The sequence below is a fragment of the Corylus avellana genome, chromosome 1, assembly GCF_965113065.1.
Source record: "Corylus avellana chromosome 1, dhCorAvel1.hap1.2, whole genome shotgun sequence".
Classification (NCBI taxonomy): Eukaryota; Viridiplantae; Streptophyta; class Magnoliopsida; order Fagales; family Betulaceae; genus Corylus; species Corylus avellana.
In genome coordinates, this window is record NC_142490.1 from 6,556,394 (window position 1) to 6,620,390 (window position 63,997).

At 35.8% G+C, this 63,997-nt stretch overlaps 6 protein-coding genes across 6 annotated transcripts; all 6 read right to left on the reverse strand.

Annotated features, from left to right (window-relative positions):
- Positions 1-5,620: 5,620 nt before the first annotated feature.
- LOC132170642 (putative aldo-keto reductase 1) lies at positions 5,621-9,683 on the reverse strand. The gene is made up of 7 exons (XM_088513095.1): positions 9,403-9,683; positions 8,616-8,783; positions 8,205-8,414; positions 7,859-8,031; positions 7,414-7,510; positions 6,947-7,100; positions 5,621-5,972 (listed from the first exon to the last, which is right to left on the reverse strand). Exons 1-7 carry the CDS (start codon positions 9,460-9,462, stop codon positions 5,794-5,796), a joined length of 1,041 nt encoding a protein of 346 aa, XP_088369221.1. The 5' UTR covers positions 9,463-9,683; the 3' UTR covers positions 5,621-5,793.
- Positions 9,684-11,279: 1,596 nt separating this feature from the next.
- Positions 11,280-15,044, reverse strand: LOC132171955 (putative aldo-keto reductase 1). The gene is made up of 7 exons (XM_059583374.2): positions 14,895-15,044; positions 14,112-14,279; positions 13,693-13,905; positions 13,345-13,517; positions 12,894-12,990; positions 12,427-12,580; positions 11,280-11,676 (listed from the first exon to the last, which is right to left on the reverse strand). Exons 1-7 carry the CDS (start codon positions 14,952-14,954, stop codon positions 11,498-11,500), a joined length of 1,044 nt encoding a protein of 347 aa, XP_059439357.2. The 5' UTR covers positions 14,955-15,044; the 3' UTR covers positions 11,280-11,497.
- Positions 15,045-19,697: 4,653 nt separating this feature from the next.
- LOC132172706 (putative aldo-keto reductase 1) lies at positions 19,698-23,644 on the reverse strand. Its single transcript, XM_059584260.2, has 7 exons — positions 23,520-23,644; positions 22,733-22,900; positions 22,353-22,559; positions 22,012-22,184; positions 21,561-21,657; positions 21,093-21,246; positions 19,698-20,137 (listed from the first exon to the last, which is right to left on the reverse strand). Exons 1-7 carry the CDS (start codon positions 23,577-23,579, stop codon positions 19,959-19,961), a joined length of 1,038 nt encoding a protein of 345 aa, XP_059440243.2. The 5' UTR covers positions 23,580-23,644; the 3' UTR covers positions 19,698-19,958.
- A 6,439-nt stretch (positions 23,645-30,083) lies between these two features.
- LOC132172796 (putative aldo-keto reductase 1) lies at positions 30,084-34,152 on the reverse strand. The gene is made up of 7 exons (XM_059584366.2): positions 33,964-34,152; positions 33,179-33,346; positions 32,802-33,008; positions 32,463-32,635; positions 32,000-32,096; positions 31,537-31,690; positions 30,084-30,563 (listed from the first exon to the last, which is right to left on the reverse strand). The coding sequence occupies exons 1-7, from the start codon at positions 34,021-34,023 to the stop codon at positions 30,385-30,387; spliced, it is 1,038 nt and encodes a 345-aa protein (XP_059440349.2). The 5' UTR covers positions 34,024-34,152; the 3' UTR covers positions 30,084-30,384.
- Positions 34,153-37,971: 3,819 nt separating this feature from the next.
- Positions 37,972-45,506, reverse strand: LOC132170451 (putative aldo-keto reductase 1). Its single transcript, XM_059581442.2, has 7 exons — positions 45,083-45,506; positions 44,135-44,302; positions 43,245-43,448; positions 42,909-43,081; positions 41,564-41,660; positions 41,268-41,421; positions 37,972-38,358 (listed from the first exon to the last, which is right to left on the reverse strand). Exons 1-7 carry the CDS (start codon positions 45,140-45,142, stop codon positions 38,168-38,170), a joined length of 1,047 nt encoding a protein of 348 aa, XP_059437425.2. The 5' UTR covers positions 45,143-45,506; the 3' UTR covers positions 37,972-38,167.
- Positions 45,507-47,700: 2,194 nt separating this feature from the next.
- On the reverse strand, positions 47,701-51,569 carry LOC132171722 (putative aldo-keto reductase 1). Its single transcript, XM_088510954.1, has 7 exons — positions 51,510-51,569; positions 50,988-51,158; positions 49,695-49,898; positions 49,357-49,529; positions 49,166-49,262; positions 48,882-49,035; positions 47,701-47,894 (listed from the first exon to the last, which is right to left on the reverse strand). The coding sequence occupies exons 1-7, from the start codon at positions 51,567-51,569 to the stop codon at positions 47,701-47,703; spliced, it is 1,053 nt and encodes a 350-aa protein (XP_088367080.1).
- Between the last annotated feature and the right edge of the window lie 12,428 nt (positions 51,570-63,997).

Here is a 63,997-nt window from a genome sequence, read left to right on the forward strand (position 1 = left end):
CCGACCTATTTTCGCTAAATAATGAACGGTAGGAAATCTGAGGTTCCTAGGCCTCCAAACACTAGGTTTGAGAATTAAATTTTGCATGCTTCATTGTACCCCAAACATGGGTTTAAATAGAACTACAATTTAGGTCAAATCCTTCTAGGATTTGTAAAAGGAATACTACCTAGACTAGGAAAACAAAAGAGAGTATCCTTGACCTACACGGCAGTGGTGAAAGTTTCCTTATGAGAATAGGACTAAAATACTTCTATTAACCTATAGTGGAGTACACCTCCTTATTGGAATAGTACTACAATACTAGGCTTGTAACATTCCTCCCCCGTTGAGTGTGTCCTTGTCCTCAAGGACAAAATCTGGAAAGCGAGCCTTCATGTTGGACAATTCTTCCCAAGTAGCGTCTGCTGGACTGAATCCCTGCCAATGGATGAGGACTTGCCTGTTGTCAGTGTTGCCACGGTACTCTAAGACAGCTTGAGGCTGAAGTTGTGGAGACTTGTCATTGTTAACTTCAGGCATAACAGTACTTGTGGACACTTGGTTGCCCACCTTCAATTTAAGTAACGATACATGGAAAACTGGATGAACCTTGGATTCAGCTGGTAATTCCACCCGATAAGCTACTTCACCAATACGCTCCAACACGCGGTATGGTCCATAGAACTTGGCCGCTAGCTTCATGTTAGACCGTTTCTCCAAGGAATGTTGCCTATAGGGTTGGAGGCGAACATACACCTGATCACCCGGCTGAAAAACACGCTCATGGTGCCCACTATCATATATCTGTTTCATTCTATTCTGAGCCACTTGTAACTTGAGTCTCACATCTTTGAGCAACTGATCTCTTTCCAATAGATCATGTTCCACTGCTTCTACTCTTGCAGTCCCTGGGATATAAGAGAGTAATGTGGGAGGGCGTCGGCCGTAAACCACCTCAAAAGGGGTCTTGCCAGTACTAGCATGATAACTAGTATTGTATGTGTATACTCAACCCAAGATAACCACTTGACCCAATCCTTGGGTTTGTCCCCTGTGAAGCAACGGAGGTACATTTCTAAGGTACGGTTGACTACCTCTGTCTGACCATCCGTTTGAGGATGATATGCAGAGCTAAAATTAAACCGAGTACCTTGCAATTGAAAGAGCTCTTGCCAAAACTTGCTGGTGAAAGCAGGATCCCGATCTGACACAATAGATGTTGGCAGTCCATGGAGTTTGAATATGTTATCAAAGAAAACTTGGGCCACACTAGCCGCCGAATAGGGATGTTTCAATGGAATGAAATGGGCATACTTAGAGAGACGATCCACCACCACAAATATCATTGTCTTACCTTGCGAGTTCGGTAACCCATCCACAAAATCCATAGAAATGTTGGCCCATATGACTGTCGGAATAGGCAGAGGTTGTAGTAAACCTGCTGGTTTGGTGGTCTCACTCTTGTTGCGTTGGCAAATGTCACATTCCCGCAAGTATGATTTGATTTGAGAACTCGCCCCTTGCCAATAAAAAACTGCCTTGAGTCGGTGCCACATCTTGCTGAAACCTTCATGTGAGCCACTATGAAACTCATGGATTATAGCCCTTGTGAGGGGAGAGTCAGACCTCAAATATATACGATTTTTGTAGAATATTAGGCCAGATTTATAGCTCCATGGACCCACGGATTCTCCTTGTTGAATTCTTCGGACCAAATCTTGCAGCTCCTTTTCGGTTGCTATTTCTTCTTGAATGGGCTCTAGCCAATGAGGAATGGGACTTGAGAGGGCCAACACATGGCTAGGCTCTTCTCTTCTTGATAAGCTATCGGCAACAGAATTTTCAAGGCCCTTCTTATATTCGATGGTGAAGTCATAGCCCAATAATTTGACCAACCACTTTTGCTGAGCTTCTGTGGTTATTGTTTGATCCAACAAATATCTCAAGCTTTTTTGATCTGTTCTGATAATAAATTTATTACCAAGCAAATATGGTCTCCATTTCTGGATGGCGGCGATTAGAGCTAACATTTCCCTTTCATATGTAGAACGAGATAGATTTCTTCCTTTTAGAGCTTGGCTAAAAAATGCAATGGGTCTTGAGTCTTGCATAAGAACTGCACCGATTCCTGAACCCGATGCATCACACTCCACAATGAAGGGTTTGTTGAAATCTGGCAAAGTCAATACGGGTCCCGTAGTCATAGCTTGCTTTAAGAGAGAAAAAGCCTTTTCTGTTGCTTCTGACCAAACAAAGGCATCTTTCTTGAGTAGCTGAGTTAATGGGGCAGCGATGGAGCCATAACCCTTAATGAATTTCCTATAATATCCGGTTAGTCCCAAGAAACCCCTAAGGGCTTTAACAGACGATGGTTTGGGCCATTGTATCATGACTTGAATTTTATCAGGATCCATGGCTACCCCTTGTTGTGAAATTATATGGCCCAAATAACTTATAGTGTCTTGTCCAAACTGACATTTATCCCTCCGAACAAACAACTGTTGAGCCTTCAGAATACTCAAAACCTGACGTAAGTGCACCAAATGCTCCTCTCATGTTTTACTATATATTAAAATGTCATCAAAGAAAACCAAGACATACCTTCGTAGAAAGTCCCAAAAAATATTGTTCATGAGAGACTGAAAAGTAGAAGGTGCATTTGTTAGACCAAACGGCATCACGAGAAATTCGTAGTGACCGTGGTGAGTTCGGAACGCAGTCTTTTCAATGTCATCCTTCGCCATTCTGATCTGGTGGTAGCCCAATCTGAGATCTAGCTTGGAGAAGATGTGGGCCCCATTAAGTTCGTCAAGGAGTTCGTCAATCACTGGGATGGGAAATTTATCTTTGATTGTTACTTGGTTGAGTGCTCGGTAGTCCACACATAGCCTCCATGACCCATCATGTTTTTTTACTAGCAACACTGGCGAGGAATAAGGACTTGTACTTGGCCTGACCACTCCTGACTGTAGCAATCCCATGACAATTTTCTCAATTTCACTTTTTTGGTAATGAGGGTATCTATAGGGCCGCACATTAACTGGGCCACTTCCGGGCTTAAGTGGGATAGTGTGATCATGAGCTCTATTGGGTGGAAGACCTTGTGGTTACTCAAAGATTTCTGGAAATTCTTTTAATACCAAGCCCAATTGTGTTTCAGTAGAACTCGGCCCACCTTTTTGTGCACCTAATACAATACACTGTAATAAGCCTTCATACGTGTTCTCCCTCCCATGTGCCATTATCTGACAAACCCAACCTTCTCCCTTTCTTTTCAGCTCTCTGCCCAAGCTCCTCTCCTCCACCACACGATTTAATGGTGGCCTCATCCCTCTTATCACTACTTCTCTTCCTCTCCATGTAAACCTCATAAACATTCTTTCAAAATCCCATAGGATCGGACCCAAGGTTCTCAACCACTGCGTTCCCAACACACTATCACACACATCTAAGGGCAGCAAGAAGAAATCAATCACAAATACCTCTCCTTGGATCTTCAACAGCATCCCAGCACACTGACCGGAGCAGCTCATGCGTTCGCCGTTCGCCACTGTGACCCACAGCATTCCGGTGTGGGTGGGACTTTGCCCCAGCTGTGCCGCCACGCGGGAATTGAGAAATACCTCTCCTTCGAACTCATCTGTCTCCTCCCAATTTTCTTCATCCGCATAGACGCCTTCAATCAAAAATAACTTCTTGCACTTATGGCCGAGAACAAATTTTTCGTCACAATTGAAGCACAATCCTTGGGCTCTTCGGTCTTGCATCTCCGCAGGGGACAACCGTCGGGTGGGTGGTGGCTTGCTCCGAGTTAAATTCGCAGATGGAAGAGGGGGGGTTGCTGCCCATTGGTTCGTGCGTTTGTCCTTTGAATTTGGGGGTTTTTTTAGACTCCAATTTTTCACTTCATATTTTGCTTCATACAATCGCGCCAACCCAATGGCCTCCGTCACCGTGGTGGGTCGTGCGGCTTGCACCTCTGTTCTTAAGTTTCTTTTTAATCCACTTACAAAGCAGCCTAGTTGGTGTTGAGTTGATAACTTACCCACTCGACTAAGTAGATGTTCGAATTGGAGTTGATATTCCTTCACCGATCCAGTTTCCTGTAATTTGGTGAGGTCACCGAAGTGGTCTTCAAACGCTGTTGGCCCGTAGCGGGTATGGAGAGCCGTCTTTAGGGATTCCCAAGTCAAAAACTCCTCGCTTTCTTTGAAGAGTTGATACCACATCTGCGCTTCTGATTCCAGATGATATGGTGCCAGAGGTAATTTCTCCTCATCTTCTATTTGTTTAAATTCGAAGAATTGCTCAACCCTACAGATCCAGCTTGTGGGGTCAATCTCCCCATTGTATTTAGGAAAATCCAGTTTAGCTATTTTCGACACAATTGAACTGGAAAAGGAATTTTTCCCACGGCTTTTGGCTGTGGAATTTTCTCCTAACTCACTCTTCCCTTTGCTTCGCCCATCGTCTATTTTTTCTGCCAATTTCTTTGTTTGCTCTGTCGAAGTTTTCATGAAGCTTTCGAGCATCTTCTGCAAGTTGGAGATTTGCTGCTCCATACGTTCCATTCTTGGGTCCGCCATTGGAAAGGAACCTGTCTCTGATACCAAATTGTTACGAGAATTCGTAACTGAACGTGTAATTCGCCTGTCAACCGGAAAAGAAGCAGGATCTTGCTTCTTATTCCGACCTATTTTCGCTAAATAATGGACGGTAGGAAATCTGAGGTTCCTAGGCCTCCAAACACTAGGTTTGAGAATTAAATTTTGCATGCTTCATTGTACCCCAAAAATGGGTTTAAATAGAACTACAATTTAGGTCAAATCCTTCTAGGATTTGTAAAAGTAATACTACCTAGACTAGGAAAACAAAAGAGAGTATCCTTGACCTACACGGCAGTGGAGAAAGTTTCCTTATTAGAATAGGACTAAAATACTTCTATTAACCTATAGTGGAGTACACCTCCTTATTGGAATAGTACTACAATACTAGGCTTGTAACATAAACTCATTGCAATTTAATCTTTTATAGTGAATAAGTTTCTTGAGTACGACTACTCCGAAATGATTTTACTTTTGAAGAGCTATTCAAAATGTCTCCATTTCTTTACTGTTTTATTTAATTTTTGCGATATTACGTGTGGTTGTGAAATTTTCGTTAGTGGTGATTTTTTTACAAACACCTATTAACTTATCTCTTGATGTTGTTTGGTTCGTCTGACAAAGTTCACCCCCAAAACACATGAACAAACATACCCAAAAATGTTTTTGAAACATTAATGCGTGACATATGTTAAATCACTAGTTATCCTAATAGTTCACGCTGATAGAAAGAGGTAAATTTAATCACTTAACCATTACTTTAACACTCCTCCTCCCGTGTGAGCTCAAACTCCCTTTTAATAGGTGATAGCCCAACACGTGAAATATTTAATTGAAATTATGGGTGAATTGACAAAGTCAAGATTCAAACTCAGGACCTTGGGCTCTAATAACATGTAAAATTCCTAGTTATTTCAAAAGCTTAAGTTGATAAAAAGAGATAAATTTAATCACTTAATCATTACTATAACAACATAAAGCAACATTACTGGTACATTCTTAAAAAATTCATATAATCATGCCACAAACTCAGCAGTGTGAATAATACAGAAGGTTATTAACATACATCTGGCCATTCGATTCACAAAAGCTTCGTAGTGTGAATAATACAGAAGGTTATTAACATAAATCTGGCCATTCGATTCACAATAGCTTCGCATTATCCAAGTGAAGTGGAAAGCATCCATGAAAGTATAAGTGGAGACAATCATTTCTTTGGAGGAGTGTAAGCAAACTTCCATAGAAAATGATCCCTGCCTTGAAAGCTTCTACCACCAGCTACCTCTTCGATGGGTACTGCATCAGATATCTCTTTAAGGCTTGCCTCTGTAAGCTTCATCTTCAAAGAGCCAATATTGTCATCCAGGTTTTTGATCTTAGTTGTCCCTTTAAAAATTCAAGGCAAATGAACAATGAGAAATCGCATGTCAAAGTCTCAACTTGGTTTGATTATTTAGAAGGTGGTATAAGTAAGCATTAGCATCAGAATTTCTAGGGAAATTGCATCACAATGTGAGCTCTGGATTCTAGAATTTGTAGGGACAATGAAAAGATTTGGCACATTGGATAAAATAATCTTACAAAATTGTTCCAAAGGGGACAAAAATCTAAAGCAACTGTATGTACTGAATGAAATCAAATGCCATTACGTTTTCTAGAACAACTCAACTCAGCTCATTTCAATTCAACTAAGCCTTGATCAATGCCAATAGGTTCTCCTGAACACAGCTCCACCCATATGGTTAGCAGCTTTGCTAATATGATCTCTTTAAACTGCAGAACAAGTGTTATTGTCCCTTTCAAAATAAGGCGCATCGCATTTTGGATGAAATGTCTAATGATGCTTCTAAGACACCATGATCACAAATTCCAATTCAAAATCAAATCTTACTTAGTTATGACTGCAACCTAACACCATATTAATGAATACGTTAAGGGTAAACTAAAATCTCTGAGTTCTTTTGAGGTTCTTATGGCATCAGAAAATAGAATTGTCCAGCCAAGCAATGGGTTCTTGTAATATATACCGAACTGGGTTGTTGTAATATATACTGAACTTTGGGTCTTCAGGCAGGAAATTCTTATGGCACATGGATTGGGATAATTGTGATATTTTTACTTGGATTCTATGTCAACTTTATCTCCTCTAAGATCTTATCCTACATTGTAACGCCTAAAAAGCAAAAGCACTAGACCCTTGGAGAAGAGATAGAATATAATAACATTGAATAGAACTTCAGCCACTTCTTTTTCTTTCTCTTTTTCTTTTCAGCCACATTTCTGAGGAAAACTTATATATGTAGCACATTTCAGAGTAATTTCTTTAAATTAATCAGGACTAAAAAGAGAAAGTCACTTACCAGGTATAGGTGCAACATCATCCCCTTGTTCAAGTACCCATCCTAGTGCTAGCTGAGCAGGAGTGCATTGGTGCCTTCTAGCAAGGCTTTCGATTCGAGTATAAACGGCCTTGTTCTTCTCCAAATTTTCTACCTGGAACCGAGGATGCATGGCCTTATAGACAAAAGAGCTGGCTGTTAGTTAAGCTTTTTTTCCTGTTACTATTAATATCATTATGGGGAACGGCAAAAGCCTTGAAATCCTCATTCTCGTAAGACAAAAACTAAATAGCAGATGTGAAGATGTATTTTTCTTTTAAAGACAGCTGCATAGACATGTTTCATTGTATGAATTTTGTATTCAAATTAACCCGAAGAGTAATACACAGCTGAGAGAAAAAATATATAGTTGCCTAAAGAATTACGCGGGCAATTATTATTCATTGAAAGCCAACAAATGGATGGGAAAAATGTGGCGAAACATATACCAAGCTACTGTTTGCAGCCAAGCTTTCCACGATTCCTTTGCCAGCAAAAAATCCACGACCAAGAGGACTGTATGGAACTATTCCAATGCCAAGTTCCCTGCATGCACAAGAGTATCAACATAGCATTCTCATACTTCTGGATATATAAGATGTCAAAAAGCCACACAAAATGGACATAAAAACCACCCAATTAATATTTTCTATTGTTGCAGTTTCTTTCAAAAACACTATTGGAATCCTAGGAAAGAAAAAAAGATATTTATGATACATACTATCTCATCTCCAAATTAATATTTTCAGAGCCAATAGATATCAAATAAGTAGGCAGCTCTAAATAAAAAATTTCGCATCAGGAAGGGATAAACACGTCGTTGCTTAGAAGTTGAAGCACTCGAGCCTTGTGAGACCAACTTTCAAAAAAACTGGAGCTGTAAATTGAACAAACCTGCAAAGTGGAATTATCTCTTCTTCGATATCACGAGTCCAGAGAGACCACTCCATTTGTACAGCAGTGATGGGATGCACAGCATGTGCCCTCCTTATTGTGATTGGGCTGGCTTCAGATAGACCAATATACTTGACTTTTCCCTCCTCTACCAGTTTCTTAAGTTCATCTATCTACATGCCAACAACAAGGATTTGATCAGTTTTGCCATTTAGATCCCACTATCTCCACAATGGAATAACTAATTTGCAGAGAATTTGATCATTTTAAATTACAAACAGAAAATAATTCAAGAACCACCCTTGCATTGCAGGCATCCAGTTGAAAGAGAAAGAGAAACACTTACAGTTTCTTCTATAGGTACAGTCTTGTCTACCCGATGTTGATAATACAGATCAATGTATTCGACATCAAGACGCTTCAAGCTAGCCTCACAGGATGAGCGAACATAGTCAGGGCTACCGCTCACTGTCATATGAGTGGGAGGAAATCCCACTCCTTGGACGCCAAATTTGGTGGCTACTTGAATTTTTTCTCTTGGCAACTGCTTCAAGGCCTGAAAGGTATAAACTTCTTCCAGTTAATATCACAAAGTCTTAACATGGTGGAAGATTATTAATCAGTTCATTAACAACAGAACAAATAGAATATACTATCACAAAGATATTTCTACATTAGTGAAAGCCTTTATATTTACCACGACCAAAAAAAAATCCAACTTCTTGAGCTAGTAAGAGTAAAAATTGATGATGAGTACCTTCCCAAGCAAAATTTCATTAGTATGGGGTCCATAAACATCAGATGTATCAAAGAAAGTGATTCCCTTACTGAAAGCATACTTTATTACTGAGATTCCATCCTCATCAGAGAGAGGAGAATTGTAGGCTCCTGTCAGGCCCATACATCCAAATCCCAACTTTGAGACCTATGAAGAAAAAAAAAGTTTAGAATTACAATGAAATGAAACAACAAAAAGTTAACAAAAAATGAATTGGAATGAAAATTGAGTACCAAAAAGTATTTTAATCGAGAAAACTATTCCTTAAAACCTTGGAACCTATGCATCTCGAACATTGAAAAGATTAGCCTCAAGATTTTTGATAAGTTGTAGCAATTTGAAGGATTTATATTTTCAGTGAAACCAAATTATTAATCTTTCATGGGTATAAGTTATTTCTGCAGGTCCAATTTATATGAGAGTCCTGATGGAAGAAAGAAGCTTGGCCATTGCATATGAGAAGAGAAGGTACCAATATTCAAATTCGGCTAACTTGAAATGCACAAGCTTTCCTAGACATTTCTCTTTATTTTGCAGTTGGAAATTGAGCAAATATTAGTTTGACAACACAATTTATGCTGATTCCCAGACTAGAAATAAATACAATCTGTTATCAGAGTGTGATCAGCTTCTTGATACCTCAAAAACTCGAAGTATATCAAATTATGTAGATCGCTTTTCTAAGAAATGCGGCTTGAACAGATAAATTCAGAAATTTCCTGAAAAAAATTGAAATGGAACTCAAGGAATGACATTGGGGATTTACCTCAAGGCCTTGAGTGCCCAGTTTCACTCTTGGAATTTGGACTTCGTTGCCTTCTGCCATCTTTCAGATGAGCGTTTGTTTCTCTTCTCAAGATTTTCTGTCTCAATGTCTTGTTGGGATTTGTCTTTGCACTTATCGTCACACTCTCTCTCAATCAAACACAAATGTATGTAGAATGTTAAGAGCGGAAGATAAAAAGGCTGCTAGTCTGCTACGATATTCGAGTCCGAACTTTCTTTCATCATTGATTATGTCATTCGAAACTTTTGGATAACCATCTTATTTAAAAATAAAAATATGGGTTAAATACCTTATTGTCCATATGAGTTAACTTCTTTAATTTTTTTTCCCTTAGGATTTACTTTTTGTTATTAGAGGTTCCTTTTGTTTGCTTAAAGACAAAGATGATACCTTCTTAAAATTCTGAGAAATGCTTTGGGTTAATAAAATTTTCATATTCTCTAACAATTAATCATTAGATATGTGGGGTCCACAATTGACTTATATGAGATCTAAGTAAGTATACAAATTCAATGATTGATTGTAAATAAATATGGGTCAAATATGAAGAATTTATTGACCCCCAGCATTTACCTAAAATTTTGTCCAAAATTTAAGGGAACGTCACGTCAGTACTAATAAAAAACTGACATGTGTCCCTATAATTAATTTAAAAAATATATAATTTTTTTAAATTAAAAAAATTAAAAATTATATTTATTTTTTGTTTTTTGAAAAAACAAAAAAAACCCCATCTAGCATGAATGAGGAGCCACCCCCTTTGACTCCTTGGGCCACCCCCTTAGTCATATGGCGTGACTCGGGTTTAAGGGTGGTTTCGGCCACTCTCCCTTTAGCCCCTTGAGGGTAGTTCGGCCAACCCCAACTGGTTGTGGGGATGTCTCGCCACCCATATTCCGGCCAAATGGGGGTGGCCTATCACCCCCCAAATAGCGGCCACTCCCAACTTTTTTTAAAAAAAGAATAATAATTAAATTAAATTTTTTAATTTTTTTAATTTAATTTTTTAAAAAATAATAATTATAGGGACACGTGTCAGTTCTTTATTGGTATTAACGTAACATTCCATCAAATTTTGGATGGAGGTACCATCTCTGTCTTTAGGTAAACCAGAGGTATCTCTTGTGATAAAAATTAAATCTTAAGGGACAAAAAATAAAGAAATTAAACTATATGGGGCAATAAGGTATTTAACTCTAAAAATAAATTGACAATATTTAAAATTGTACATCCACAAAGCTATATACGTAAGGAGATTTGTTACACCTTAACAATCACTCATTTAAATTGAAGCTCCTCCGACTCAAATTTATAATACCATTTATTGAATCAACTTTTTAATCATTTTATCTAAAAATCAATTAATATTTCGTGTATGAAGCATGTTTTACAATATTTAATCTTTTATAGTGAATAAGTTTCTTGAGTTCAACTACTCCGAAAAGATTTTACTTTTGAAGAGCTATTGAAAACGTCTCCATTTCTTTACTGTTTTATTTAATTTTGGTGATATTATGTGTGGTTGTGAAATTTTTGTTGGTTGTGATTTTTTTACAAACACCTATTCACTTCTCTCTTGGTGTTGTTAGGGTTCGTCCGATGAATTTCACCCCCAATACACATAAACGAACATAACCAAAAGTGTTTTTGAAACATCAATGCGTGACATATGTTAAATCACTAGTTATCCTAACAGTTTACGTTGATAGAAAGAGGTAAATTTAATCACTTAACCATTACTTTAATATTCCCCTTCACGTGTGAGCTTTAGGGGTGAATTGATGAAGTCAATGTTCAAACTCAGAACCTTGGGCTCTAATAACATGTAAAATTACTAGTTATTCCAAAAGCTTAAGTTGATAGAAATAGATAAATTTAATCATTTAATCATTACTTTAACAATATAAAGCAACATTACTGGTACATTCTTAAAAAGTTCATATAATCATTCCGCTAACTCAGCAGTGTGAATAATACAGAAGGTTATAAACATAAATCTGGCCATTCGATTCACAAAAGCTTCGCATTATCAAAGTGAAGTGGAAAGCATCCATGAAAGTATAAGTGAAGACAATCATTTCTTTGGAGGAGTGTTAGCAAACTTCCATTGAAAATGATCCATGTTTTGAAAGCTTCTACCACCAGCTACCTCTTCGATGGGTACAGCATCAGATATCTCTTTAAGGCTTGCCTCTGTAAGTTTCTTCTTCAAAGAGCCAATATTGTCATCCAAGTTTTTGATCTTAGTTGTCCCTTTAAAAATTTAAGGCAAATGAACAATGAGAAATCGCAAGTCAAAGTCTCAACTTGGTTTGATTTTTTAGAAGGTGATATAAGTAAGCATTAGCATCAGAATTTTTAGGGAAATTGCATCACAATGTGAGCTCTGGATTCTAGAATTTGTAGGGACCATGAAAAGATTTGGCACATTGGATAATAATCTTACAAAATTGTTCCAAAGGGGACTGAAATCTAAAGCAACTGTATGTACCGAATGAAATCGAATGCCATTACATTTTTTAGAACAACTCAGCTCAGCTCATTTCCATTCAACTAAGCCTTAATCAATGCCAATAGGTTTTCTTGAACACAACTCCCCCCATATAGTTAGCAGCTTTGCTAATATAATCTCTTTCAACTGCACAACAAGTGTTACTGTCCCTTTCAAAATAAGGCGCATCGCATTTTAGATGAAATGCCTAATGATGCTTTTAAGACACCGTGATCACAAATTCCAATCGATAATCAAATCTTATTTTTACTTGGATTCTATGTCAACTTTATCTCCTCTAAGATCTTATCCTACATTGTAAAGCCTAAAAAGCAAAAGCACTAGACCCTTGGAGAAGAAATAGAATATAATAACATTGAATAGAACTTCAGCCACTTCTTTTTCTTTCTCTTTTTCCTTTCAGCCACATTTCTGAGGAAAACTTATATATGTAGCACATTTCAGAGTAATTTTTTAAAATTAATCAGGACTAAAAAGAGAAAGCCACTTACCAGGTATAGGTACAACATCATCCCCTTGTTCAAGTACCCATGCTAGTGCTAGCTGAGCAGGAGTGCATTGGTGCCTTCTAGCAAGGCTTTCGATTCGAGCATAAACGGTCTTGTTCTTCTCCAAATTGTCTCCTTGGAACCGAGGATGCGCAGCCTTATAGATAAAAGAGCTGGCTGTTAGTTAAGCTTTTTTTCCTGTTACTATTAATATCATTATGGGGAACGGCAAAAGCCTTGAAATCCTCATTCTCGTAAGACAAAAACTAAATAGCAGATGTGAAGATGTATTTTTCTTTTAAAGACAGCTGCATAGACATGTTTCATTGTATGAATTTTGTATTCAAATTAACCCAAAGAGTAATGCACAGCTGAGAGAAAAAATATATAGTTGCCTAAAGAATTACGCGGGCAATTATTATTCATTGAAAGCCAACAAATGGATGGGAAAAATGTGGCGAAACATATACCAAGCTACTGTTTGCAGCCAAGCTTTCCACGATTCCTTTGCCAGCAAAAAATCCACGACCAAGAGGACTGTATGGAACTATTCCAATGCCAAGTTCCCTGCATGCACAAGAGTATCAACATAGCATTCTCATACTTCTGGATATATAAGATGTCAAAAAGCCACACAAAATGGACATAAAAACCACCCAATTAATATTTTCTATTGTTGCAATTTCTTTAAAAAATGATAATACTATTGGAATCCTAAGAAAGAAAAAAAGATATTTATGATGCATACTATCTCATCTCCAAATTAATATTTTCAGAGCCAATAGATATCAAACAAGTAGGCAGCTCTAAATAAAAAATTTCGCATCAGGAAGGGATAAACACGTCGTTGCTTAGAAGTTGAAGCACTCGAGCCTTGTGAGACCAATTTTCATAAAAACTGGAGCTGTAAATTTAACAAACCTGCAAAGTGGAATTATCTCTTCTTCGATATCACGAGTCCAGAGAGACCACTCCATTTGTACAGCAGTGATGGGATGCACAGCATGTGCCCTCCTTATTGTGTCTGGGCTGGCTTCAGATAGACCAATATACTTGACTTTTCCCTCCTCTACCAGTTTCTTAAGTTCACCTATCTACATGCCAACAAGGATTTGATCAGTTTTGCCATTTAGATCCCACTATCTCCACAATGGAATAACTAATTTGCAGAGAATTTGATCATTTTAAATTACAAACAGAAAATAATTCAAGAACCACCCTTGCAGGCATCTAGTTGCATCTAGTTGAAAGAGAAAGAGAAACACTTACAGTTTCTTCTATAGGTATAGTCTTGTCTACCCGATGTTGATAATACAGATCAATGTATTCGACATCAAGACGCTTCAAGCTAGCCTCACAGGATGAGCGAACATAGCCAGGGCTACCGCTCACTGTCATATGAGGAGTGGGAGGAAATCCCACTCTTTGGATGCCAAATTTGGTGGCTACTTGAATTTTTTCTCTTGGCAACTGCTTCAAGGCCTGAAAGGTATAAACTTCTTCCAGTTAATATCACAAAGCCTTAACATGGTGGAAGATTATTAATCAGTTCATTAACAACAGAACAAATAGAAAATACTATCACAAAGATATTTCTACATTAGTGACAACCTTCATATTTACCACGACCAAAAAAAAAAAAAAAATTCCAACTTCTTGAGCTAGTAAGAGTAAAAATTAATGAGTACCTTTCCAAGCAGAATTTCATTAGTATGGGGTCCATAAACATCAGATGTATCAAAGAAAGTGATTCCCTTACTGAAAGCATACTTTATTATTGAGATTCCATCCTCATCAGAGAGAGGAGAATTGTAGGCTCCTGTCAGGCTCATACATCCAAATCCCAGCTTTGAGACCTATGAAGAAAAAGAAGTTTAGAATTACAACGAAATGAACAACAAAAAGTTAACAAAAAATGAATTGGAATGAAAATTGAGTACCAAAAAGTATTTTAATCGAGAAAACTATTCCTTAAAACCTTGGAACCTATGCATCTCGAACATTGAAAAGATTAACCTCAATATTTTTGATAAGTTGTAGCAATTTGAAGGATTTATATTTTCAGTGAAACCAATCATTAATCTTTCAAGGGTATAGGTTATTTCTGCAGGTCCAATTCATATGAGACTCCTGATGGAAGAAAGAAGCTTGGCCATTACATATGAGAAGAGAAGGTACCAAAATTCAAATTCGGCTAACTTGAAATGAACAAGCTTTCCTAGACATTTCTCTTTATTTTGCAGTTGGAAATTGAGCAAATATTAGTTTGACAACACAATTTATGCTGATTCCCAGACTAGAAATAAATACAATCTGTTATCAGAGTGTGATCAGCTTCTTGATACCTCAAAAACTCAGAGTATATCAATTATGTAGATGGATTTTCTAAGAAATGCGGCTTGAACAGATAAATTCAGAAATTTCCTGAAAAAAATTGAAATGGAACTCAAGGAATGACATTGGGGATTTACCTCAAGGCCTTGAGTGCCCAGTTTCACTCTTGGAATTTGGACTTCGTTGCCTTCTGCCATCTTTCAGATGAACGTTTGTTTCTCTTCTCAAGATTTTCTGTCTCAATGTCTTGTTGGGATTTGTCTTTGCACTTTTCGTCACTCTCTCTCAATCAAACACACACACACACACACACACACACATATATATATATATATATATATATATATATATAGAATGTTAAGAGTGGAAGATAAAAAGGCTGCTACGATATTCGAGTCCGAACTTTCTTTCATTATTGATTATGTCATTCGAAACTTTTGGATAAGCATCTTATTTAAAAATAAAAATATGGGTTAAATAATATATTGCTTATATGGGTTAACTTTTTTATTTTTTATTCCATTGGTTTACCTTTTATTATTGATGGTCTTTTTTGTTTGCTTAAAGATAGAGATACCTTCGTTAAAATTTTGAGAAATACTATGGGTTAATAAATTTTTCATATTCCCTTATAATCAACCATTAGATTGATGGAGCCCATCATTGACTTATATGAGATCTAGGTAAGTCTACAAATTCAATAATTGATTGTAAAGAAATTTGGGTCAAAAATGAGGAATTTATTGACTCCTAGCATTTATCTAAAATTCTGTTCAAAATTTAATGAAAGGTCATGTCAGCACCAATAAAAAACTAACATGTATCCCTATAATTAATTTAAAATATATATAATTTTTTTTAAAATTTAAAAAATTAAAAATTATATTTAATTTTTTTTTTTTGAAAAAAAAAAAAAACTTTCGCCATTTTGGGGGTCGTTGGCCACCCCCATCTAGCAGGAATGAAGCCACCCCCTTTGGCTCCTTGAGCCACCCTCTTGGCCACATGGGGTGACTTGGGTTTGGGGGTGGTTTCGACCACCTCCTTTGGCTCCTTGGGGGTAGCTCAGCCAACCCCAACTAACCGTGGGGGTGTCTCGCCACCCCCATTCCGGCCAAATGGGGGTGGCTTGTCAACCCCCAAATGACGGCCACTCCCAACTTTTTTAAAAGAAAAACAAACAATTAAATATAATTTTTTTAATATTTTTAATTTATTTTTAAAAAATAATAATTATAGGGATACATGTCAGTTTTTTATTGGTGTTAACGTAACGTTTTGTCAAATTTTGAACGGAGGTACCATCTCCATTTTTAGGCAAACCAGAAGTATCTCTTGTGATAAAAATTAAACCTTGGAGGACAAAAAATAAAGAAGTTAAATCATATAGGATAATACGGCATTTAACCCTAAAAATAAATTGACAATATTTAAAATTGTACATCCACAAAGCTATATACGTGAGGAGAGTTGTTACACCTCAACAATCACTCATTTACAGTGAGGCTCCTCCAACTCAAATTTATAATACCATTTATTGGATCAACTTTTTAATCATTTTTATCTAAAAATTAATTAATGTTTTGTGTATGAAGTGTGTTTTATAATATTCAAATCCTACTAACATATTTTAAAAATTGTGAATAGAATAATACTGTTACGTTTTTAAAAGGTAGCTCAATCAACTAGAAGCACGCCATATAAAACGGAAGAAAAAAAAATAATAATAATACTTTAAGACTTGAGTATAAATTTTATTTCGTCATTGATTATGTCATTGCGCTTTATTTTTCAGTTCTTTTATTCTCGATAGGGATAGTAGACACTGACAACACATTTGACATTTCCAAGAGATTCGTTGCGAACTTGCGAGTCTCTCTTTCTTCAGTTGTCACTGATTATGTCATACACGAATGCTATATATAATTAAAAATTAGACCCTTTTTTGGGTCTCGTCTTTTTTTTTTTTTTTTTTTTTGGGAAAATTGTCAACCTGAAAAAATATCTAAAATATTAGACTCTGTACAACAAAAGCTAAACGTTCTAAATGGACAATATCTCTAATATATATTGGTCTCGTCTTTAATATTTAAAAAATGACAATTAGGCTCTTAAGTTTTAACTATGTTTATTATTTAATTTTGTTTTCACATATGAAAAATGATGTTTGAAGGGATGAAGTCTCCAAAATACTCCTAAGAGAGCGGATGAAGTCCCCAAAATGCCTTTAGGGGCTAAAGTGTTAGGAAAAAAAAAAAAAACCCACAAAAATAAGTTAAATATAATTTTAAAAAAATAATAATAATAAAAAATTGAAAGCGACCAAATCCACTAAAATGGTCAATTTGGAGATGGTTTCGGCCACTTGGAGGTGGCCAAACTACCACTATTCCGTCCAAATGGGATGGTCATGGTCAACCCCAATTTTTTTGTTTTTTTAATAAAAAAAATTGTATTTAACTATTTTTTTAAAATAAGGACATTTTGAGGACTTTATCTCCTAAAAATCCACATGCAATGCACGGGGGTTATTTGTCAAATAAGACAAAAATGGCTAATCCACACTCAATTCCATCTCCCTAAATAGTCGTCAATTCTTTTCCTTTCTCTCATATAAACAAACTAATTTAGGCATCAGAACTATTTCTCCCTGGCCTGTTCCGTCAAGCTTAAGGCTATGTTCTTTTATAGACATCTTGAAGACAACTATTCTGGCCTTCAGTCAACCATTCGGATAGTTGCTCTTCTCAATAAAGTGTCCTAACACATGTCATTAATCATATCCATTTGTGAAAAATCAAAATTAGTTCCTAGGTTTTCTTGTGATTTCAATTTAGTCATCAGATTTTCAATCTCAACAATTAGGTCTCTATGTTTTACCTTAGTTTCAAATAGGTCTCTTCGTCAACTTACCGTCCAATTAATTATCAGTGTGCCACGTCAAACTACGAAGTCCATGACACGTAACTCACATTTAGTACACCATATGCCCATTGTACGTTCCACACTGCAAATTTACCTTAAATTACAAATCTACCCGAAATAAAAAACACAAAACGAAGTAATAATAACATTAAAAATAAAAAGAAGAAAAAAAGGATGGCGACTATAAGGCTCCCCTCACAAAGGGGTGGCCACCCCTTTGTGAGGGCCACTCCTTTGTGAGGGAAGGCTTCCCCTTAGAGGGATGGCCACACCACTGTGAGGGAAGGTTGCCCTTCATAGATTTGTGAAAGATGGCCGCATCACCAGATGAATGGTGGCTACCCCTCTTGTGAGGGGTGCCAACCACCACTATATGAGGGGTGGTTGCCCCTCTCTTGAGGGCCAGCCTCCCCTTACAATGCATGGGAAGACTTCCCCACATAAATTTAAGAAGAGTGGTCGCCTATCACTAGATGAATAGTGGCCAGCCCTCTTGTGAGGGATGCCAGTCACCCCTATATAAAGGGTGGTCGCCTCTCTCTTGAGGGGCAGCCTCTCCTTACAGTTGTCACCCTTTTTTATTTTTTTTTATTCATGGTAGATTTATAATTTAAGGGTAAATTTTTCAATCACAAACCACATATCATCAACTTAATGGTCTAACATGACATGCCACCAATTGATTGTAAAGCAGATTGACAAAGAGACTTATTTGAAATTGGCATAAAACCTAATAACCTAATTGTCGAAATTGGAAATCCAACGACTAAAATTGAACTCACAAGAAAACCTATGATTAATTTTGATGTTTCCCAATCCATTTACTGAACTTGTGAACTCAGTAAAATTACTTTGTACAATTGAGTATTTCATGTTTAGATGACAAGACCTAAACAAATAGAGTTACCCCACCAAGATTACCCTAGCGTGATGTTACTACACTTCAAGATGTAGTTCCATGCAACCCTAAAGTTACAGAAATAAAATGAAAAATTTTATTGCTGTGTTGAACTTGAAATACATACATTCTCCAACAGTAGCTGTGTAGAACAAGATCATATTTTTCTTTGAATGAAAAGAAAAATTATCACTCAATATTGAGTAACTTGTAATACTTGTTGAGTGATATGAACTCTGCAGCGTTCAATATAAATTATTTGTGTGCAAGCCCTCTGCCAAAAACAGAAAAGTAATGAAAATACACCTGAAGGATTTTTTGAACCAGAAAAGCAGGAAGGTATGATCTTGTTCGATTTTTGATGGATTAAAGTTCCCCTCCTAAAAACAAGTTTATCAAATTTAATAATTAAGAAAGCATTTTCGTAAAGTGGAACAGTTTATACATAGCTACTGATCAATACAATCTTTGCCACAAAATCATTATTATTCCATCCTCAATAATAATTTAATTACATCATAAGTAAAAATTGTAAAATACAAGCCTTCACCCTCTATCCCCGCAGAGGGAGGAGGTGGCGGGTGGCTTGACTCCCACAAAGGATGAGGGTAGAGAGCTCCTCCCCCGCCCACCTCTACGAGTATGGCTCTCCACCCCCGCACATCTCTGTTAGGGTTGAGAGCTCCACCCTCCCACTCCTCTGCAAGGTGGCTCTCCACCTAAATAGAGGGTAGAGATGGAGGGTGGATCTCCACTAATTTTTTTATATCTCAGTTTTTTTGAAAATGAAAAATAAAAAAAATTAGACATAATTGCCTATGTGACATGGTGTTGAATCTGGATACACTTGACACTTTTTATTCGTCTAACATTGACAAAATGACAATTGGCACATTCTCCCTTAAGAGATTAATCAAAAATTTGATAACAGGATTATTATTATTATTATTTTTCTTATGGATAATTCAAATTCATTAAAAGCAAGCAGAGGAGCGCAACAAGTATAAAAGACAACCCAAGTATAGGAAAAGGAGAACCAAACTCCAAAAACTCAAAGAAATTAGAAACAAGCAAACTATTCATCGCTAATTTCCATGTATAAAGGGATTGGAACAACATCTTCTTCAACTCTAACATCACAATCTCAAAATCTTCAAAGCTCGCTATATTCTGCTTTCTCCAAATATACTACATTAAAAACACAAAGAAGCTAACCTCCACTTATTTGTCACAAGGCAAAAGCTCAAGCCTTTAATTGTCAAAATTAGAAACGTGGGTCCTTATTGGTCATAAAGGTAAACTATGGCCGTTGGATTCACAAAGCTTCGCATTATCCAAGTGAAGTTGACAGCGTCCATGAAAGTATAAGTAGAGACAATCAATTCCTTGGAGGAGTGTTAGCAAACTTCCATAGCAAATGATCCGTGTTTTGATAGCTTCTAACACCAGCTACCTCTTCGATGGGTACAGCATCAGATATCTCTTTCAGGCTTGCCTCTGTAAGTTTCTTCTTCAAAGAGCCAATATTGTCATCCAGGTTTTTGATCTTTGTTGTCCCTTTAAAAATTCAAGGCAAATGAACAGTGAGAAATCGCAGGTCAAAGTCTCAACTTGATTTGATTTTTTAGAAGGTGATATAAGTAAGCATTAGCATCAGAATTTCTAGGGAAATTGCATCACAATATTAGCTCTGGATTCTAGAATTTGTAGGGACCATGAAAAGATTTGGCACATTGGATAAAATAATCTTACAAAATTGTTCCAAAGGGTACTGAAATCTAAAGCAACTGTATGTACTGAATGAAATCGAATGCCACTACGTTTTCTAGAACAACTCAACTCAGCTCTTTTCGATTCAACTAAGCCCTGATCAATGCCAATAGGTTTTCCCGAACATAGCTCCCCCCATATATTTAGTAGATTATTCGCTAATATGATCTCTTTAAACTGCAAAACAAGTGTTATTGTCCCTTTCAAAATAAGGCGTATCAAATTCTGGATGAGATGCCTAATGATGCTTTTAAGACACCATGATCACAAATTCCAATCCATAATCAAATGTTACTTGGTTATGACTGCAACCTAACACCGTATAAATAAATACGTTAAGGGTAAACTAAAATCTGAGTTCTTTTGAGGTTCTTCTGGCATCAACCATAGAATTGTCCAGCCAAGCAATGGGTTCTTGTAATATATACTGAACCGGGTTCTTGCAATATATACTGAACTTTGAGTCTTCAGGCAGGAAATTCTTATGGCAGATGGATTGGGATAATTCTGATATTTTTGCTTGGCTTCTATGCCAACTTTATCTCCTCTAAGATCTTATCCTACATTTTCCAGCCTAAAAAGCAAAAGCAATAGTATTTAATAACATTGAATAGAACTTCAGCCACTTCTTTTTCTTTCTCTTTCTCTTTTCAACCACATTTCTGAGGAAAACTTATATATGTAGCACATTTCGGAGTAATTTGTTTAAATTAATCAGGACTAACAAGAGAAAGTCACTTACCAGGTATAGGTACAACATCATCGCCTTGTTCAAGTACCCATGCTAGTGCTAGCTGAGCAGGAGTGCATTGGTGCCTTCTAGCAAGGCTTTCGATTCGAGCATAAACGTTCTTGTTCTTCTCCAAATTGTCTCCTTGGAACCGAGGATGCATGGCCTTACAGATAAAAGAGCTGGCTGTTAGTTAAGCTTTTTTTCCTGTTACTATTAATATCATTATGGGGAACGGCAAAAGCCTTGAAATCCTCATTCTCACAAGACAAAAACTAAATAGCAGATGTGAAGATGTATTTTTCTTTTAAAGGCAGCTGCATAGACATGTTTCATCGTATGAATTTTGTATGCAAATTAACCCTGAAGAGTAATGCACTGCTGAGAGAAAAAATATATAGTTGCCTAAAGAATTAGGCAGGCAATTATTATTCATTGAAAGCCAACAAATGGATGGGAAAAATGTGGCGAAACATATACCAAGCTACTGTTTGCAGCCAAGCTTTCCACGATTCCTTTGCCACCAAAAAATCCACGACCAAGAGGACTGTATGGAACTATTCCAATGCCAAGTTCCCTGCATGCACAAGAGTATCAACATAGCATTCTCATACTTCTGGATATATAAGATGTCAAAAAGCCACACAAAATGGACATAAAAACCACCCAATTAATATTTTTTATTGTTGCAATTTCTTTCAAAAACAATAATACTGTTGGAATCCTAAGAAAGAAAAAAAGATATTTATGATACATACTATCTCATCTCCAAATTAATATTTTCAGAGCCAATAGATATCAAACAAGTAGGCAGCTCTAAATAAAAAATTTCGCATCAGGAAGGGATAAACACGTTGTTGCTTAGAAGTTGAAGCACTCGAGCCTTGTGAGACCAATTTTCATAAAAACTGGAACTGTAAATTGAACAAACCTGCAAAGTGGAATTATCTCTTCTTCGATATCACGAGTCCAGAGAGACCACTCCATTTGTACAGCAGTGATGGGATGCACAGCATGTGCCCTCCTTATTGTGTCTGGGCTGGCTTCAGATAGACCAATATACTTGACTTTTCCCTCCTCTACCAGTTTCTTAAGTTCACCTATCTACATGCCAACAACATGGATTTGATCAGTTTTGCCATTTAGATCCCACTATCTCCACAATGGAATAACTAATTTGCAGAGAATTTGATCATTTTAAATTACAAACAGTAAATAATTCACGAACCACCCTTGCAGGCATCCAGTTGAAAGAGAAAGAGAAACACTTACAGTTTCTTCTATAGGTACAGTCGTGTCTACCCGATGTTGATAGTACAGATCAATGTATTCGACATCGAGACGCTTCAAGCTAGCCTCGCAGGATGAGCGAACATAGTCGGGGCTACCGCTCACTGTCATATGATCAGGAAATCCCGCTGTTTGGATGCCAAATTTGGTGGCTACTTGAATTTTTTCTCTTGGCAATTGCTTCAAGGCCTGAAAGGTATGTACTTCTTCCAGTTAATATCACAAAGTCTTAACATGGAGGTAGATTATTAATCAGTTCATTAACAACAGAACAAATAGAAAATACTATCACAAAGATATTTCTACATCAGTGACAACCTTTATATTTACCACGACCAAAAAAAAAAATTGATGATGAGTACCTTTCCAAGCAGAATTTCGTTAGCATTGAGTCCATAAACATCAGATGTATCAAAGAAAGTGATTCCCTTACTGAAAGCATACTTTATTATTGAGATTCCATCCTCATCAGAGAGAGGAGAATTGTAGGCTCCTGTCAGGCCCATACATCCAAATCCCAACTTTGAGACCTATGAAGAAAAAAAAGTTCATAGAATTACAACGAAATGAACAACAAAAGTTAACCAAAAATGAATTGGAATGAAAATTGAGTACCAAAAAGTATTTTAATCGAGAAAACTATTCCTTAAAACCATGGAACCTATGCATCTCGAACATTGAAAAGATTAACCTCAAGATTTTTGATAAGTTGATAGCAATTTGAAGGATTTATATTTTCAGTGAAGCCAATCATTAATCTTTCATGGGTATGGCTTATTTCTGCAGGTCCAATTTATATGAGACTCCTGATGGAAGAAAGAAGCTTGGCCATTACATATGAGAAGAGAAGATACCAAAATTCAAATTCGGCTAACTTGAAATGCACAAGCTTTCCTAGACATTTCTCTTTATTTTGCAGTTGAAAATTTAGCAAATATTAGTTTGACAACACAATTTATGCTGATTCCCAGACTAGAAATAAATAAAATCTGTTATCATAGTGTGATCAGCTTCTTCATACCTCAAAAACTCAAAGTATATCAAATTATGTAGATGGCTTTTTCTAGGAAATGCGGCTTGAACAGATAAATTCAGAAATTTCCTGAAAAAAATTGAAATGGAACTCAAGGAATGACATTGGGGATTTACCTCAAGGCCTTGAGTACCCAGTTTCACTCTTGGAATTTGGACTTCGTTGCCTTCTGCCATCTTTCAGATGAACGTTTGTTTCTCTTCTCAAGATTTTCTGTCTCAATGTCTTGTTGGGATTTGTCTTTGCACTTAGAGCATTCCCAGCAGCTTCCCTGTCATATTCCCTAAGTTTAGGGAATCAAACTACTTTTTGCTTCCCTATGTCAAAATACACCACAATAGCTTCCCTTAATCATTCCCTATATCATTAAAATAATATTTTTTACTTTTTTTTTTTTTTTCTTGAAACTCTTTTTTTTCTCTCTCTCTCTCTCTCTCATGTCTCCGTCTTCTTCTTCAAGCTGAGCTGTAGTTGCAGACCCACAAACGAAAATGCAGAGATTATCTTAAAAAACCATGACTTTCTTCAATAAGCACCCTCACTTCCTCCTTTCCTCCAAATCAAATCAGCCCTTCAACCTCCTTCACGCAGCATCACACTCCACACACCATGAAATTCCCCAATCCCATTCCTCACTCGCAAATGGGTCTTCCCCAAACCCCACCATAATTCAATCCAAGTCGTAGAAGACCCATCGGCCAGAGCAACTGCAATCATCTATCAGATTTGCGTCTTCTCCATTGCAGGTTAGCGTTTCGTCATTTTGGCTTATTGTGGTTGGTTGTATTTGATGTTTTCGTTCCAGTCTCTAAAATTTTTGTTTCTTTCTCAGCTCAGTGTTCTTGCATTTGATTACTAGAAAATCAGAGCTCAAGCCCAAAAGAACCGAACCCAAATCCCAACTCCAATCCTACACTCTCAACTTCTCTGAGACAATCGTTTTCGAAGCAATCAGATGGCGCCATGGCGAGCTCCATCGTCGAGGCGCCGTCGACGAGTAGGATTCGGATGGGGGAGAACGGACAGTGGGTCTCGTCCGGCAGAGCTCAGGGCGGCAATTTCGTAAATTACTTGCCCAAATCTCCGGCCGTTTGGTGAGGTGCGAGAGACAGAGAGAAAGAGAGGTGAGAGAGAAACGTGAGATGAGAGATGAGAGAGGAGAGAGAGTTTTTTTTTTTCAATTTAATAATCATATGGATTGCTACAGTGGAACCCAATGTAGCATATGATGGTTTAAGGAACCATATAGGGAGTCTGCTGTAGGTGACTTTTTACGATTTTTTTGACATTTTCCCTAAACTTAGGGAACAGACCCCCTTATAGGGAGTCTGCTGGGAATGCTCTTATCGTCACACTCTCTCTCAATCACACACATATATATATATATATATATATATATATAAATAGAATGTTAAGAGCGGAAGATATATTCGAGTCTGCACATTCTTTCATCATTGATTATGTCATTCGAGAGTCTAACTTTCTTTCATCATTGATTATGTCATTCAAAAGTTTTGGATCCTGTTTGTCTATTTTATCTAAAAAATAAATTGGTAACGTTACATCTAGAAAACATGTGTAACTGTTACACTTCATCCATCACTCTTTCAATGTAAGACATATTTTAAGAATCGTTTACGTGAAGAGAACAATACTCTTGCATCAAGACCAAAATGGGTTCTTATCAAACTTTTAATTAAATATTGGAGTTTAAATTTTATTTCATCATGGATTATATCATTAAGCCTTATTTTTCTATTCTTTATTCTGGATAGGGATAGTAGACACCACATTTCAAAGAGATTGGGCGAACTTGCGAGTCAGTCGTCACTGATTATGTCATATAAGGTCAAAATTTTCTTCAAATCTTGTATCTAGTCTTTTCAACTTGACAAATGCTACTAGTAGTAAAGCAGTAGACTGCTGTACACGAATGCTATATAATTATTCTACTGCTGTACACGAATGCTATATAATTATTCTACTGCTGTACACGAATGCTATATAATTACAAATTGGACCCTGTTTTGGATAGTCCTAAATGTTTAAAAAGTGAGCCCTCAAGTTTCGACCGTAGGCAAATTTACCTATTTATTAGTCATTTTTGTTTTTGCGAATGGAAAATAATGTTTTAAGGGATGAAGTCTCCAAAATGCCCCTAAGGAGCGGATGAAGTCCCCAAAATGCCTTTAAGGGCTAAAGTGTTAGAAAACAAAAAAAACCCACAAAAACAGTTAAATACAATTTATAAAAAAAAAATAAAAATGGAAGCGACCTAAATCACTAAAATGGTCCATTTGGGGATGGTTTCGACCACCCTATTTGGCCACTTCCAAGTGGCCAAACCACCACTATTTCTTCCAAATGGGGTGGTCATCGGTCAACCCCATATTTACCATTTTTTAAATAAGGACATTTTGAGGACTTTATCTCCTAAAAATCCACATGCAATGCACGTGGGTTATTTTTGTCAGAGAAGACGGAAATGTCTAATAGATGGGCAAACTTGCTAACAGTTAAAACTTCGGAGGGATTGATCGCCACATTTTAAACATTAGAGGCAAGATCAAAAAAGAGGTCCGACTAGGAGAGTAAAGTATATTTTTCCTCAACTTTAAGGGAAAATTACACTTTACCCCTCCAAAGTTGGCAGCATTTTTCAATTCAACCTCCAAAGTTTCAATTTTTGCAATCTACCCCCTCAAAGTTTCATTTTTTTTTCAATTCAGCCATTCCGTCAGTCAAAGCCGCTATGACTGACGGAACAGTGATCACGTGCGACGCACGTGATCACATAAGGCATTTTAGTACCTAAAATACCCCACATCCCAACTCAGAAACGACGTCGTCAAGGCCTTCCCTTTTGCTAAATCGCTCACGTTGATTCCCGCCGCCGCCGATCAATTGCTTTCAGTTTCAGAAAATGTTATCGACACAGTTTGTGAAAATGGAGGAGCACAATTTCTTCAGCGCAGAGGAGACGTGCAAAATCTTCTCAGATGACCAATCTTCGACCCTTCCATGGAACTGTCTTGACAAGTGGACCTAAAGGAATGAAGGAAGCAAAAGTTAGCTCTAAGAATATTGTAAAGAGTAAAAGTGGGTTGTGTAATTTTTAGCTTTACTCTCGTTCTCCATTCTGCAAAGTGAAAGTTGGAGAGAAGGGGTTGGTTGGTTGGATGAAGAAGATGAGACAACCAAATTAAGCCGTGGATTTAGCCAAGAAAAAAAAATGGTAAAAGAAGTTGGAGCAGTAGAAATAGAGGAGAGAAAGACAAAGAAAGAGAGGAAGAGAGAGAAAGGATTTCACGAATGGGTTGGTCACGACAATCAGGTGTGACAGTATATCCTACATGGGTGCTCCGGTTGCCATGACAGCCTTCTTCTCCCCAATAATCGTCCTCAGCTCCCTACGGATCCCCGCCGTTGCTCTGTTTGCTTTATAAAATATTGTTCCTGGGAAATTCACAAGAATCAAATGCATTCCCAGCGTAATGTCATCAAATTTGCTCACAAGCCGAGCAATATGTTCTGGATCATCGGTGCCCAAGAAAAATCTACAAGCGAGAGTCAACTTGAGCAATTTAGCAAAAGGGAAGGCCTTGACGACGTCGTTTCTGAGTTGGGATGGGGGTATTTTCGGTACTAAAACGCCTTAAGTGATCACGTGTGTCGCACGTGATCATTGTTCCGTCAGTCATAGCGGCTTTGACTGACGGAATGGTTGAATTGAAAAAAATTGAAACTTTGGGGGGTGGATTGCAAAAATTAAAACTTTGGAGGTCGAATTGAAAAACGCTGCCAACTTTAGGGGGGTGAAGTGTAATTTTCCCTAACTTTAAATATGAGATAAAATGAAGCTAGGATTCAAACTCTTGGTATATATATATATATTTGTTTGTTTTTTCCAAGCATGTGGATAACTTAGGCTACCTTCTTTTTTTTTTTTTTATTAAAATGTAATGTCACATTATTCCAGTAAAATAAATGTGTAATATATATTATTTCTCTTTGAAATAAGATCTTATTGAAACCCAGCAAGCTCATACAATTTATATTCAAGGAGATTTCAAGGATTTGTTTAATAAGTATTCGAACTAACAACAATGGTTCTTTAAAGATAACATTATACCCTTTTTTTTTTTTTTTTTTTTTTTTTTTTTTTTTTCATTGTGTGAAAGGGATCACAGTTTTTTCAATTTATATTTAAGGAGATTTTGAGGACTTTATCTCCTAAAAATCCACATGCAATGCACGTGGGTTATTTGTCAAAGAAGACAAAAATGGCTAATCCACACTCAATTCCATCTCCCTAAATAGTCATCAATTCTTTTCCTTTCTCTCATATATAAACAAACTAATTTAGGAATCAGAACTATTTCCCCCCGGCTTGTTCTGGCAAGTTTAATGCCTTATTCTTTTACAGACATTTGGAAGACAACTATTCCGACCTTCGGTCAACCATTCGGATAGTTTCTCTTCTCAGTAAATTGTCCTACCACATGTCATTAATCATATCCATTTGTGAAAAATCAAAATTAGTTCATAGGTTTTCTTGTGATTTCAATTTAGTCATCGATTTTCAATCTCAACAATTAGGTTCCTATGTTTTACCTTAGTTTCAAATAGATCTCTCCGTCAACTTACCATCCAATTAATTATCAGTGTGCCATGTCAAACTACGAAGTCCATGACACGTAACTCACATTTAGTACACTATGTGTCAATTATACGTTCCACATTGCAAATTTACCTTAAATTACAAATCTACCATAAATAAATAAAATTAAAAAAAGTAATAATAACATTAAAAATAAAAAGAAGGAAAAAGTGGATGGCGATTATAAGGCTCCCCTCACAAAGGAGTGGCCACCACCACCCCTTAGCGAGGGAAGGCTTCCCCTTAGAGGGGTGGCCACACCACTGTGAGGGAAGGTTGCCCTTCATAGATTTGTGAAAGATGGCCACTTCACCATATGAATGATGGCCACCCCTCTTGTGAGGGGTGCCAACCACCCCCTATATGAGGGGTGGTTGCCCCTCTCTTGAGGGCCAGCCTCCCTTTATAGTGCATGAGAAGGCTTCCCCACATAGATCTATGAAGAGTGGACGCCCATTACTAGATGAATGGTGGCCAGCCCTCCTGTGAGGGGTGCCAGCCACCCCTATATGAGGTGGTTGCCTCTCTCTTGAGGGGCAGCCTCTCCTTACAGCAGTCACCCTTTTTTATTTATTTATTTATTTTTATTCATGGTAGATTTATAATTTAAGGGTAAATTTTTCCTACACAAACCACATATTATCAACTTATTGGTCGAACATGACATGCCACCAATTGATTGTAAAGTAAATTGACGAAGAGACTTATTTGAAATTGGCATAAAACCTAATAACCTAATTGTCCAAATTGGAAATCCAATGACTAAATTGAACTCACAAGAAAACCTAGGATTAATTTTGATGTTTCCCAATCCATTTACTGAAAACTTGTGAACTCAGTAAAATTACTATGTACAATTGAGTATTTCATGTTTAGATGACAAGACCTAAACAAATAGAGTTACCCCCACCAAGATTACCCTAGCGTGATGTTACTACACTTCAATATGTAGTAAAGTAACAGAAATAAAATGAAAATTTTTATTGCTGTGTTGAAATACATACATTCTCCAAAAGTAGCTGTGTAACAAGATCATATTTTTCTTTGAATGAAAAGAAAAATTATCACTCACTATTGATTAACTTGTAATACTTGTTGAGTAATATGAACTCTGCAGCGTTCAATATAAATTATTTGTGTGCAAGCCCTCTGCCAAAAACAGAAAAGTAATGAAAATACACCTGAAGGATTTTTTGAACCAGAAAAGCAGGAAGGTATGATCTTGTTCGATTTTTGATGGATTAAAGTTCCCCTCCTAAAAACAAGTTTATCAAATTTAATAATTAAGAAAGCATTTTCGTAAAGTGGAACAGTTTATACATAGCTACTGATCAATACAATCTTTGCCACAAAATCATTATCATTCCATCCTCAATAATAATTTAATTACATCATAAGTAAAAATTGTCAAATACAAGCCTTGCACACACACACATAGAGAAGACGAAGATAATTTTCAGTTGCTCACCAAATAGAGATCCACCCTCTATCCCCGCAGAGGGAGGAGGTGGCGGGTGGCTTGACTCCCACAAAGGATGAGGGTAGAGAGCTCCTCCCCCGCCCACCTCTACGAGTATGGCTCTCCACCCCCGCACATCTCTGTTAGGGTTGAGAGCTCCACCCTCCCACTCCTATGCAAGGTGGCTCTCCACCTAAATAGAGGGTAGAGGTGGAGGGTGGATCTCCACTAATTTTTTTATTTCTCAGTTTTTTTTAAAAATAAAAAATAAAAAAATTAGACATAATTGCCTATGTGACATGGTGCTGAATCTAGATACTCGTGACACTTTTTATTCGTCTAACATTGACAAAATGACAATTGGCACATTCTCCATTAAGAGATTAACCAAAAATATGATAACAGGATTTTATTTTTATTTTTATTTTATAGGTAATTCAAATTCATTAAAAGCAAGCAGATGAGCGCAACACAAGTATAGAAAAAGTATAAAAGACAACCCAAGTATAGGAAAAGAAGAACAAAACTCCAAAAACTCAAAGAAATTAGAAACAAGCAAACTATTCAACGCTAATTTCCATGTATAAAGGGATTGGAACAACATCTTCTTCAACTCTAACATCACAGGCTCACAATCTTCAAAGCTCTTTGCATTTCGCTCTCTCCAAATATACTATATTAAACACAAAGAACCTAACCTCCACTTATTTGTCACAAGGCAAAAACTCAAGCCTTTAATTGTCAAAATTAGAAATGTGGGTCCTTATTGGTCAGAAAGGTAAACTCTGGCCATTCGATTCACAAAAGCTTCGCATTATCCAAGTGAAGTTGACAACATCCATGAAAGTATAAGTAGAGACAATCAATTCTTTGGAGGAGTGTTGGCAAACTTCCATTGCAAATGATTCGTGTTTTGGTAGCTTCTATCACCAACTACCTCTTCGATGGGTACAGCATCAGATATCTCTTTCAGGCTTGCCTCTGTAAGTTTCTTCTTCAAAGAGCCAATATTGTCATCCAGGTTTTTTATCTTTGTTGTCCCTATAAAAATTCAAGGCAAATAAATGAACAGTGAGAAATCGCAGGTCAAAGTCTCAACTTGGATTCATTTTTTAGAAGGTGATATAAGTAAGCATTGGCATCAGAATTTCTAGCGAAATTGCATCACAATGTGAGCTTTGGATTCTAGAATTTGTAGGGACCATGAAAAGATTTGGCACATTGGATAAAATAATCTTACAAAATAGTTCCAAAGGGAAATGAAATCTAAAGCAACTGTATGTCTTGAATTAAATGGAATGCAATTACGTTTTCTAGAACAACTCAACTCAGCTCTTTTCAATTCAACTAAGCCTTGATCAATGCCAATAGGTTTTCCTGAATATAGCTCCCCCCATATATTTAGCAGATTTGCTAATATGATCTCTTTAAACTACAGAACAAGTGTTATTGTCCCTTTTAAAATAAGGCGCATCGCATTCTGGATGAGATGCCTAATGATGCTTGTAAGACACCATGATCACAAATTCCAATCCATAATCAAATTGTACATAGTTATGACTGCAACCTAACACCATATTAATGAATACGTTAAGGGTAAACTAAAATCTCTGAGTTCTTTTGAGGTTCTTCTGGCATCAGAAAATAGAATTGTTCAGCCTAGCAATGGGTTCTTGTAATATATACCGAACTGGGTTGTTGTAATATATGCTGAACTTTGAGTCTTCAGGCAGGAAATTCTTATGGCACATGGATTGGGATAATTGTGATATTTTTACTTGGATTCTATGTCAACTTTATCTCCTCTAAGATCTTATCCTACATTGTCCAGCCTAAAAAAGCACTAGACCCTTGGAGAAGAAATAGTATATAATAACATTGAATAGAACTTCAGCCACTTGTTTTTCTTTCTCTTTTTCTTTTCAGCCACATTTCTGAGGAAAACTTATATATGTAGCACATTTCAGAGTAATTTCTTTAAATTAATCAGGACTAAAAAGAGAAAGTCACTTACCAGGTATAGGTGCAACATCATCCCCTTGTTCAAGTACCCATCCTAGTGCTAGCTGAGCAGGAGTGCATTGGTGCCTTCTAGCAAGGCTTTCGATCCGAGTATAAACGGCCTTGTTCTTCTCCAAATTGTCTCCCTGGAACCGAGGATACATGGCCTTATAGACAAAAGAGCTGGCTGTTAGTTAAGCTTTTTTTTATTTTTTATTCTTACTATTAATATCATTATGGGGAACGGCAAAAGCCTTGAAATCCTCATTCTCATAAGACAAAAACTAAATAGCAGATGTGAAGATGTATTTTTCTTTTAAAGGCAGATGCATAGACATGTTTCATTGTATTCGAATTAACCCTGAAGAGTAATGCACTGCTGAAAGAAAAATATATAGTTGCCTAAAGAATTAGGCAGGCAATTATTATTCATTGAAAGCCAACAAATGGATGGGAAAAATGTGCAAAACATATACCAAGCTACTGTTTGCAGCCAAGCTTTCCACGATTCCTTTGCCAGCAAAAAATCCACGACCAAGAGGACTGTATGGAACTATTCCAATGCCAAGTTCCCTGCATGCACAAGAGTATCAAGATAGCATTCTCATACTTTTGGATAATCAAAAAGCCACACAAAATGGGCATAAAAACCACCGAATTAATATTTTCTATTGTTGCAATTCTTTCGAAAACAATAATACTACTGGAATCCTAAGAAAGAAAAACAGATATTTATGATACATACTATCTCATCTCCAAATTAAAATTTTCAGAGCCAATAGATATCAAACAAGGAGGCAGCTCTAAATAAAAATTTTCGCATCAGGAAGGGATAAACACGTCGCTGCAGCATTCTTAAAAGGTTGCGTAGAAGTTAAAGCACTCAAGAGACTTGTGAGACCAATTTTCATAAAAACTGGAGCTGTAAATTGAACAAACCTGCAAAGTGGAATTATCTCTTCTTCGATATCACGAGTCCAGAGAGACCACTCCATTTGTACAGCAGTGATGGGATGCACAGCATGTGCCCTCCTTATTGTGTCTGGGCTGGCTTCAGATAGACCAATATACTTGACTTTTCCCTCCTCTACCAGTTTCTTAAGTTCACCTATCTACATGCCAACAACATGGATTTGATTAGTTTTGCCATATTTGTCCCACTATCTCCACAATGGAATAACTAATTTGCAGAGAATTTGATCATTTTAAATTACAAACAGTAAATAATTCAAGAACCACCCTTGCAGGCATCCAGTTGAAAGAGAGAGAAACACTTACAGTTTCTTCTATAGGTACAGTCGTGTCTACCCGATGTTGATAATACAGATCAATGTACTCGACATCAAGACGCCTCAAGCTAGCCTCGCAGGATGAGCGAACATAGTCGGGGCTACCGCTCACTGTGATACGATCAGGAAATCCCACTGTTTGGATGCCAAATTTGGTGGCTACTTGAATTTTTTCTCTTGGCAATTGCTTCAAGGCCTGAAAGGTATAAACTTCTTCCGGTTAATATCACAAAGTCTTAACAAATAGAAAATACTATCACAAAGATATTTCTACATTAGTGACAACCTTTATATTTACCACGACCAAAAAATAAAATAAAATTCCAACTTCTTGAGGTAGTAAGAGTAAAAATTGATGATGAGTACCTTTCCAAGCAGAATTTCATTAGCATTGAGTCCATAAAAATCAGATGTATCAAAGAAAGTGATTCCCTTACTGAAAGCATACTTTATTATTGAGATTCCATCCTCATCAGAGAGAGGAGAATTGTAGGCTCCTGTCAGGCCCATACATCCAAATCCCAACTTTGAGACCTATGAAGAAAAAAAAGTTTAGAATTACAACGAAATGAACAATAAAAAGTTAACAAAAAATGAATTGGAATGAAAATTGAGTACCAAAAAGTATTTTAATCGAGAAAACTATTCCTTAAAACCTTGGAACCTATGCATCTCGAACATTGAAAAGATTAACCTCAAGATTTTTGATAAGTTGATAGCAATTTGAAGGATTTATTTTTTCAGTGAAGCCAATCATTAATCTTTCATGGGTATAGGTTATTTCTGCAGGTCCTATTTATATGAGACTCCTGATGGAAGAAAGAAGCTTGGCCATTACACATGAGAAGAGAAGGTACCAAAATTCAAATTCGGCTAACTTGAAAAGCACAAGCTTTCCTGGACATTTCTCTTTATTTTGCAGTTGGAAATTGTGCAAATATTAGTTTGACAACACAATTTATGCTGATTCCCAGACTAGAAATAAATACAATCTGTTACCAGAGTGTGATCAGCTCTTCATACCTCAAAAACTCAAAGTATATCAAATTATGTAGTTGGGTTTTCGAAGAAATGCGGCTTGAACAGATAAATTCCGAAATTTCCTGAAAAGGAATTGAAATGGAACTCAAGGAACGACAATGGGGATTTACCTCAAGGCCTTGAGTGCCCAGTTTCACTCTTGGAATTTGGACTTCGTTGCCTTCTGCCATCTTTCAGATGAATGTTTGTTTTTCTTCTCAAGATTTTCTGTCTTAATGTCTTGTTGGGATTTGTCTTTGCACTTTTCGTCACACTCTCTCCCAATCACACACACATATATATAGAATGTTAAAAGTGGAAGATATATTCGAGTCTGCACATTCTTTCATCATTGATTATGTCATTCGAGAGTCCAACTTTCTTTCATCATTGATTATGTCATTCGAGAGTCTAACTTTTTTTCATCATTGATTATGTCATTCGAAAGTTTCGGATCCTGTTTGTCTATTTTATCTAAAAATAAATTGGTAACGTTCAAAATGGTACATCCAGAAAACATGTCTCACTTTTACACTTCAACCATTTCTCTTTCAAAGTAAGACATATTTTAAGAATAGTTACACGTACGTGCATCTCACGTATTATTGAAAAAATAGATATATGTTATTTTTTATTGAAAAAATAGATATATGTTATTTTTATATACTAGATTAAAAAAATTTCTCCACCCAATTCTAAGAAAACTTTATCCGTCATCGTTATACAATATATAGTCTTTTCAACTTGACAAATGCTACTAGTAGTAAAGCTGTAGACTGCTGTGCATGAATATCATATAATTAAAAATTGGACCCTGTTTTGGATATTGTCCTAAATGTTCAAAAAGTGAGCCCTCAAGTTTCGACCATAGGCAAATTTGCCTATTTATTAGCCACTTTCGTTTTCACAAATAGAAAATAATGTTTTAAGAGATGAAGTCTCCAAAATGCCCCTAAGGGAGCGGATGAAGTCCCCAAAATGCCTTTAAGGGCTAAAGTGTTAGAAAACCTAAAAAAAAAAAAACTACAAAAACAGTTAAATACAATTTTAAAAAGATATTGGAAGCGACCGAAACCACTAAAATGGTCCATTTGGGGATGGTTTCGACTACCCCCATTTAGCCATTTTGAGGACTTTATCTCCTAAAAATCCACATGCAATTCATGTAGGTTATTTCTGTCAGAGAATATGGAAATGGTTAATAGACGGGCAAACTTGCTAACAGTTAAAATTTCGGTGGGATCGATCGCCACATTTTAAACGTTAGAGGCAAGATCAAAAAAGAGGTCTGACTAAGGGAGTAAAGCATATTTTTCCTCAACTTTAAATATGAGATAAAATGAAGCTAGGATTCAAACTCTTGGTTTATATATATAATTTTCCAAGCAATTTTCCAAGCATGTGGATAACTTTATTGAAACCCGGCAAAGCTCATACAATTTATATAAGGAGATTTTAAGGATTTGGTTTTTATATATTTAAGGTTTTTTTCAATGACACATTTTTCACATTATTTTAAAGAGAAAAGAAATGCTTTAGCGATCATTGAAGTATAACTTTTTAACAAATCATTTTCTAAGATATACAATTTTATGGATTTACTCCCTAAGATTTTAATTGTTGGTAAATAGATCATTCTATCTCCATTCTATTAAATTTCTGTGTTATCACCTTATGCCCAATCAAAATGTGACATATGTCCTTTTTAATAAATAAAAAAAATAGAAATTGTAGTCGGACGCAACTACCCCGAACATGGTGGTGGCTAGCGCGGCCAACACCACACTTGCGGTAGGTCCCGCAGCCAGGGGCGAACCCAAGAATTTTTTCCTAAAGGGTCCCGGGTCCAATGTATTTTGAGGCCAAACCTTGGCTTTATTTCTTTTAATATTTAAATATTAATTAAATAATATATATTTTAATATTATTATTATTATATTTTTATTTAAAAATTAGCATTGTATGCATGAAAGAGGACAAAAATTGAGAATGGAGAGGCGTTGGAGTTGGGTGGGAGAAGTGGGAACATGCCGACTGAGTCGCAGCGGAGAGAAAAAAAGGGTTTTTTTTTTTTTTTTTGTCATTTTTTAGAAAAGGAATCCGACGTAGGAGAGAGAACTCTGCATTCTTTTCATTTTAAAATTCTTGCTAAGCATCTTTTAACCTTTAGGGGGAAAATTTGAGCGGGAAATTTTTTTTTTGGGGGGTTGAAACGTAATTTTTGCAAGGGCCATTATAAATTTTTTTTTTTTTTTTTTTTCGAAAGGCTTTTGGAGGAAATTTTTTTTTGTTGGGTTGCCGTCACCCCCTTAATATTTTTATTATATATATATATATATATATATATATATATATATATATTGTTAAAAATAAATATATGTGTCGCCTTCTAATTGAATATAAAAATCTTAAATAAATCAATAAAATTTAAATTTTAAAGAGTCATATTTGAAGACCTAAAGCAGAAATACTCCTAAATAAAAAATTCAAACAAAAAATATAAATATATTAAACTTATAAATTAATTTTTTTTTAAATATATTAAGGGTATTATATATATATAGCAGAAATACTCCTAAATAAAAAATTCAAACAAAAAATATAAATATATTAAACTTATAAATTAATTTTTTTTAAAATATATTAAGGGTATTATATATATATATATATATATATAATTTGTATTATATGTAATTTTTGTTTATAAAGTTAGGATATTTAGGTCATTTTAATTTTTTTTAACGGATTTAACTGACAGAATTAGGGTTTTGAGAAGAAAATTGTAGTATGATAAGGTCGGTGAGTAAAGTTGATAGTTTATGAGGGAAAATTGACAATGCATGATAATTGATAAGGGAAAAATTAATTACTCTTAACATTTACGCCGGCATTAAAAAAAAAAAAAAAACTTGAGGGATGAGAAGTTTATGTCAATCAAATCATTCCCTTCTATTTTCTATGTCCAACTGTTAACAATTTCTCCCTATGCTTGAGGGCTATTTATTTACACATTTGACTATTCTGTGTTATTTATTGGTATTCATGGATTTATAAGCTTAGGTGCCGAACCAGTTCAGATTTAATTCAAAGTTTTTTATGAAAAAAAGGTTTGGACCATTAAAAACCTATTTAAGAAAAAAAAAAGAAAAAAAAAGAAAAAAGAAAAGAGCAAGCAAATAAAAGAAAAGGAACAAAATGGGCATTAATGTTTTCAAGAAGAAAAAAATAAAATTTGCATTAACTTTTTTTTAGTGTTTGTACAACTACACTGTATTTTCACCTTGTTTACGAGAAGTAAATGATCCACCAACAAAGAAAACTTTTTTTTTTTTTTTTTCTTTTTTGGTAAGAAAGAAAAGTAACTTTATTATGAAAATTGAAAGTGTTTTTCGGTTGGTGAGAATTGCAAGTGTACCAAACAAAATCACTATTTACAAAGTTTGATTTCAGGAAAAATTCACCATCGAAAATTAATCGGCTTGTAAGGGGAAGCCATGTAGGACACTTACAATCATAACATACTACTACGCTCTGCAGTCGATGTTCACGGCAACTAACTCTATCGACATTGACTCAATGTTAGTTTTTTTTTCTTTTGATGACTCCCCTCAACTTTCAATATTTAATGACTTAAGAGCATGCCTACACATATACCAAGACATTTTAATCTATCATCTGCAAAACTTCAATCCATTTGATCACATACTTGACACATTGCATCTAATCCCATACTTGATATGGCAGTTGGCTCTGATAGCAAATTATACAAATTTCAGGTATAACTTACTATTGAAAATTGGCTTGTAAGGAAATAATGGCTAAAAGTTTTATATACACGTGGTTAAAATTGTACTTAAGTTATGTGTTGTAGCTGAAACACTTTGAGAATTAGGTAAAAAAAAAAAACAACAACACTTACATTGCCCACCCCCCCACCCCCCCCCCCCCTCTTTTTTTTTTTGGTTTAAATTTTATTTTTATAAAACACACTTGAATGAATTTGGTAAGAAGTAACTTAGAATGTTAAAATGCAGAAATCTTAGCTGAAGCCAGAAGCTTTACTAGCAGGTTTCTCTACCGATTGCCTCATCTTTCACCGTGGGTCCATTGAGCAAAGAGGTTACAGATTCAGAAAATGATTCTAAGAAATTGGCCCTCACACATTCATTATTGTCTAAAATGTAGGAAAATACCAGCAGATACAACATCCTACAAGATCAACATTCTGCAAATTCAATCTTAAGCATTGGTTGGACTGTGCTTTAGTAGCTGATCAGCATAATCTTTCACCATAAATTTGACAAGAAACACAAACCTCATCACATAAATAGATGTTTAAGCAACATTGCTGTCTTTTGCTGGTGTGTTTGCAAATTTCCATGAGCAGCGAATAAAATTATCAGTTATTCTTTCCCCTGCAACCTCATTGATGGGTACCACATCCGACATCTCTTTCTGATCTTCTGTTGTGAGCTTCACGCTCACGGAACCAATATTAGCATCAAGATTTTTAATCTTAGTTGTCCCTAGAAAATCATGAGCGTGGTTAGAAAAGTATTTCAGCTATACTTAATTCATCTTTGTTATAAGAAGTGATGGATTTAATCATTTAATTTATATTTTAACACCATCTCTCACATGTGAGTTCAAACTCTATTTTAATAGGCGAGACCCAACAAGTGAAATCTTTATTTGAAATGGGAGGTGAATTGATGAAGACTAGGGATGAATTTAATCATTCAATTTATATTCTAACAAAGATTCTATCAAATAAGTTAGTGCAAGGTATGATATACAATATCTACTTATGGGGAACTGTTGTTAACTTTAAAGAAATCAAAGGGGAGGGGAGAAGACAAAGGAAAAAATAAACATTCTAGAGACAGGAACTCATACAATGCTTAGAAATTTGAAATCAGGAAGAAAGGAAGTCGTCAACAACCATAAAATTCACCACTTGCTGGCTCCCTAATTTGTTGGAAAACAAAGATGACAAAGTCTACCCATAGAAACCACTCAAGTGATTTGAACATAAGGACTGACATAGAGTTTAGGATTGTTAAGCTCGACTACTTTAATGGAAATGCAAAAAAGAGAAAAAGATGACAACATAATTCCTTCTGTAATTTCTAATTTGAAAAAGGGAAAAAGATGACACTAGATTTTTTTTCCCCCATTAACTGAATTAGTATTCTATGGTCACAAAATACTATGCATTTCTACACTTTATCTAACTAACTTAATTCTATGGTCACATCCTCCTCCTTAGTCCTTTTATCCTTACTATTATTGATCCAAGATGCCAAAAATGATAACTTTTTGAAATCTCTTGACCATCAAGTTTTACCATCTATCTTTATTTCTACTATTACTACACTTGCATCAGATATACTCAGTTTTAGCATACTTAACCTAAAACCTCTATATTCCAAAGTATCCCTCTAAAATTCCTACTACTTGGAGTTAACTCCCGCCATAGCCTCATCAACTATCATGATATCATCCATAAAAACATACATCAAGGGATGTCATCCTGAATGGATCAAATGAACTCATTGATAACCAATGCAAAGAGATATCAACTTGATGTTGCTACCTGTTGTGCATACACTTGTGAAGTTTGTGTCTCACATTGAGAAAGTATGAAGAAAAAAAAGTGGTTAATATACATAAGTGGATCCAAGCCCATTAGCTTAGGCTTTTAGGCTAGAAGTGGTGTCCTAATATGTATATTAATTTATTCTTATTTGACTCTTGTGGTGTTTCTCTCCCAAACAATTGGTATCAGAGCCCATGGTTAGCTTCCGCTGCTGTTGATACGAGTGTCTTGGTTTGACTCTAATAAAATGAGTGTTGTTTCTCTTTGAGTACGCGTGACACTCTTGTGTGAGGGGGAGTTGGGTCAATGTGGAAGAGACTCATAAGTGAGGAGAAATTTGTTATGCATACACTTCCTGATATAAACCTAATATGGTAGGAAGCTTGTGATACTTCATACTGTTTTCACACTAGTTACAGTTCTGTGATGTATATCCTTAATCACCTGAATATATTTATAATCACCTGAATATATTTATAGAAACTCTTTCTTTTTCACAATCCACTACATTACCTCTCTAGGTAGCTTACCATATGCTTTCTCTAAGTTAATAAAACTGTATAATGATCTTTACTTATTTTATCTATATCTCTACATTAGACACATAAATAAGGAAATAGCTTTATGGTAGAACATGCTGGCAAAAAACCAAATTGATTATCTGATACTATTGTTAGTATCTTAACCTATACTCAACCATTATCTTGCATATTTTTATGACGTTACTTATAAGCTTAATCTCTCAATAATTCGTGCAGCTCTAGATATCTCCTTTGTTCTTAGGACAAAGTATGAAAGTACTTTTCCTCAAATCATCAGGCATCGTGTTAGCACTTCAGACTTATAAATAAGATTAGTCAACCATACTACACTAAAATCACCCAAGCAGTTCCAAACTTTAATAAGATAGCCATCAGGCTACAGCTTTTCCTATTTCAATCATCCTCAAAGTGTTCTTTACCTCAACCATCTTAATTCTCCCAAATTCTCTGCATGACTTCCATTAAAAAGCTTATCAGAATAGCTCCTCCTTATCTTTAATCTCTTCCTCCTTTACGTAAACTCTTTGATCCTCATCTTTGATACACTTAACATAATTCAAGTGTCCCGTTTTCCTCTCTTGACCCAGCAAGTTTATAAATATCCTTCTCTCCAACCTTCATCCCCAACTTCCAATGTATTCTTGTCATAAGCCTTAAATCTAACCTCTCAAACCAACTTTTACACAGGTTTAACTGGAAAAGAAAATGTTCATATCAATGGATTTAGTCGGATTAGGGCCTAGCTAGTTGAGTTGTATTATAAATACTTTGAGGTTTTCTCACCAGACATTTTTGAGGTACATAAAAAAGAGGAATAACTACTAAATAATTTGATTATACTGTTTAACACAAGAACATAGCTTTGAACTCTGGGTAGAGCTGCTGATGCGATGGAATGAAGTTCTTGAAATTTGAAATCACCATTCCAATTTCAAGAAGTTGTATGGCTGAAAATTAACTACTTGAACTTTCATTTATATGGCAACCAGAGAATCAACAGAAATTCGTCAACATGTCATACCGGTTTCCAACAGTAAGACAGACAAATGCAAGTTGCACTGCTACCACTAAACATAATAAGTAGGTAGAGTACCTTTTTTCTTTCCTGGATGGCAAGGAAGAAGAATGGTTGCAGATAAAGCATTACTGATGGTGGATAGCACCACCAATAAGTGGAGAAATCATACACTCTTTTGTTTTTCTCAGTTCTCCCAATGAAATTCAAAGGATGCTACTAAATATGAGCAATACATATAAAATTGAAGGTGAATGTGGTTGGAAAAGAGTCACTCACCAGGGATAGGAACCACATCATCTCCTTGATGAAGAATCCATGCAAGTGCAAGTTGTGCAGGGGTGCATCTATGCTTTTCAGCCAACTTTCCTATCCGAAAATAAATGGTCTTGTTCTCGTCAAAATTCTGTCCTTGAAATCTAGGATTTGAGTTCTGACAAAGGAACGGTTAGCCATCAGTCCAAGCTCAATCTCATAAGCAACAAGAGAAATATAATGATTTGCAACAAGCCCAATAAAATGTGCTTATGGATCATGCATGCAAAGATAAGGAAAGACGAAGATCAGCTACATACCAGAAAACTACTTGCAGGTACACTTTCTATAATTCCTTTGCCACCAAAAAATCCACGACCGAGAGGGCTGTATGGTACTATCCCAATTCCAAGCTCCCTATACATTTCGGAATGGCACTTTTTACTAGGAGTTCAAACAAATTGTAACAGTTTATACTAAAAGATAAATACAAATAGCAAGGCAAGGGAAATATAACATGTGACCCTAGGAAATAACACAACTAGCAAAGGAAGTATAAATTTCAGATGGTCATCACTTCAGAATGATCTTTGATGCAGCGCACCTAGGCTTTGATACTAACTGATGCAGCATGACGTGGTGCTTTTCGCAAAGACAAACAAAACTAGAATCAGAACTCTTCTAAAAATCAAGAGCCAATCAAGGATTCAAGGCAAACATAAGACAAAACTCAACCTCAGAGTATTTATTATTGATAAACATCAAAACATATCATAAATCCATCATAAACTAAAGCTCTAGACGGCCATAACATATCTTTATACTACCTAGACTCCTAATCCTAAGAAAATACTGGAATAAAGTCGGTTACAAAAACTTTACAGCAACTCGTTCGAACAGGGTTGTTGCTCGTTCGAATGGGATCTCACAGAACTCAAGAAAACTAGAAATTTCAACATTCATTTGAACGAGTAAGTGAGCTCGTTCGAATGAGACTAGGGTTTCACAGCTTTTTAAGGTGTTTCTCAGCTTTATGAAGCAGCGCGTTCGAACCTGACTTCAGACGAGTTATCAAACTAGTGACACTGCCAAAAAGTCGTTTGAACAAAACTGCAAACGAGCAACACTACCAAAAATCGTTTGATAAGTAATTTGAATGCACCTACAAACGAGCAATACTGTCCAGATTTTCAGCATTCTCTTCACAGCCTGTTTTGATCCAGTAAATTTTTGAATTAGCATAAAGTCATGAAACATGACTTTATAGGCTTTTGAATCAGCTTCCCAACGTCACCAAGCTTGCCTCCATTCGATGTCAGAAACTTGAGATATGACATTTTATTAAGTTGGTTTGATAGAAAATGCCTTGCATCAGATTCTCTCTTTTTTTTTTTTTTCTTCTAAGGTGGATGGCAGGGCTAAAGGTCAAACTTTCTATTGATATAATCTATGCATCTGTGTACATTTATATGATGCAGGAAATATGTTACAGCATTGAATTTTCTGAAAATATTTTACAAGATCACTATTTTAAGTCTCAAGTAGTTGAAAAGTTGACTGCTATTATATCGTAAGGAAAGCAGGTAAACTGAATAATTTTGTGGAAGGAATGGATGCATTGCAAACAGAGGTTTCCCAAAAATTCTGAATAGAGTGTGGAGTTACCTGCAAAGGGGGATTATATCTTCCTCAATTTCACGAGTCCAGAGGGACCACTCCATTTGTAGAGCAGTGATGGGATGAACTTTATGTGCTCTCTTTATTGTGTCTGGGCTAGCTTCAGAGAGTCCAATATACTTTATCTTTCCCTCTTCCACCAACTTTTTAAGTTCCCCCATCTAACCGTCCAAAAAATTGTGCATGACTACTTCAGTTAAGTGTTTAGCTATAAGTAGAGAATCTAACAACACTGCTATTTGAAAGATTTGAGGCACCACAAATTGATGGCACAAGGAGAATGTATTTTAAAAAAAGGGAAGAAGGATGTTATCTGACACTTACAGTCTCCTCTATAGGTACTGATGTGTCAATCCGGTGCTGATAGTAGAGATCAATGTATTCAACACCAAGGCGCTCCAGACTACGCTCACAACAGGAGCGGACATATTCAGGGGTACCGTTTACTATAACATTACCAGATTCCATTTTGAAGATGCCAAATTTTGTGGCCAATTGAATCTTCTCTCGAGGCAACTGCTTCAATGCCTGAAACAATGTAAATTATATGAAACTCTCTAATCTTGAGCCAAAAACGAAAGTCACAAGCAATTATAACATACCATGTTATATAGTAAGGCAGTCTATTCATATAGATTCTGGTTCCATTAAAGAAGAGAGAAAAAGGAACCTTTAGTCATAATAAAAGTTGAATTAGTCGTTCTAAACAGTACAATTTCCTTTCCTAGTTTTGCAGATGCTAGAACCATTGAGAGGGTGGGAACTGCAATAATTCTCAGTGTTTACTGTCACCATCTTGGTTGTCATTTTTATTTCCAAGCAAAAGATATTCAGATAAGCTTGATGTTAGCCTAACTGGATAAATCTCAATCTATACTTCTTGGATTTTATATCCATATGAAACCTAGTATAATGACAAATACAATTGTTTGTGGCAAAAGATTTGGAAGAAAGAGATGATTTTCTAAATTTACAGAAGAAATACTTAAGGCTTGTCAGTTATATATGGAAATGGTTCTTCAGAAGTCCATCTCCATTGTTTCAGATTTTTGTTGCACAGGAGATTGACTATTTAGCTAACAAGTTTTAGATTCTTCCAAAGGGTATCCTTGTCTACAAAGAGCTGTGTGTAAATAAATCAGAAAAGATAGGTGTGCTGTAGCTAGCATGAATGAATGAAGCACCCATAATATATTATTTGCAGGTGTATTTACCTTTCCAACCAAAACTTCGTTGGCATTTGCTCCATAAACATCTGCCGTATCAAAGAATGTGATCCCTTTACTGAATGCGTGCTTTATGATTGATATGCCAACCTCTTCAGGGACAGGATCATTGTAGATTCCTGTAAGCCCCATACAGCCAAACCCCAGCTTTGAAACCTGGAAGGCAGATTACATTGCAACTTAAATAGAATATAAACAGACAAAAACATCTCTTGTTTCAGGAAGGCGCATTCAAACAAGCGTTTCTAAACTCTTTCTCCACACTCTAAAGGGGAAAAATAGGAAAAGAAAAAAAGACCTAGAACTATGGTCTCTGGTCAATTTTTCAAGTGAGTCCAAATGAAATTAATATAATTTCTAATATGAAGTAAGAACATGTAAGCAAAGTTCAGAAATGAATCAGTCAAACGCTATCACAAAACTTGAACGGAAGAAAGATTATCAACCAATAATCACACAAATGTTTATATGTTTGTTTCTTCCAGCTCATAGAGAAAAGAGAAGAAAAGAAAATGATATAACCCATTTGCACATCTCATAGATATCAATGCAAAGGAGAAATTCACTTATATCATTTTGCCTGTTGCAAGCACTTCATAAGAAAAATAGCAGGCACTAACTATATGCGAGAGAACGTGAAGGAAATCTCCATGATCAGCAAGACTAATATTTTCTTGATGCCATTTCTGGGAGAAGTCAAGTATTGAACTGGGTTTTACCTCAAATTCATGTTTTCTCATGAATTTGGACAAGTGCACTTCCTTGAGCAATTTTTATTTTTAATAAAAGATCATAATGAAAAAATATAAACATATATATAAAAAAAAAAAAAAAAAAAAAAAAAAAAAAAAAAAAAAAATCAAACTACAAAACAGAGTATCCTGCCTTCTCATATTAGCATCGAAGAGAGAAACAAGAAATTGAAAGTTGTTTTACCTCAAGTCCTTGACTTCCAAGCTTTACTCTTGGAATTTGAACACTCTGCTCCTCAGCCATTCTCTTTTGCTCTGTTTTTCCCTTTTTCTCTAAAATGGGTATTTTGGGGTGAGACTTCTCTGTGTAGAAAGAATGCACCAGTATTCCTCAGGAAACACAGAGAAAAGGGTGTGTCTGGTTCAGCTTTTATAAACAGCCAAAACAGTTTACCGTTTCTAAAAGCAGAGCTCAGTGAAAAATGGTATGAACAGCCATTCTCTATTTTGTGGTTGGTAGGGGTACGTAGAAGAAAGGCTTTTTTGCTGATTTATTTTTCTTTAAGCTGGTTGGAGTAAGACAATCTACGAAATAGCATTATTCGGATAATCGATGACTTTCACCATTTTTTTCAAAAAAGAAAGTTTTCACTTTGTTATCTTTCGTTTTTATTTTTTATTTTTCATTTCATTGTTTCTCTCAATGAAATATCTCGTGGAAAATGTATGTTTGCATTTCTTGTAAATTAAGCAAATGGGTGAAAGAAAAAGGGTTGCTCATATTTAGCTTTGAAATATATAGTGGTGGCAGGGTTGGTGGAAGTTTCCCTTCAAAGGGGCTTGGCCCAAGAACGAGTTCACCAAACGCATCTAACATCTTACTCTACTTAATTCAAATCCCACCTACCACCATATATTCTCTATGTGAAACTATTGTTCCTCCAACCTTTCTGTCATCATTGATTATGTCATTATCAGTTATTTCTAATTTTTATTTTTTCCTTTCGATAAGTATGTCATTATGCATTATTTTATTAAATTATTAAATTTATCTCTTCTTATTATCTTAAATTTTTTGGATAACTGGTAATTTAGTATGCTATCAGAGTTAAAAGTCCTGAGAGATCAAACCTTGACTTCGTCAATTTATTCCTATTTAAATTAAATATTTCACATATTAAACCTCTTAAACTTTTAGAATAACTGGTACTTTAATGTATTTTACTACAATACTTTTGATTAATATATTGTCGCTAAGTCCTTATTGATAAGTGTTTTGTAATTTTCTTCTGCATTATTTCAATTATGTTGTTATGCATTATTTTACTGCAATACTTTTGATTAATATATTGTCACCAAGTCCCCATTGATAAACTTTTTGTAATGTTCTTCTGCATTATTTCAATTATCCTTTTCCTTCCATCAATAAATATGTTATTATGCACGGTGACGGAGCCAGAGCTCGATGTGTAGGGGTTAAAGAGCAAAAATTTTAGTGGGTAGGGGCCAATAGACAATAAAAAACCTTATAATTTTTTTTTTCCTTGAATTGGGATGCCATAGCCTACACCGACCATCCTCTAATTTCGTCATGATTATGCATTATGTTCTCGGAATTACTTTTTTGTGCATATGATTTCAGTGTGTCCCCATCTATGAACATTATAAAATGCTTCTCAGCATATGGGCGGCTGAGCCACTATGGGCAAAAAGAAAAAAAAATTGGGTTTGCTATATCATTGAATTATATTTAATTAATAATCTATCACTCATCTTAGACTCCTTCAATGAATGAGATTCAACCTGTAAAAGCTTAACTTTAAATAAGAGTAGAGGGGAGTTAGGTCTAACATATAAAATTTGAACTTCAAATATAAGGTAAAATGAGGTTGGGATTCAAACTCTTGCTTAGAGCATCTCTAGCCGACGCTCTAAATGACCCTTTATAATTAAACATAGTTATTATGAGTTTTTTTTTTTTTTTTTTTCTACAACAGATATTTCAAAATGAAACATTTTGAAAAATTTGCTATAGTAAATTTTCACATATGAAATTGGCTCTCACCACATTCATTATGAGAAATGCTATATATACTTTCAAAGTACTCATTCCATAACATAGTAGTGAAGATCACCATTGAACGCTACATTTACTTTCATTTGTTATTTTATCCAATGGTGACTTTCACCGTCACGTTAGTGAGTGAACACTTGAGAGTTAACACTTAGAACATGTTTAGGATTGTATTTGAAAAATAGAGCTTTCAAGTAAAAAAAAAAAACTCTTTTTGGCAAAAGCTTCATTTTTAAGCTATTATCAAATGTGTTTTAGCCATTTTTAGGCTTTTTAGACCCGTAAAAGTGTTTTCAATTTTTTTTACTAAACGAGTACTTTTTTCTTTAAACGGACTTTTTGAGTGTTAAACGCATTTTTAAGCCCCTCAAATGCACACTCAAATAGACCCTTAGAAGTATGTGTAACACCCATTTTCATTATTGAGTGGCATTGCATTAATTTCACAAATTAAAAGTGCGATTTTCAACTAAATCGCATCGTTTCAGAGTGCGTTTTTATAAAAGAAAAATTGTAATTTTAAAAAACGCACGATTTTAAATGCCAAATTACGATATTATCTAACGTTTAATTGCGTTTTAAATCATTATTTTGAAAACGTACTTTTGAAATCACAAACTCAAACCGACCCATTGTCTAAAATGTTTGAAAATACTCGGACAACATCATAATCGTACTAGCAGATACAACATATATCCTACAGGATGAACATTCTGCAAATTCAATTTTAGTAGCTGATCACCATAAATTTTACAAGAAACACAAACCTCATATCAATAAATAGATGTTTAAGCTCCAATATTGCTTTCTCTTGCTGGTGTGTTTGCAAATTTCCATGAGCAGCGAATAAAATTGTCGGTTAGTCTTTCCCCTGCAACCTCGTTGATGGGTATCACATCCGACGTCTCCTTCAGATCTTCTCTCGTGAGCTTCACACTCAAGGAACCAATATTGTCATCAAGATTTTTAACCTTAGTTGTCCCTGAGAGGTTAGAAAAGCATTTCAGCTATAACCCAATGGGTTTTATTCATAAGTAATTTTTTTTTTTTTTACTTCCAAAATTCCTCCAGCTATTGTTTGACACTTTCTGAATATACATGTGAAAGCTGCTGTAAATTATTTTTTAATGATTTGTTTTGGTTTGGGAATAACGTGTTTGGGATGAGTATCATGGAGACTTAGGCTTTTGATATGAGCTTCCAGAATTTTATGTCACTCTCACTGCATTGACTGTTGTTAGCAAGTCTCAAGTCTATTTACTAAATCCATTTTATTTGGAAGAAGAAGAAGAATTTATTGAAAGATTTTTTTGTAAACTGGGTCTCCACCCATCTACAACTTCTATTATGACGAAGAGGATTTATTGGAGGTAAAAAAATTTTCGATATACCATAAAAATTGTTGCAGATAATTACGCCCACCGTATGCATGTTTGATATAAGTCTAAAAAGTGAAGTATCTTAATGAGGTCTTGAGAACATTAATTATGTTGATTTTCTTGGGATTATAATTTTTTTGTCAAATTTTCCTAAACAAAACGCCCACTCCATACAGATAGGGTAATACTCTGATTTCGCCGATAGACTGTCTCTAAAAAATTGTTTGCACTCAAGAAGATTCGAACTTTAGACTTGACAGGAATGCCACCAAAACCAAAACCCTTATTGCTTGAGCCAACCCCTTGTTTTGCACACTTTATGACGTTACTTATAAGCTTAATCTCACAATAATTAGTGCAGCTAGATCTGGATATCTCCTTTCTTCTTAGGACTAAGTATGAAAGTGTTTTTCCTCAAATCATCAGGTATCAAGTTAATTAGCACTTAAGAATTATAAGTGGAGAAATCATACACAGTGTCTTGTTTTGATCAGTTCTCCCCATGAATTTCAAAGGATGCTACTAAATATTTCAAAGCATTAATACATACAAAAAAATGAAGGTGAAGAGGTTGGAAAAGAGTCACTCACCAGGGATAGGAACCACATCATCTCCTTGATGAAGAATCCATGCAAGTGCAAGTTGTGCAGGGGTGCATCTACGCTTTTCAGCCAACTTTCCAATCCGAAAATAGAAGCTCTTGTTCTGGTCAAAATTCTCTCCTTGAAATCTAGGATTTGAGTTCTGACAAAGGAACGGTTAATCATCAGTCCAAGCTCAATCACAGCAACAAGCTTGAGAAACACAATGATTTGCAACAAGCCCAATAAAATGTGCATGCAAAGATAAGGCAAGACAAAGATCAGCTACATACCAGAAAACTATTTGCAGGTACACTTTCTATAACTCCTTTGCCACCAAAAAATCCACGACCAAGAGGGCTGTATGGTACTATACCAATTCCAAGCTCCCTGTACATTTCAGAATGGACACTTTTTACTCCACAATGAAGAGTTGATGTTTTCTTCTTCAAAGATGTGAAATCTATCATGCATGTGGAGTTACCTGCAAAGGGGGATGATTTCTTCCTCAATTTCCCGAGTCCAGAGAGACCACTCCATTTGTAGAGCAGTGATAGGATGAACTTTATGTGCTCTCTTTATTGTGTCTGGGCTAGCTTCAGAGAGTCCAATATACTTTATCTTTCCCTCTTCCACCAACTTTTTAAGTTCCCCCATCTACCATCCAAAAAATTAAGCAGAGAATCTAACAGCACTGCTATATATATATATATATGTGTGTGTGTGTGTGTAAAAGATTTGAGGCTTGATATCACAAACTGATGGGACAAGGAGAATGTATTTTAAGAAGGGGGGGGATTAAGGATGTTGTCAAACACTTACAGTCTCCTCAATAGGCACTGATGTGTCAACCCGGTGCTGATAGTAGAGATCAATGTATTCAACACCAAGGCACTTAAGAGTACGCTCACAACAGGAGCGGACATATGCAGGAGTGCCATTTACTATAACATTACCAGATTCGATTTTGAAGATGCCAAATTTTGTGGCCAACTGAATCTTCTCTCGAGGCAACTGCTTCAATGCCTGAAACGATGTCAAGTATATATATGAAACTCTTAAGAGTCAAGTACAAAAGTTTGCAGTCAATCATAACATACCGTGTTATAGTAAAGGGGTCTAATACTCATACTGTGTCAAACGGGTCGACACGACTCGACCCATTTGATAAATGGCTCAAAGATGTCAATTCGACTACGACACGTTAATTTAGCGGATAATACGATACGATCCGTGTAACCCGCTAAACTAACTGGTCGTATTGGGTTGACACAATCCAAACGACATAAATGATTAAGTTTTTTTTTTTTGTTTTTTTAACTTTAACCTAAAAGTACGTGTCGTATTTGCATCGAGTTCCGAGTTGCAAGTTAAATTGTTGGCCCTATCTTTAAGTGATAATAGACGTTGGATTAAAAAAAAAAAACATTTGAGATGTTATTTGTTTCGATGCGTTCACTCAAAGATTTGTCTTATATATATATACTATTAAATTTAAAATGATGAAGTAAAAACGTGCTTAAAAAAAATCAGCCGATCTTGCTGTCACTCTTGCTTTGTCAGGCTCCAACAGAGCATCACATGGAACACAGTTCCTTCAATAAAAAAATCTTTTCAAAAGTAACAGTCAAAGAAACAAGAAAAACACTCAAGATTTGAAGATATATGGGTTAACAGCCCGATCTCCACCGAGGAACAGAGTTCCGATCACTGAACAACTCTTTTAGAGCTTCATCAACAAGGCACTCCAATAACGACACGCTCTGATACCATGTTAAGACTTAGAAGGAGGAAGATAATTAAATGAGAGGGATGTAAATGTAATCACATTCTTTCTCAATCGGATCTAATCCTTGTTTACAAAGAACCGTACTTGTAATAGTTCAATCGACACCAATTTTAGCATCATTGTATTTATTCAAATGAGCTCAGCTTAAGTGTCGTTTCAACAGTAAAATAACGTTTTTTAGTGTCATTTTTTAAAAACGACACAAACCCAAACATCATTAACCCTCTTGTTTTTTGTAGTGAAATCAGAAAAGATGTATGTGCTGCAGGCTGTAGCTAGCATGAATGAATGACGCACCCATAATATATTATTTGCGGTGTATTTACCTTTCCAACCAAAACTTCGTTGGCATTTGCTCCATAAACATCTGCAGTATCAAAGAATGTGATCCCTTTACTGAAAGCGTGCTTTATGATTGATATGACAACCTCTTCAGGGACGGGATATTCATTGAAAATTCCTGTAAGCCCCATACAGCCAAACCCCAGCTTTGAAACCTGCAAGACAGACCAAAAACATCTCTTGTTTTCGATTGGTTTTTCAGTTAAAAAAAAAAAAAAAAAAAAAAAACTTCTGAATCACTTCAGGTTGAAATTTTTGAGCTATAAGTGCAACTGATAAAACCCATTTGCATATCTCATAGATATCCATGCAAAGGAGAAATTCCACTTATATCATTTTCCCTTTCAAGCATTTCAAAAGAAAAATAGGAAGGCACGTTAGATCCCCCACTTGAGCAAAGTAAAAAATATATGCGAGAGAACATGAATTAAGGAAATCTATATGATCAGCAAGCATTACTCTTGATGCCATTGCTGGGAGAAGTCAAGCATAAAACTGGGTTTTACCTCAAGTCCTTGACTTCCAAGCTTCACTCTTGGAATTTGAACAATCTTCTCCTCAGCCATTCTCTTGTGACCTGTTTTCCCCCTTTAATTCCCCTAGCTAAAATGGGTATTTTGGGATGAGACTTCTGTGTGTACAAGAAAGTAAGAATGCAGCTGTATTCCTCAGGAAACACAGACAAAAGGGGTGTGTCTGCTTCGGTTTTATAAACAGCAAAAACAGTTTAGGCTTCAGAAAATTAGCACTGAATTTAAAATTTTTGAATGGTAACCAATGCAAAAGCTGATCATAATTTTTTAGGGTGATGTTAAACAGCGTGATGTTTAAAATAATAAAATAAAATATTTTATTATTATAACTATTTAAAATAATAATAATAATAATAATAAAAGCCTCACGTGCATGAAGAGTCATGCACACCGGCTTTCTTAGTATCATGGCCCTATTTTTTATGAGAAACTTTAGTAAGCCTTTCGAACTTTCAGCCAATTTGATAAATACTCCCTAAATTACAAAAACTCTCACTTAGGCCCCCTAAATTTTGGTTTGTTCTCACTTTGGACAATTCTATTAGTTTTCAATGTTAAAGTTAGACAGTTTGACTTTTTATGCCCATTTTACCCTCAAAACTACGTCGTTGTGGGCTCCAAAACTACACCGTTTTGAACTTCAAAACTACATCACCATCCAACCCACAACGACGTCATTTTGAGTATAATATAAATAAATAAATAAAAGACCAAATCGGGGTGGCTCCAGCCACCCCCTGGCTGGTCTGGGGGTGGTCGAACCACCCCCATGTTGAAAACTAACAAAATGGTCCGGCCACCCCCAAAAGGCCAAAAAAAAAAAGGAGGGGGGGGAGGGGATCGGGTGCTTTTGGGGATGGCTGGACCACCCCCAAGGGCCTAGGGGTGGTTTCAGCCACCCCATACAGCCGGTAGGGGGTGGCTGAAACCACCCCTAGCCCCTTGGGGGTGGTCCGGCCAACCCCAAAACACCCGATCCCCCCCTTTTTTTTTTGGCCTTTTGGGGGTGGCCGGACCACCCCCTTGGCCATGGGGGTGGTCGATTGGCCAAAAATGGGGTGGTCCGGTCACCCCATCTTCGATTTAGTCTTTTTTAAAAAAAATATTTTGCTTTTCTTTTCTTTTCTTTTTTCTTTTTTTTTTTTTAAAAAAAATTAATGCCTAAAACGATGTCGTTTTGGGCTGGGTAGGTGTTGTAGTTTTAGGGCAAACGGTGTAATTTTAGGGTGAGGGTAAAATGAGCATAAAAAGTCAAACTGTTTGACTTTAATGTTGAAAACTAACAGAAGGGTCCAAAGTGATAGCAAACCAAAGTTCAGGGGGCCTAAGTGAGAGTTTTGGTAATTCAGGGAGTGCTTGTCAAATTGGCTGAAAGTTCAGGGGGGCTTATTGAAATTTTCCCTATTTTTTATGATTTCCACTGCTACGTCTCTATCATTCACAGTAAAAAATCATATAAACATTGATTCTCTTTAGTTTATCTTTTATCTTTTTTATTTTCATTTCATTGTTTATTTCAATATAATATCTCGTGTATTTGGGTGGCATGGTTAATGTAAAAAATGTGTATGTCTACATTTCTTGTAAAACAAAAGGGTGAAAATAAAAAAAGGGGTGGTCATTTTTATGTTTGAAATTATAGAGTAAAAATTTCCCTTCAAACAAGTTTGAATGACTTTGAGCAAACAAGCTTGATTGGTTCAAAAACGTACTTCACACTTCAAATCCCACTCACCATCATAAATGAAAATATATTATTCCATCCATTGTAGTCCTGCTATTCCCTATATATTGACTGACCAATCACATCATCGAGAGAATCCTCGTAGTGGCATAAAATATAGGAGAGACTCCTCGTAGCACATTGTTAAGATTACAATACTATTTCTCTTGCCGGAGAAGCACTACTTGGGGTGCGTGCTCTTTCTCTTCCCTAACTAGGATTGAGATTTCCTCTCGAGAGTAGCATACCATTAAGTCTACAATACTATTTCTCTAGCCGGAGAAACATCACTTGGATTGCGTGCTCTTTTTTTTTTTTTTTTTGTCCCTAACTAGGATCGAGATTCCCTCTAATAAGAGAGAAACCGAAGATTTTTTAATTATTAATTGCATTTTTTATTTTAAATTTAATAGTTTATAAAATGTCAACTACTTTTATATAACCGAAGTGAAAATTTTAAAACGACTCCAAACGACACCAATAAGAGGGTTGAATAGGTGTATGCAAATAAAATGCGGAATTAAAAATTAAACAATTCTACAACAAAAATATGTTGAACAATAGATCACAGAGACACAAATATTTTGGTTACGAAGAGGAAACCATTTAGAGAACTCTCTAAAATGTAAAACCTCTCCGGGGCAACCAAACCCAGGAAATCAATCAACTATAAAAGAATAAGGATTACAAGAAGTTCACACTTACAAAACGTTTGCAATTGACACTCCCTTGCATAAGACAAGCGACCCACTTGACTTCTACTGCAGTAGCCCTTTCCAAAACATTTGGCACAATCCTTCTACTTGATCTCCTTTACCGGAACTCCGGTAGACTTCGGTTGTATATGATCTGTGATGAAGACACAACCTTTAATTCTAAGAGAGACTAACCCTAACACTCTCTTAGCACATGGAATTCTTATGTGGAATTCCTTACAATTTCGTGCATAACAGCTCTCTATATATAGACTACAAGAAAACCTAGTACTAGTTGAAATGGAAAGAAAAACTAGTTCTAGTTGGAATAGTATTCATCCAAATTTTCTTCCTTATCTTGCGAGACGATTTTGGCATAGCTAACTTTTGAATTTTGAAAATCTTATTTCACAAAGATTTGTAGAATTTTGTGTTAGCTTTCCAATGCCATTGGTTTCACCTCAATCCGATTCTTGAGCCGAAAGTTATGGTCCGAATACTGATACATGTGCAGGATACGAAATTTAATCAAATCCTATTTTAACTCTAATTAAAGAATTCCGATTTGATTAAATTTAACCATATCATATCGATCTTCTAGGTCTTCTCTTGACACAACACCTCGTGTATGCACTGCTGACAGGATTGCAGATGAATGTATTTTGTCACTGAATTTGGCAATTCAAAACCCAACACGAAGCATTAAATGCTAGCTTTTGTTTTATCAAGGTTTAAATGATTTTATATATTATTATATTTAAAATAAAGAGTCACGATTAACAATTGGAGAATCTTCAATTTCTCTCCAATTAGAAGAGATTCGGATCCCCCTAACTGTGGAAGTGTTTGGTAAAAGAGTTGGCTTAGACACTGTTGTTGATATAGATTAATGTGAAAAAAAAAAAAAAAAAAAAAAGTAAGAATGTTTTGTATAAAAAAGTGAAAAAATAATATGGAAAGTGAAAAAGTTTTGTTTTATAATGATTTTTTTATTTGAATAATAATAAAAAGTAAACCATATGATATAAAAAGTGAAAAAAAGTTAAAATGTTTTGATGTTGATTTTTTTTAAAAAAAATGGTGATGAATAGTAATAAAGGAGACCCCAACTCCTTTACCAAACAACCCCTATGTCCCGACCAATTGCGACAACATCATACAAAACGTTTGGTCAAGCTCTACGTGAATATAAAAACACCCAAGCGTCCTTCGACACTATTGCCATGGAAGACGATCTCAAAAACATGCTCAATCAAATCCGACCTCTAATCCTTTCTCAATGGCTCGGCATCTTCCACAACAAATTAAGCATCCTTTTTTTTATTGTTATTATTTTTCTCCATCAAATTTTAGTAACGGTTTTAATATAGTTGTCGGCTATCGGTTATTGAAACCCAAAACCGCACCAAATAACCACATATTAGACATAGGTTTTTTTAGCCTATTTTGATGCTTTATGGCCTGCCTTTAGCCTCCTTTTAGGGCATATTTTAAATTGTATTAAATACCAAAATGATGTTGTTTTGGTATATATATATATAAAGGGTTGGCGGTGGTTAGTGGTTATATATTAACCACTGACCACCGCTAAAAACTTCGTCATAGGTGATTAATGGTTTTTTCCAATCGTCTAAAAATCATTAGATCAAAATTCAATAATGATCTATAACGAATCCAATGATAAATTTAGACACATCAATTTTGGATGGACACAAGGGAAACACAAGCTTGGTGTCTATCATTATTTATAATTGACTATACAAGATTTTGTGATATACAACATGCACTACAAGACTTTATTTTATTATTTTTTTTCTAATTAAAATAGTAGGAATTGGTGACCAATTATGATTACTCTACCTAAGCGTGACCATGGTAGCACTTGCCCACTAGAAACTGACTCAACTCCACTAGGATATCAATGGTTTCCAAGGCAATTAATACTAATCAGGCTTGTGTAAGTAATTCTTTATTGCAGAAAGTCAAACTCACGCCATAGTACGTGTCCAACCTCATGAGAATTTCTTTAACACCACTAAAACACAGCCATCGATGGTACATGCAATACAAAAATTGTTATTTTTTTTTTTATCCTAATTGAATAAGGAAAGGATTATAGGAGTATTGAATCCTTCCCACTCCAGATTCGAAAGGAAAAAGAAGTAGGTGATCTTAAAAATGAAAATGGGGTGGGCTCCCCAACAACAAACTTAGAACAAACTAAAACAGTGCAACAATTATTACAAAAGGTAGGAAATGAGTCAAACAAGTAGTCCAGTCCTTTCAAGGGGTTGCTCAAACTCAAAGCATTTACAAAAGCAAAATGGGTACAGATTAAAGTGAACCTATCTGAACCTCTACTTTGAACAGCAACGGAAAGAGGCTGAAGCCAAAGGAGTACGTAGTACTCTGCTATAGGGATTGCAAGATAGAGCGGAACCAATACAAATTCGGTTACAAAAGTCTCAATTGAAAGATCAAAACACCTATGAGCTGGGAGATAGCAACCCACAAAACAAACAAGCATAAAAAAAACAAAAAGTGCTGCAAATCACAAGAAAATTAAAAATACATGCAAAATAAATAAAGCAGTAAAAAAGCCCACTAAGCAGCAACTTGAACAGAGGACAAGGTGGATGGGGGCAAGTGGAAGAGCTTATGGCAACAACTCGGAGGACACGAGGCGGGGCGTCAGATCCAAGGGTTGGCGCATGAGGACCACGTGAAGGCGCATGGTGGTTGGAACATGGCGGGGATGCCATCGACAGAAGGCTAAGAGGCTGGGAACTCCGCGCGTCGAAGCTTGGGAGGAGCGGAGGAGGCCGATAAATCTGGCTTGGAAAATTCTGAAACTGAAAACTACTGTAGAACCGAGAACCACGCGGTGCACTATCTTTACAATCCTTATTTTAACTATATTTATCTTTCTGTGTAGAAGTTGGCTGCCACTGTAACATATCTTCAACATAGGGATATGATGATGTCTATATTCAGTAGTACTCTAGCATCCTCTTCTCGGTGAAAGCGAGGATTAATTCTCTAATTGAGGTACTACCTTTCCTTCCATAGTTGATGGTTCCTTGTGTTGGTCGATTCCTCAATGTTTCTTTTTTTTTTTTTTTTTTTTTCCTTTGAGTTCAAGGCCAGTTTGTCTTTTATTAGGTGGGTCTGTCTCTGCTATGTTGTAAGAGTTATGGCTGTCTATTTTTTGAAAACTGAATTGATGAATTTTATTGATAAGAAATCGAGGTGGAGCATAAGAACTCCAACAACAATCATCAAGATAGAGCTAATTGCTCCATCAAAATAATATCACTAATACAATTAGGAATGGTATCCCTCCAAATTCTATCACTGACATCAGTGAAGGCCGCTTTCGCCATCCTATGAGCCGCCTCATTTACTTCGGGAGGAACAAAGACACAATTCCAGTTTGATAGAATGCCTAGTATACGCCTTGTGTCTTCTATTAGATGCCCAAAACGACTCCATGTTTCCTTAGCTGAATTGATAGCCTCCACAATTTGTTTTGCATCTCCCTCCAAAATTGCATTGTGCACTCCCATATCTCGGCAAAAAACCGCTGCATGATAGGCGGCGTATGCTTCCCCCATTGCTGGCTCCAGTACACCCATCCGCTTTTTACACATAGCTGCGATCACATGTCCTTTTTCATCCCTGAGCACAACTCCAATCCCCACCCTTTCATTTAATTTATCTATGGCCACATCCCAGTTCACCTTGTACCAACCTTGCAAAGGAGCCATCCACGCCTGTTGCCTAATAGATACATTATGTTCTGCTGGCTCCTTCTGTTGTAACTGCGCGTAGGCCAATGTATCCTCTGCTATTTTTTTAAGAATAACATTTGGGTCAATGAAAATTCCTTCATGAACCCACTTGTTTCTACGAAACCATACCTGTCGTGATAACTGCACGAAGAGAGCAAAATCATCCGGTTCACATTTTAACAAGATAATTTCCGCAATCTGCTTGAAACTCCCTCCCTCTGTGGTCATCTTTTGGAAGACCCTTCTACTGCATCCCCATATGTCTCTTGCAGCTGAATAACCCCACAGAGCATGAAGAACAGTCTCCGGTTCCCTCTCACAAATGGGACAAAAAGGTTCTTTCACCACTTTTCGCCCAAGTAGATTTTCCTTGGTGGGCAGTAAATTTTTGCAGGCTCTCCAGAAAAAATTCTTAGCCGCATTTGGAATAGATAATTTCCACAGAGATTTCCACAGCCTACTTTCCTCCCATTTTGTGGAAGCTCTCGGGCATTTCCTCATCTCCATCTCCTTTGCTAAATGATAAGCACTTTTAACCGAGAAGATACCCAAACTTGTACACCGCCAAATCCGAACATCTGGTTGTTGCGTTTGGCTAACTTGTATAGAATTAATAGCCACTACCTCCTCAGTTGAAAAAATGCTATTTAAGAGATTTTGATCCCACTCACCTCTTTCCTGATCAATTAGTTCGTGCACCTTGCTATTCGTATTCAGCACCTTCGGATGAGAATGGATTTTAAAAGTTGATGGAATAGGGATCCAAGCATCACCCCATATATTAATCGAGTGACCATTGCCAACTCTCCATAGCAAACCGGCCTCGAGAAGATCCCTCGCCCCATGGATACTTCTCCACGCAAAGGAGGGTTTTGAGCCCAATTTTGCGTCCATGAATGAGGAAGTGGGATAATATTTGGCCTTTAATATTTTAGCCGTAAGGCTGTCCGGGGATTGTAGCAAGCGCCAACATTGCTTTGCAAGGAGAGCCTTGTTGAAACTCACCAAATCTCTAAATCCCAAACCGCCTCGATCTTTTGACAATCCCATTTGACCCCATCTCATCCAATGTATGCGTGAATCCTGCTCTTGATGCCCCCACCAGAACTTCTGCATCATGGAATTAATTTCGGTACATAACCCCTTCGGAAGACGAAAAATGCTCATGCTGTACATAGGAATTGCTTGAATAACTACTTTCAGCAAGATCTCTTTCCCCGCTTGTGACAGCAATTTTAGCTTCCAATCATTGAGACGCCTCCAAACTCTATCCTTAATACTCTTGAAAGCTTGTTTTCGGGATTTTCCAACCAAGGCTGGTAAACCCAGATATTTGTCATATCTCTGTGTGGATGGGATCCCTGACAATCGCAAAATTTCCATCTGGGCCTCTGTGGGAGTGTTTCGGCTAAAAAAGATTGACGTTTTAGCTTGGTTTAACCGCTGCCCTGAAGCCATCTCATACGTCTTGAGAAGATTTGTCAATTGAATCCAATGCGAAGGGGACGCTTTGCAAAATAACAGGCTGTCGTCGGCAAAGAAAAGATGGCTTAACCGAGGGCCCTTCTTTGAAGTTGGGACTCCCGGTAATTCACCATTACCATCTGCCCGGGTCAACAAGGAGCTAAGAGCCTCTGCACACAACAAGAAAAGATAAGGTGAAATGGGGTCTCCTTGTCGGATTCCCCTTGTAGGAAAAATCCAACCTGTAGGTGTCCCGTTAATTAGGACCTTATAGGTAGTTGACTTGACACACATCATTATTCTTTCAATCCACCATCTGTCAAAACCCATCCGGTCCATCATTGCTTCTAAAAAATCCCATTCCACCCTGTCATAGGCTTTACTCATATCGAGTTTTACCGCCATATGACCCACTTTTCCCCACAGTCTCGATTGCATAGTATGAAGGGTCTCGTAGGCAGCTAGTATATTATCAGAAATTAACCGACCAGGAATAAAAGCACTTTGGTTTGGTGAAATAATTTCGGGGAGCACCAATTTTAATCTATTAGCCATGTTCTTCGAAATCAATTTGTAAAGCACATTGCACAAGCTAATGGGGCGATATTCAGTGACACTAGTGGGGTTTTTACATTTGGGAATTAAAGCAATATATGTTAAATTGAGCTCTTTATTCATGCAACCCGTATTCAAAATATTAAGTACAGCATGGCTAACCTCCTCGCCAATGGACGCCCAATTTTTTTGGAAAAAACAAGCTGAAAAACCATCCGGGCCAGGGGTTTTCAACGGAGCCATTTGATTTAGAGCTATCCCCACTTCTTCGATTGTGAATTTTTTGCACAACATTTCATTCATCGTGTTGTTTGCACAACATTTCATTCATCGTGTTGTTTACCCTTCGACCAACTGCCCCCAAGACATTCTCCATACTTCTAGGCCCACCTGTTGTAAATAAATTTTGAAAATAATGCACAAAGGCTTCCCCAATAAGATCATTAGTCTCCCATCTCTGCCCCCTCTCATCAGTAACCCCCGTTATTACGTTGGCTGTCTATTTTTTTTAGAAGTCATTAAAATCCTACACGAGTCATTGATTTTTTTGACCGATTGTTATGGAAATATTTTATTATCTATTGATTTCTTTTTTCCGTTTGTCTTTTTAGACCATCTAGTTTCATAGGTTTACGACCGTTTGACTTTTATATAATTTTGTTTCAACGTTTTTTACGCTTTTTCTTTAACACGTGGTCATTGGCTTTAAAAATCGTTTTATTTTGTGGCCCTTTTGTCTTTAGGCGTCAATAAGTTCTTGGGAAAGTCTTTAAATTACACATAATTGGTAATATCTCTTTAAACTTTTAATTGGGAAAATATCACTTTAAACTATTAAAATATTTTTAATATCTTTCCAATAACGAAACAACCCTTAGTAAAATTAAAGCAAAAAATACTAAAACTTCTTCAAAAGACATAAAATTGAAAAATAAAAAAATAAAAAAAATTCAAGGGGTGGCCAATTTTTTTTTTTATAAAAAAAATCCCCTTTATCAGAAAAAAAAATTAAAAAAATTCTATTTTTTTTTTTATAAAAATTGAAATTTTTCGTTTTTATTTTAATTTTATAATTTTTTCAAAATAAAAATTCCCGTTTTAAGAAAAATAAAAGTTTCGTTTCAAAAAATAAAAAATTTTGTTTTTTTTTTTAATTAAAAAAAATTGTTTTTTTTTAAAATATTTTTTAATTAAAATTTTCATTTTTAAATATTTTTTTTTCAAATTGATAAGGGTATTTTTGTCTTATTAGGAAATATATAGGGATATTTTTATCTTTTTGCTACTCTTGGTGGGGGAGGGGGGAACATTGACCATGTTTTAGTAGTTTGGAGGGGAACATTATTACAATTAGGTAGTAGTTTGAGGGGGTATGTAGACTTTACCCTAAGTTCTTTATATTTAGCTCATATTCTCCTACAAATTTAATAGATCAACCATTAAATTTGTAGGGTACGGTTCATCATTGACCTATGTGGAGTCTACATAAATTTACAAATCTCATGCTTAATTTATAAGATAAAATGCGCCAAATAAAAAAAAATATATTAACCCCTAACATTTTTGTTGTCTTTATTACATAAACATGTGTGCTTACCACATGGTCCACAAATATAAAACAAATTCTTCTCCAAATCCCACACGGTGTTATACACGTCTGCGACATATGTTGACAAAAAACACGTTTTGATTTTAGAAATCTAAACTACCTTTATACAATAATACAAAGGCTTTTGTGCTAGCTAGCTATACTTTTTCTTTAGCAACAGAAAGCAGAAATTCATCTTCTTGTTATAATTATGCCTCTCTACGCTGCATTTCATTTGCCAAAATCTCATTCACAGGATTGTTTAATTATTGGATAATACTAGACCTTCCAACACTATTTTTTAAATTCTTCTTTTCAAAAAATTTGGTCCATTCAATAAATAATTAGATTTATATATATTTTTTTTCTTAAATAAATGTGGGGTCTAGATAATTTTAAAAAAAAATTAAAAAAAAAAAATGTTGAGATACCTAACAGCTCTCTTAATTATTTGGCCTTTAATTTTGGGAGGTTGTTTATTAATCTAGAGACCTCACCGTATCAAATTGAATACTCTGATCGAGGACATGAAATTAATCAACAATTCAACATTTGAAAACAACACTTTTGGATGATTTTATATTACTGTAAGATCATTTCTTACTCTAATTTTATTCTCTTGCATTTTATTTATTTTATTGTTTGATGAAAAAAAAAAAAAAAAATTAGGGGAAACTTCACTTTGGACCCCTGAATTATCACCCGTTTTGACATGCCCCTTAAACTTCAAAACCTCTCAATTTGGATCCCTGAATTTTCAATTGCAGTTAATTTGAACCCCTCTGTTAGATTTTAAACATTAAAAATTAGACAATAACATTTATACATTTGACTTTTTTATAAAGTTTCAAATTTACCCTTAATTTCAAATTAAAAATTCAAAAAATATATTATAAAAAAAAATCACAAGGTGACCAACAGTTGGGCCCCACCTTGTGACCATTTTTTTTTTTCAAATTTTTCTTTTTTAATAAAAAGAAAATTGAAGAGTAATTTTTTCTTGTAAAAGGGTTTTAAAGCAAAAATTGACGGAAGTGTTTAAATTGACTGCAATTGAAAGTTTAGTGGTCCAAATTGAGATGTTTTGAAGTTTTGGAAGGAGGGCATGTCAAAATGGATGGTAATTTAAGGTTCCAAAGTGAAATTTCCCCAAAAAACTAATATATTATACCACTACAGTTTAACATTTTCTTTTTGAAAAATACTATATATTAAACAAGTATTCACATTTCATTTGCTCTGAGGCGTACTGCGACCATGTCTTATAAAGTGTAAGTCGCTAGTTGGAATTCTCCTCTCCCCGCTTGTGCAGACATGTCAAAAAAAAAAAACCTGATGAGCCGTAGCTAGCCTCAAACCAAATAAACTATTTTTGTCCATCAAATATTGTGGAAAAATCACTCCACATCAGCTTTAGTGGATGCGAATATTTGTCCAGTATTTTTAACATTTATCTTATTACTATAACTGCTTCTATATACCATATATAATCATTTTTATTATTAGTTTTTTATTCTTGTTATTGTTAATGGAAAAGACTCTTGCCCACTTAGACCGACTATTCCTTTCTTTCTCGTTAATTAATCATTTTCCCATAGAGACAAAAATTACCAGTTTGGAACTAGCAAGAATATACCCTGAAGATATTTGAAGTACTGGAAGTCCTTTATAGTTTCTCACTCTATTTATATACCTCTCATCTTCTTTAACCAAGAGATGAAGAAGAAAATAAAGGAGCGGAGAATATCTGTGACTCCACTGGTCTTATCGTGCACCACTACCAGTTGAAGCTGCCAGCATGATCTGAACTTTCCTTTGGACCCTCTATATATCCTGGAAAGAACAGATCATGTGGCAGTTTCACCTGTTGTTGGAAGCATGAGAAAACCATAAATTTCCATCTTCTTATACATTTTCAAGCAATCCTTAGGGTTTCTTTCAGTTGGACCCAAGAGAAAGGTACTATCTGATCATCTTCTTCTTCCTGATGAGGAAAATATTCCATGATGATTTACTCTCTCTACCACTTTACGTGTGCAGGCTTCTTTTGCAGTATATTTCTTGATATTATTATGATCAATTTTTTGTTAGGATTTTGAGTGACAGTTTTTTTTTATAATTGTGTTTGCTTAAAATTATGTTTCATAAATATATACTCATGATATGTTCTGATCCATGCATATTTATATATATACTTCTTTTGTCATAAACTGGGATTGATTAATCCTCACTCATGCATATTATCCATGAGGAATTAATTAAGAAATTAATAAAAATCTTTCACGACTTAAATCTGCTCAATCTAGCTAGATTAATTAATTAATTAAGCAAGCAAAATGCCTGAGGGAGCAGAGTTTTTGTTACAATAGATAAACAGAAAATATTGCCTTAATTAATTAGGCCACATAAAATTATATACCAATGAAGTTGTGGATCAGTTTGGAGGATATATAGAAAACCTTTTATTGTGGTTTTCATTTTCATGACGGTTAATTATGAAATCAAATCACACGTCATTGATTAGGAAATTAGAAAGCCTTTTTCTAAGGAAGACCACTCCTTTTTTATTTTCCTATTCTTTTTTCTAGGAATTCCCCAAGTATATTTTATATAGAATAATTGGTCGATGGATTTATCTTTTGAAA

Coding starts and splice junctions, on each gene's coding strand:
- LOC132170642 (XM_088513095.1), bottom strand. CDS start 9,462: ATGGCAGAAGGCAACGAAGTCCAAATTCCAAGAGTGAAACTGGGCACT. Junction 8,032..8,204: donor CTGTACCTATAGAAGAAACT/GTAAGTGTTTCT, acceptor GTTGGCATGTAG/ATAGATGAACTTAAGAAACT. Junction 5,973..6,946: donor TGATGTTGCACCTATACCTG/GTAAGTGACTTT, acceptor GAATTTTTAAAG/GGACAACTAAGATCAAAAAC.
- LOC132171955 (XM_059583374.2), bottom strand. CDS start 14,954: ATGGCAGAAGGCAACGAAGTCCAAATTCCAAGAGTGAAACTGGGCACT. Junction 14,280..14,894: donor TGGGCACTCAAGGCCTTGAG/GTAAATCCCCAA, acceptor TTTTCTTCATAG/GTCTCAAAGCTGGGATTTGG. Junction 12,991..13,344: donor GAGATAATTCCACTTTGCAG/GTTTGTTAAATT, acceptor TTGTGCATGCAG/GGAACTTGGCATTGGAATAG.
- LOC132172706 (XM_059584260.2), bottom strand. CDS start 23,579: ATGGCAGAAGGCAACGAAGTCCAAATTCCAAGAGTGAAACTGGGTACT. Junction 22,901..23,519: donor TGGGTACTCAAGGCCTTGAG/GTAAATCCCCAA, acceptor TTTTCTTCATAG/GTCTCAAAGTTGGGATTTGG. Junction 21,247..21,560: donor TGGCTGCAAACAGTAGCTTG/GTATATGTTTCG, acceptor TTTATCTGTAAG/GCCATGCATCCTCGGTTCCA.
- LOC132172796 (XM_059584366.2), bottom strand. CDS start 34,023: ATGGCAGAAGGCAACGAAGTCCAAATTCCAAGAGTGAAACTGGGCACT. Junction 33,347..33,963: donor TGGGCACTCAAGGCCTTGAG/GTAAATCCCCAT, acceptor TTTTCTTCATAG/GTCTCAAAGTTGGGATTTGG. Junction 31,691..31,999: donor TGGCTGCAAACAGTAGCTTG/GTATATGTTTTG, acceptor TTTGTCTATAAG/GCCATGTATCCTCGGTTCCA.
- LOC132170451 (XM_059581442.2), bottom strand. CDS start 45,142: ATGGCTGAGGAGCAGAGTGTTCAAATTCCAAGAGTAAAGCTTGGAAGT. Junction 43,082..43,244: donor CAGTACCTATAGAGGAGACT/GTAAGTGTCAGA, acceptor TTGGACGGTTAG/ATGGGGGAACTTAAAAAGTT. Junction 41,422..41,563: donor TACCTGCAAGTAGTTTTCTG/GTATGTAGCTGA, acceptor TTCCTTTGTCAG/AACTCAAATCCTAGATTTCA.
- LOC132171722 (XM_088510954.1), bottom strand. CDS start 51,569: ATGGCTGAGGAGAAGATTGTTCAAATTCCAAGAGTGAAGCTTGGAAGT. Junction 51,159..51,509: donor TTGGAAGTCAAGGACTTGAG/GTAAAACCCAGT, acceptor TCTGTCTTGCAG/GTTTCAAAGCTGGGGTTTGG. Junction 49,899..50,987: donor ACGAAGTTTTGGTTGGAAAG/GTAAATACACCG, acceptor ACATCGTTTCAG/GCATTGAAGCAGTTGCCTCG.